Source organism: Equus quagga, unplaced genomic scaffold, assembly GCF_021613505.1.
Source record: "Equus quagga isolate Etosha38 unplaced genomic scaffold, UCLA_HA_Equagga_1.0 262_RagTag, whole genome shotgun sequence".
Lineage (NCBI taxonomy): Eukaryota > Metazoa > Chordata > Mammalia > Perissodactyla > Equidae > Equus > Equus quagga.
Genome location: NW_025799867.1, coordinates 506,592 through 572,519, shown reverse-complemented (window position 1 = coordinate 572,519; position 65,928 = coordinate 506,592). Strand labels below are relative to the sequence as shown.

General features: G+C 53.7%; 8 protein-coding genes across 12 annotated transcripts in view; 3 read left to right on the top strand and 5 right to left on the bottom strand.

Moving 5' to 3' along the window:
• LOC124233833 (transforming growth factor beta-1 proprotein) overlaps nt 1-2,275 on the bottom strand; it is a 13,895-nt gene extending 11,620 nt beyond the window's left edge. For both annotated transcript variants that reach the window (XM_046651079.1, XM_046651080.1), the window contains exon 1: nt 1,040-2,275. In XM_046651079.1, the coding sequence (XP_046507035.1) occupies nt 1,040-1,394 (355 nt within the window). In that variant the 5' untranslated portion in view covers nt 1,395-2,275. The remainder of the gene's footprint in view (nt 1-1,039) is intronic.
• Nucleotides 2,276-2,913: 638 nt separating this feature from the next.
• Nucleotides 2,914-9,032, bottom strand: LOC124233838 (B9 domain-containing protein 2). 2 transcript variants are annotated; one of them, XM_046651084.1, is made up of 4 exons: nt 8,825-9,032; nt 8,303-8,394; nt 5,505-5,630; nt 2,914-3,526 (listed from the first exon to the last, which is right to left on the bottom strand). In XM_046651084.1, the coding sequence occupies exons 2-4, from the start codon at nt 8,388-8,390 to the stop codon at nt 3,213-3,215; spliced, it is 528 nt and encodes a 175-aa protein (XP_046507040.1). In that variant the 5' UTR covers nt 8,391-8,394; nt 8,825-9,032; the 3' UTR covers nt 2,914-3,212. The 2 variants fall into 2 exon arrangements, with proteins under 2 accessions (XP_046507040.1, XP_046507041.1); XM_046651085.1 differs by having other exon boundaries at nt 8,890-9,032.
• A 7,945-nt stretch (nt 9,033-16,977) lies between these two features.
• On the top strand, nt 16,978-21,782 carry LOC124233848 (transmembrane protein 91-like). The gene is made up of 4 exons (XM_046651102.1): nt 16,978-17,326; nt 18,333-18,570; nt 20,909-21,058; nt 21,593-21,782. Exons 2-4 carry the CDS (start codon nt 18,361-18,363, stop codon nt 21,749-21,751), a joined length of 519 nt encoding a protein of 172 aa, XP_046507058.1. The 5' UTR covers nt 16,978-17,326; nt 18,333-18,360; the 3' UTR covers nt 21,752-21,782.
• Nucleotides 21,783-23,941: 2,159 nt separating this feature from the next.
• Nucleotides 23,942-32,343, bottom strand: LOC124233845 (exosome complex component RRP46-like). The gene is made up of 6 exons (XM_046651098.1): nt 32,099-32,343; nt 28,186-28,299; nt 27,755-27,876; nt 26,301-26,441; nt 25,113-25,202; nt 23,942-24,107 (listed from the first exon to the last, which is right to left on the bottom strand). The coding sequence occupies exons 1-6, from the start codon at nt 32,328-32,330 to the stop codon at nt 24,015-24,017; spliced, it is 792 nt and encodes a 263-aa protein (XP_046507054.1). The 5' UTR covers nt 32,331-32,343; the 3' UTR covers nt 23,942-24,014.
• Nucleotides 32,344-32,552: 209 nt separating this feature from the next.
• On the top strand, nt 32,553-49,740 carry LOC124233843 (2-oxoisovalerate dehydrogenase subunit alpha, mitochondrial). 2 transcript variants are annotated; one of them, XM_046651094.1, is made up of 9 exons: nt 32,553-32,869; nt 39,221-39,400; nt 39,505-39,591; nt 43,438-43,546; nt 45,753-45,938; nt 47,745-47,951; nt 48,168-48,309; nt 48,530-48,701; nt 49,443-49,740. In XM_046651094.1, exons 1-9 carry the CDS (start codon nt 32,762-32,764, stop codon nt 49,611-49,613), a joined length of 1,362 nt encoding a protein of 453 aa, XP_046507050.1. In that variant the 5' UTR covers nt 32,553-32,761; the 3' UTR covers nt 49,614-49,740. The 2 variants fall into 2 exon arrangements, with proteins under 2 accessions (XP_046507050.1, XP_046507051.1); XM_046651095.1 differs by having other exon boundaries at nt 32,556-32,869; nt 45,753-45,914.
• A 909-nt stretch (nt 49,741-50,649) lies between these two features.
• Nucleotides 50,650-52,618, bottom strand: LOC124233844 (UDP-GlcNAc:betaGal beta-1,3-N-acetylglucosaminyltransferase 8). Of its 2 annotated transcripts, none has more exons than XM_046651096.1 (2): nt 52,495-52,618; nt 50,650-52,045 (listed from the first exon to the last, which is right to left on the bottom strand). In XM_046651096.1, the coding sequence occupies exon 2, from the start codon at nt 52,040-52,042 to the stop codon at nt 50,849-50,851; it is 1,194 nt and encodes a 397-aa protein (XP_046507052.1). In that variant the 5' UTR covers nt 52,043-52,045; nt 52,495-52,618; the 3' UTR covers nt 50,650-50,848. The 2 variants fall into 2 exon arrangements, with proteins under 2 accessions (XP_046507052.1, XP_046507053.1); XM_046651097.1 differs by having other exon boundaries at nt 50,650-52,074; nt 52,495-52,605.
• A 2,628-nt stretch (nt 52,619-55,246) lies between these two features.
• LOC124233852 (distal membrane-arm assembly complex protein 2-like) lies at nt 55,247-61,100 on the bottom strand. The gene is made up of 6 exons (XM_046651105.1): nt 61,058-61,100; nt 59,662-59,858; nt 58,075-58,155; nt 57,173-57,309; nt 56,901-57,063; nt 55,247-56,475 (listed from the first exon to the last, which is right to left on the bottom strand). Exons 1-6 carry the CDS (start codon nt 61,073-61,075, stop codon nt 56,298-56,300), a joined length of 774 nt encoding a protein of 257 aa, XP_046507061.1. The 5' UTR covers nt 61,076-61,100; the 3' UTR covers nt 55,247-56,297.
• A 2,434-nt stretch (nt 61,101-63,534) lies between these two features.
• LOC124233851 (glutamate-rich protein 4-like) lies at nt 63,535-65,575 on the top strand. The gene is made up of 2 exons (XM_046651104.1): nt 63,535-63,727; nt 64,873-65,575. Exons 1-2 carry the CDS (start codon nt 63,554-63,556, stop codon nt 65,104-65,106), a joined length of 408 nt encoding a protein of 135 aa, XP_046507060.1. The 5' UTR covers nt 63,535-63,553; the 3' UTR covers nt 65,107-65,575.
• Nucleotides 65,576-65,928: the final 353 nt, after the last annotated feature.

The following is a 65,928-nucleotide window of genomic DNA, read 5'->3' as shown; positions in this document are numbered from 1 at the left end:
CCTCCCCCCGCGCGTGGCACCCACGTGGGGCTTCTTCACCCTTACCAGCTGAGTTTCCTCACCCCGATCTTGTAGAGTCACACCCTCCCACCTCTCCCCCAGTCGAGTGAGGCTCGACTCCTCACTCAGCCCACTCCCTTCCATACGGTGGCGTGGCGGGGCTCACTGCTCCCAGCATGGCATCGTTCCTCTCTCCTCCGCCCCCCTCCCGGGTCCACCTTTCCCACGCTTGTCTCCCGTCTGTGAACCCCTTCCCACGACCCAGTATTCTAGGTTTCCTGGGGTCTCGCTTCCTCAACTGGGCTTCCTCCTCTCACGTCCACATGCGAAATACTCAGGGCACCTCCCCGCGCATCCCCGGCAGCCCCCTGGGGTCTCCGATTTCTCCCAGTAGCTTTCCCCTTCCTACGACCTCGCGTCCCTTTCTTCCCCGAATTTATCACCCCCCTCACAGTCTCTCTCTCTCTCTGGGCCCCCCCCCCAATCCCGCGTGCTCCTCGCGCCCTCTGCAAGTGGGTCCACTCCACTTTCCTGACATCTCCGGGGTTCGCTTCACCTAGCTTTTCTGTTCTTGAATCTCTCGGCCTCACGACCCCTGAGGTCTGGATCAGCTTTCCCCACTGCCTCTCCTTTTCCAGATGCTGGGGTCTTCCCTTCTCCCAAACCGGGCTCCCACTCTGCAGCCCCCCAACCCCGCGACGCCCGCATTCTAGTGCACCCTAGAGGGGCAAGTCTTTTTCGACTCTTCCCCCCAATTACTTCTCTCCCTCTAGGGGACTTCCCCCCACGATCCCGCATGTTCCTGTCGCCCTCTAGAAGCGGTCCACTTCGCTCCCTATCTCCTCTTCAAGACCAGATACCTGGGGGGTAGGGAGTTCAGCCCTATCCTCTTTGGGATCCCCCTCCCACGTATCCGGCGCCGCCGGGGGTCCTCTTCCTCCAGCCAGTTTCCTCCGCCAGTATTTTCCTCCCCATGACCCCCGCACTCCGGCGCCCCCTGGGGGCTCCCCTCCAGGGTCCCCTGCCCCTCCGAGCTCACCGTTTTCCTTTTCCACCATTAGCACGCGGGTGACCTCCTTGGCGTAGTAGTCCGCCTCAGGCTCGGGCTCCGTCTCAGCGCTCTCCCCGGCCACCTGGGCGCGGGTACTGTTGTAAAGGGCCAGCACAGCCTCGGGCAGCGGGCCGGGCGGAACCTCCCCCTGGCTCGGGGGGCTGGCGAGCCGCAACTTGGACAGGATCTGGCCGCGGATGGCCTCGATGCGCTTCCGCTTCACCAGCTCCATGTCGATGGTCTTGCAGGTGGACAGTCCGGCGGCTGGCCGGCCAGGCGTCAGCACTAGTAGCCACAGCAGTGGCAGCAGCAGCGGCAGCAGCCGCAGGCCGGAGGGCGGCATGGGGGAGGCGGCGCCCCCCGGCACTGCCGAGAGCGCGAGCCGGGCTGGGGTGGGAAGAGGGAGGCCCCACCCCTACAGGGGTTGGGGGGGGTCTCCCGAGGAAAGGTAGGAGGGTCTGGGGAGAAAAGTTGAGGCCGTCAGGGAGAACGGAGAGGCGGTGGAGGGGAGGCTCTGATGGGTGGTTTCTGGGTATCCCACCGGAAAAACCGAGATGGGAGAGATCTGGTACCAGAGGTGGGTGGTCTTGAATAGGGGAGCTGAGGCAGCTCTGAGAGAGATCCCGTCTCCCGGATCCCGGAGAAGGGTCCTTGGACGCGCAGGGGCTCAGGAGAGAGGCTGGGGAGAGGGCGTGCAGGGGGGTGCGCCCGAGGTCTGGGGTCAGGTCTTCTTGGGAGTCAGGTTTGCGGCTTCTGAGGGCTGGTCCGGAATGGGGGCGTCTGGGGGACGCCGTGTAGGGGGCAGAAAGGGAGCAAGAGTCCGACGCGGTGGGAGGGCGGTCTGGGGTCCCCAAGTCCTGCCTCCTCGCGGGGCAGCGCCGCGCCAAGCGGTCCCCGCGCCTCCAGCTCCCAGCGGCAGCGGAAAAGTCTCAAAACTTTTTTTCCTCTTCTCCCAACCAGCTCGTCCCTCCTCCCGCTCCTCCTCCCCCTCCTCCCCGCAGTGGCGGCGGCGGCGGGGGCGGCGGCGGCTCGTCTCAGACTCTGGGGCCTTGGGCTGCTCCTCGGCGGCTCCTTCTTCTGCTCCGGGCCGAGGCCGGCCCCGTGGGCCGCTCCGTGCCGGGGGGGGTGCCCCGGAGGGGGCGTCCCCCCTGCCCCCGGCCGGGGGCCTCGCTGTCTGGCGGAGCCGCGGCGGGCGGAGGGGGTGGGACGGCCCGGGGCGCGAAGGGCGGCGGCGGCGGCGGCGGCGGGGACCGGCTGGGGCTGCGGGGGGTTTTGAAGCCGCCCCGGCCCCACCCAGGAAGCGCACGGGGCGGGGGCGGCCCCCAGGGGGAGGGTATGGGGGGGGCCGGGCCACCGTCCTCATCTCTCGTGGGCGGGCTCCGAGGGGGGTCCCTTAAGCCCTAGGGGGAGGGGGCGGGCACCCCGGCTCCGCCCCACCAACAGGGTGCTGCCTCCTGGCGGCCAACCGCTACCAAAGCGGACGACGGGATGCGTGTGGCTTTGAGGGCTGTACGGGTCACCGAGAAAATGAAGACCTGGCCTAAATTAGAGGATGGGGACACAGCGTACAGGGGATCAGAGAAGGGGGACCCCAAGGGAAGAGAGTGGGAGGCTGGGGCAGAGGAGACAGGGTCAGCCAGAAGATGGGGACCTAGTGAGGAGAGGGGTACACAGGAGGGGGACCCCCAAGGAGAGGCGGTCATAAGAGGGTCACCCAGAGTGGGGAGGGAGTCAGAAGTTGAGGCAGAGGATGGGGGATGCGGGTCTGTCGGAAGGTGGGGGCCTGAGGATGGCAGGTGTGTGGGGAGGGGGGAGGATGGGGCCCAGGACATCTGACAGATGAGAGAGGTCTGGAAGGCACCCACACCTGTGGGAACTGCTCTCCTTTATTGAACACTTCCATGTGCGAAGCAGCCCTTCTCACCCCACCTGCTGTGAGCCCACATGCTTACTGCCCCCATTTTACAGATGGGGAAACTGGACCCGAGAGGGGCAGGTCACTGGGTTGAGGTGGTAGCCAGGACAGAAGCTGCACCATGCCTTGGCTGGGGTCAGGTCTGACAGTCTCTAGAGCCCATTCTTCTGACCACTGTGCCATCCTGCCCCTGACTGGGTGTCCGGGGGTGTGGATGGGGGCTGGCCCCGTTAGAGGCAGGGTCCCTCAACATTCAACGCCATAGCGGTCGAAGTGGCGCAGCAGCAGGCCCAGCTCCAGGTGCACGGTGCCGCCGGCGGCTGTGTGCAGACGATAGCGGTCGGCCCCACTGTAGATGGCGTCCCCGTGGAGCAGCTGAGGCCCGCCACCCACAAAGGCCCGCGCCAGCTGCTCCCGCCAGCTGCCCAGCGGCCGCCATGTGGGGCAGTCCAGCTGATGAGTGCCCGGACTGCTGGGCACATGGCAAAAGCCATAGCCTGCAAGCTGGCAGCGGCCGAAGCTGTCCTGGGACCACACCTGGAGATGGAGCCGGGGCCAGCCTGCAGGACAGGAGGGAGGGAGGAAAGAAGGGATGGGTACAGCCCAGACTCTTGTTCCTGGAGACCCCAGGCCCAGTCTTCCCCCGCTGGGTTTCTGCCTCAGCTACCTCCCTGGACTCCCACCCCCACGCAGCAGCCAAAGGGATCTTTCTGAATCCATGTTCCTCCCCTGCTCAGAACTCTTCCATGGCTCCCCAGTGCCCTCAGTATAAAGTCCAACCTTAACATTCAAGACCCTTTGGATCTAGTCTCTGTTGACTTCCCTCTCTGTGGCCTCCTCCTCCGTGTCCCCATCTCAGGGCAGCCTAGTCCCCAGCTGAGCACCGTGGGCCTTGTCCTGGACACCTCCTTCCTTCCCTCACCATGGCCACTCCTTGTCTCTGGACTCAAGGCCCTCTTTCTTGCCCCCTCCAATCCACCTTCTACCTTTCTCCCCCTTCCACAGGTTTCCCAGTGTCCTCAAGAATACTCAGCTCCTCAGCCTGGTAGGCAAAACCCTTGGAGATCCGGCCCCATTTCACCCCCCTTTCTGAACCCTTCTGTCTTCAGCCCTGTTATAGAAGCTAGGGGACACCGCAGTGAGCAGAGCAGACAAAAATTCCTGCCCTTGTGTAGCTGACATCCTAGATAACAAACATAGTCCAGAAGCAAATTATAGGGTATGTCAGGTGGTGATAACAGCTCCGGAGAAAAATAAAGCTGGGGGGGTCGGGATGCAGTTTTAGAAAGGAGGTGATCAAGAATAGTTTCATGGAGAAGATGACATTTGAGCGAATGCTTAAAGGAGAGAAGGGAGTAGGCCATGTGGGCATCCAGGGAAGTGTGCTCCCAGCAGAGGGGACAGCCAGTGCAAAGGCCCTGAGGTGGGAGCTGCCTGGTGGGGCCAGTGTAGCTGGAGCCCAATGAGAGGGGAGAAGAGGGAGGAGGCGACAGAACCAGATCACCAGATCGGGGAGGGCCTTGTGATCCGTGGTAAGCCTTTGGCATTTGCCCTGAGAGAGATGGGGTTCCCCCGAAGGCTCTGAGCAGAGGAGGCATGTGACCTGACTTAGGTGTTCATAAGGGACAGACCCTGGGACGCGGGTTACTGTGACAGCCCAGGTGAGAGGTGAGGGTGGGAGGAGAGGGGGAGAAGTGGTGTGATTTTTGGCATTTCAAAGGTAGAGCCAATGGGACTTCCTGATGGACAGAATAGGGGGTTGAGAGGACAAGAGGCGAGGATGATGCCCACCATGGGGAACCTGGGGTCCCTAAGAGCTGAAAGGACTGTCACCTGCCTCACCTCCAAACTCCCAAGGCGGCCAGAAGAGCCTTTTAACAGTGAAATCTGACTTGTCAGTCACCTGCTCTGGCTCTCCAGTGCCTTCAAGAGGTGGCCGCAGCTCTGCCGCCTGGCATTCAAGGCCCCACATGGCCTATCCCCTGTCGCCTGCTGCCTCACCCTCTGCAGTCCTCCTGCAGGCACTCCGTAGATATTATTGACATCGTTGAAATATACGGCATATTTACCTAGGCTGTTTCCCAGAATCCCCTTCTCTCCAATGACCCAAATTTTCCACCAGAAAAGGTTTTCTGATACCCGTCCTCCACCCGCATACTCATTTCCCCTCTGAGCAGCTGAGGAGCCCTTCCTGCGAAGAGCCGCCAGCCTTCGTCTCTCTCCCTCTCATAACCCCCTCCCAGCTTCCTCCTGATTGAAGACTCTCTTCAGTTTGTCTCTTTGAAAGTCACCTCCCTCTCCCCTGTCCCCACCCTCCCCTCTTCCCCTGCCACCCCTGGCGTCTGCCTTAGTCCTACGCACTCTAGAGCCAGCCTGGGGAGGCCACCCCTCAGCCGCTCCAGGGCCAGGCCTGGCCGGGAAAGGGACCCAAAGGGTATGGGGAACAGGGAGAGGACTTGGAATTCCAGTCCCAGCAGCGGTGGGTGATGCTAATGCCCCTCCAGTCAGCCTAGCCCAGGGCCCAGGCCAGGGACCCACCTTGGAGGCCTTTGGTGGCGAAGTGCAGGTCGATGGGGTGGGACCAGTAGGCCATGTCCCCTACCTGGGGGGTGTCCACCTGTGTTTGGCCTTCCCGCACGCCGGACAGGAGCTTCCATGCCGCCCCTGCAGTGAGAGCCAGGACACCGTGGGACAAGGAGGGGTGGGAGGCAGCCACCAGGAAGGGGACGCTACTGTGTCTGTAGGAACCTATTTCTCCCTGGCATTGGGGGGCAGGGCTTACAAAGCGTGGACTCTGGAGCCGAATGTCTGGGTTCAAATCCTGGCACTACTTCTTCCTGCCTGTGCAACCTTGGGCAAGTTACCTTTGCCTCGGTCTCCCCGTCTGTAAAGTGGGTGTAATAATAACACATTCCTCAAAGTTTTGTGAGAAGATGACATGAGCTGATACACACAAAGCCCTTGGCAGGGTCCTGGGGCATGGTGAGTGCTAGACAAGTGTTGGATAGCATCTTATTACTATTCTCACCCTACCTGGTCCAAGGACTAAGAGAGGACCGAGGTGTCTTCTGAGCACGTGGTGAAAGGTGCAAGGTAACAGCAATCCCACTGAGGCTGATAATAATAGAAAAAATGCACCAGGTGCTTACTCAATGCCAGATGCTACGCTAAGCGCTTTAGTAATGAATTCATTTAATCTGCCCTCTGAGACTTAATCCCCACCCCGTACCCCAGTTTACAGACTCTCCTCCACAGCCCACAAGGCCTGCATGGCCTGGCCTGTGCCCTGCTTCCTAAACTCAGCTCCCATCACTCTCCCCAGCCCTTACCACCCTCGAGCCTCACTGGTCCTATTTTTATTCCTGTCCTCAGGGCCTTTGCACTGGCTGTTGCCGCTGCCTAGAAAGGTCTGCTCCTGGATGTGCCGATGCCTGGCTTTTTTTTTCATCCTTCAGGGATCAGCTCAAGTGCCGCTTTCACAGAGGGGTTCTCCCCTACCCTCCTAGTCCCCATCACATCATCTCTTCTGATTTCTCCCTAGTACCTACCACGATCTGTCATCACTGTGCTCATTTCTTTATCTGCTTATTTATTTTCTGTCTCCCCTACTGTGAGCCCCAGGAGACCAGGGATCTTGTACACTGCTGGATCCCCGGGACCCCCAACCCAGAACTTGGTATACAGAAGGTGCTCAATAAATGTTTGTTGGACAAATAAGTGATCCTAGGAGGTAGGTGCTAATCTAATCCCCATTTTACAGGTAAAGACACAGACACTGAGAAGGCAAGTCACTTGGCCATTCATTCCATGAACATTTATTGACCACCTACTGTGTGCCAAGCACTGTTCTCCATGCTGGGTGTACAGCAGGACTGCAGACCAAGGTCCCATGGTGGAGCTGGATTCAAACTGAGCTCTGACTGCAGAGCTCAAACCTTTATCTGACTGCCCCTGAGCTCTGCTAGATTAACCACCCTGCAACAGCGCCCTGACATAATAAAAATCAGGTGAGTTACTGCTCCCTCCTGGGCCAGGTGAGGAAAGCACCAGGCCCTGAGTCTGGTTCTTCACATACAAGACTTCCCAATATCCCTACGAAGGACAAACATTCCCACTTTACAGAAGAGGAAACTGAGGCTCCAAGAGGGGACAGCACCTGCTCAGGGTCACAGAGCACGTGAGTGGTGGGGTCCAGACCGAAAGCCAAGTCTGACTCCTGCCTCTTATCTGCTCATTTGGAGGATCCCGATTTCCCAGAGAACATCAACCAGCACCCTACCCACCAGTGAAATCACCAAGGACCCAGGGCCTGGAGAGATGATGATGGCAACAGCCACACTCGCAGCGTGGGCATGTACCTGGGCCAGGCAACAGTCCCCTGGGCTTTACAAACAAGACCTCATTCAACTGTTACGGGAGCCAGGTAAACACTTACTGATCGCTCACTAAGCCAGGCCCTCTGAAGTGCTGTTGATGTTCACTTAGTCCTCACAACAACCCCGTGAGGTAAGTAGTATGATTACTCCCATTGTACAGAAAGGAAAATTGAGGCAAAGACAATGGCCGTCACATAATTGATAAGCAACAGCTGGTTTTGCACCCAGGCAGTCTGTGCTCTTAACCTCAACCCTCTGCTGCCTCTTAGCTACTGTTAGCTTCATTTGCAGATGAGCTGAGGCTCAGAGAAGTCCAAAGGGCCCCAATTAATGGGTGAGGGAGCTGGTATTTGAGCACAGATCTGGCAATCTATGGCCCTAGCCATTATGCTACACCACGGTGCTATACTGCCTCTCACGGGGAGGAGTGAAAATTGGGGCCTCCAAGGTCCCTCGGGGGCCTGAATGGATGGACTGGGATGACGGCCAGGATGGGATTCCTACATTCTCACAGGGAATTATGAATACAGGAGGGTGGCCTCTCCTCTATAAATCTGGGATGGAAACTTCCATTTTACAGTAAGAACTCAATAAATGGAGACTGTTACACAAAGAATTAAGATGAGAGAGGGACCGAGGGTACCCCTAAGACAGCGAATGAAGTCCAAACAGTGGGGCTAGGGTTGTCTTTTGAGGAGTGGAAGTGTATGTGTTGGATCTAGCCTATAGTCCCGTATCCTTAGGGGCTGTGTGTTCAGAGGGTGGGAGTCAGAGCCCCCAGAGATGGGATGGGAAGGAATAAGGAGCCTGAGAATCACGTGGACAGAGTACAGTCAGGCTAGAAGTCCTGAGAGCCAATGGAAGATGAAGATCAAGGACTGGGTCAGGGGGTCAAGGAAGGAGGGTGCAGCCTCTAGGCTGGGGGGCCTTGGTCGCGAAATGAACCAGGCCTGGGAATACCTGTGTGGATGCCCCACTTGCAGAAGAGGCTACTTTCCGAGAAGCCAGTGGCCCCCAAGATCTGCCCGATCACGTGCACCTCAGCCATGACCCTGAGAGGGGAAAGATATGATCACAGCCCTGTGAGGTCAAGGTATTATTATGTCCACCTGACAGATGGGGAAACTGAGGCCCACCAAGTAAGGGGCAGTACTAGGATTCCAAGCTAGTTTCGTCAAACCACTCAGGCTGCGGTCTTAACCATGATCCTTCCCCGCTCCCTAGGAGAGCCCCGGCTAAACTAGGGGGATGGGGGTGGGGGGCGGCTGAAGAGCTGGCGGTTAACTCCGCCTGCCTCTAAAATAACCTCTTCCTCTTGCTCAGCGCAGCGAGAAGCCCCGCCCTAAGGGCCGATAGCCCCGCCCACAAGCACAGAAGCCCCACCTCCTCGCGTCAGATCCCGCAAACTCCGTGAGGCGCATGCGTCTTAAGTGCAGGGAAGCCTTAGCCCCGCCTCCAAGCCCGCGCATGCGCCATTCCTACCTCAGAGCACCTAACAGTTAGAAGGGGCGAAAACGGCAGCACGGCTTGGAGTTCATGGATCTGACCTGTCCTCTCTCCGCGGCCGCTGAATTCCCACTCCTGGCTCTCGCCTCTCCCAGGACTTTCTCGGTAGCGAGAGATCTGATCTCGGTAGCGATCTTTCCGAGGCCGCGCCCGCCTCCGGGCTCCCTGCTTGTTGCTGGGGCAACAGCAGCCTCCTCCCCTGGACTTGTGCCCGCCCTGCGGGTCGCTAATTGGCCCTAGCGGTCTTCGGGGGTGGGGCTAAGTTATGATGGACGTTTTCTCTCCCCCTCTCTCCCCGTTTTGGGAAAAGCAGCTCTCCAGCTACGACCCACGGTTCCGCCATTTGGGGCGTGGCAGCGCAGCTGCCATCTTGAGTGTGGCTGAGGCAGTTGGAGCGCCAACTGTTTCTCCTGGATGGGGTCTTCACAAAATAAGCAAATCCGTCGATGCGCCATGCTCCCCCAAACGCTCTCCCAACCGCGACCACAAATGAGAAACTTGAGCCAGGACCAAGGGGAATCTCTCTCAGGTCATCGTGTGCATCCCCCTGCCTCATAACTGGAAAAAAAGATCGTTCCTCTTTTTAGACAGACCCGAGAAGTTGGGGAGGGGGTTTTCCTTCCTTTTTTAGAATTCGCCAGGCTCCTCAAGGCCTGATAACTCCAACTTCCTTCTCAGAAATACTGTCCAGTTCTGCACAGTTGCTGCTGGTTCTGAGCAAGGAGGGGGTTCCGGGGGAAGAGGTAGGAGAAATGAGGAACTGAGGCCTCTCTTTCTGCAGAAAATCCGGTTCTCGAAGCCTGGACTCTGCCAGTAACTTATCTTGTGACTTTGCACGGGTCTAGGTCTCTGTTATCTCATCCATGTAATGGGCGCAAGGAGAGTGACTGTCAGTGGCCCCGACACATTGTGATTTCCTGAGCAGGGTCCTTCCCGCCGTCTAAGGGCAGCTGAACCTTAGTTATTCCTCCAGCCCAGGCCAGGAGTCCAAAGGGAACTTATTACCCTACTTTTTAGCAAACCGGGACCGCGAAAGTTAGAGTGACAACTCAAAGGGGGCAACATCTCAATAGGATAATATTTATGTAAATAATTTAATAGGATAATATTTCACTAATAGATATATTTGAAAGCTACCATTTATTGAGTGCTGTCTCTGTGCCAGCCCCTATAAACTGATCGTTTTGCGTGCAGGATCTCCTTTAATCCTCATAGGGTAGGTAACACTATCAGGTTTAAGATGAAGAAATTGGGGCAAAATCTTTTGCCTTAAGCCAAATCGATCACAGTTCTGTCTAACTCTGTCCTTAAACCCTATGTTCTCAAGCTTTCTGCTATCCTGCTTCTCTTGGACACGTGTGTCCCAGTATCAAAAGAATATGAAGGTTGTGCCTGGCTGTCCTGGACTCCATCACTTCCCATGTTCAACAAGTCATCAACACCTGTCAATGGTCCTTCTTAAATATTTTTTCTTCAATTGATTTCTTCCCCAATAGTTATTAGTGATTAAGAAAATGGTTCCCAGGTCAACTGCCTGGATTTAAGTCTTGGCTCTGCCCCTTCTGTGTGGCCTTTAGCCTTTCTGTGCCTCAGTTTCCTCATCTGTAATGTGAGGTTGAATGATAGGACCCACCTCACTGGACTCTTGTGAGGATTTAATGAGTTAGTGTACGAAGCTGTTTTAAAATATGTCCACAGATTCTTTGACATTCCTTCTTTCAGTAGGTGAAGCCTAATTCCTCTCCTCTGGAGTATGAGCTGCACTTAGTAACTTGCTTCTAACCAATAGAATACAGCACAGGTGTTGCTGTGTGACTTCTGAGCCTAGGCCATAAAAGGCGTTGTGTCTTCCTCTTTGCTCTTTCTGTTGGATCACTCACTCTGAGGGAGGTCAGCCACTGGGTTGTGATGGTGTTACCATGCAAAGGCATGATCTGCTTGCTGCAAGACAAAAGCCAATTGTCAAGAGGCAAGATAATGGCAGAGAAAGGGCATTTATTAAGCCATCAGCTAGCAAATCGGAAGATGGGGGACTAGCGTCCTAAAGAACCATCTTAAGAGGGGCGTAGAATCTTGAGGCAGTTCTATAGGCCATGGGTTATAGAGGCAGGGGTTAGGAGTGTTTACCCTCAGGTGTTACAGAATGGGAGTCACCACACTGGATGTTTCCGTTGTCATTGATGATGGCTATCAGCATAAACTCTCTGCCCCGCGGGTCATCACATTACTTATTGCAGCTGGGAGGTACATACGCAAGCAGGGGCCATAAAATCGACAGAGCATGTACATCCCCTGCAGGGTGCATATTCAGCTGGGTTAGGTCATCAGAGGTCATTCAAAGTTACGATATGGTTTCTTTTCTACAATATGGCTTCCCTTATGTCAACCTTGTCTTGAGCCAGTATCAATGGTGGTGAAGCAGCCAGTGGAGAGACCCTAATAGAGAAGAACTGAGGACTCCTGGCAACAACAAGCACCATGTGAGTGACCCAACTTGGAAGCAAATCTTCCAACCCCAGTCAAATCCTCAGATGACTCTAACCCTGGCCATAGTCTGACTGTAACTTCACGGGACACGGTGAGCCGGAACCACCCAGCTCAGCCCTTGCCAGATTCCTGGCTGACAGAAACCATGTAAGATGATATATGTTTGTTGTTTTAAGCCACTAAGTTTTGGAGGATAATTTGTTATGCAGCAATAAATAACTAATACGAATATGTCATGAATTTAGGACAGTGTCTGGCACAGGAAGCACGATAAATGTTTGCTATTATTGATGGTTTTTATTGTTGTTGTCATTATTACTGAAGTGGCATATTTTACATACTGGTTTTTTACAAGAAGCACACTGAATACTTATTTACTTGTTATTTTTAAATTTGTAAACATTGTGGTAAAATACACATAACATAAAAGTTACCATCTTAGCTATTTTTAGTGTACAGCTCAGTGCCATTAAGTACATTCACATAATTGTGCAACCAATCTCCAGAACTCTTTTCCTCTTGCAAAACTGAAACTCTGTCCTCATTAAACCAAAAGTCCCCATCCTCCCCTCCCCCAGCCCCTGGTAACTACCGTTCGACTTTCTGTCTCTATGAATTTGACTACTCTAGGTACCTCATATAAGTAGAACCATTCAGTATTTGTCCTTTTACAACTGGCTTATTTCATTTAGCATAATATCCTCCAAGATCATCCACGTTGCGGCACATGTCAGAATTCCCTTGCTTTGTAAGGCTGATTAATATTCCATTGTGTATATACACCTATTTTCTCTATGCATTCATCTGTTGATGGATGCTTGGGTTGCTTCCACCTCTTGATTGTTGTGAATATGCTGCTGTGAACATGGGTGTAGGCGTATCTCTTTGAGACCCTGCTTTCAGTTCTTTGGGGTATATACCCAGAAGTGGAGTTGCTGGATCACATAGCAATTCTATTTTTTTTTAATTTATTTTTTTTGAGGAAGATTAGCCCTGAGCTAACATCTGCTGCCAATCCTCCTCTTTTTCCTGAGGAATACGCCCTGAGCTAACGTCCATGCCCATCTTCCTCTACTTTATACCTGGGCCACCTACCACAGCATGGCTTTTTGCCAAGTGGTGCCATGTCCACACCTGGGATCCAAACCGGTGAACCCTGGCCCGCCAAGAAGCAGAACGTGCTAACTTAACGGCCGCGCCACGGGACCGGCCCCCTCTATTTTTAATTTTTTTGAGGAAGGCCATACTGTTTTCCATAGGGACTGTACCGATTGTTTTACATCTTGCTTTTTGCACTCAGTGATACATTTGGAAATTTATAGACCATGTCAGTGTATAAATCTCTAACTCACTCTTTTTTAAAAATAACCACTTTAGGGGCGGGCCCGGTGGTGCAGTGGTTAAGTGCACACGTTCCGCTTTGGCGGCTCGGGGTCTGCCAGTTCGGATCCCGGGTGCGGACACGGCACTGCTTGGCATGCCATGCTGTGGCAGGCATCCCACATATAAAATAGAGGAAGATGGGCACGCATGTTAGCTCAGCGCCAGTCTTCCTCAGAGAAAAGAGGAAGCTTGGCAGCAGTTAGTTCAGGGCTAATCTTCCTCAAAAAAAAAAAATAAAAACATAACCGTTTAAAGTATAATATATGTACAGAAAAGTGCACAAATCATAAATGAACAGCTTGATTCAATTTCATAAACTGAACACACCTAGTAACCAGAATTCAGCTCAAGAAAAGCATATGAGGGGCCGGCCCGGTGGTGTACTGGTTGATTTTGCACACTCTGCTTCAGTGGCACAGGGTTCATAGGTTTGGATCCCAGGTGTGGAACTATGCATCACTTGTCAAACCACGCTGTGGTGGTGTCCTACATACAAAATAGAGGAAGATTGGCACAGATGTTAGCTCAGGGACAATCTTCCTCACCAAAAAAAAAAAAGAAGAAGAAGAAGAAAAGAAAAGAACATCACCAGCCCCCCAGGATGTCCTTCATGCCTCTCCCAGGATGCCCACAAGGGTAATCACTAACTGGACTTTTAACAACATGGGTTAATTATGGCCTGTTTTTGTACTTTATATAAATGAAATCACACAGTATGTATTGTTTTGCATCTGCTGTCTTTTGCTCAGTGTTTTGTTTGTGAAATATATCCATGCTGCTGCATGTGGCTGTAGAGCTTTCATTCTCATTGCTATATAGTTTCCTATATGTGAAGATGCTACAATTTCTTTATCCATCAGTTGATGGGCATGTATCCTTTGGTGGACATACATTGGCATCTGGTTGGAGTGGAATTGCTGGGTCATAGGATATGTTCAGCTATAGCAGAAACTGCACAACAGTTATCCTGGTGGTTGGACCCATTTGCACTCCCACCAGCAGTGTATGAGAGTTCTCCCTCCTCCACATCCTCACCAACACTTGGTGGTGGTGTTCTTTCTCATTTATCCATTCTGGCGGACGTGTACTGGTATCACATTGTGATTTGAATTTGCATTTCCCTGATGACAACTTGAGTATCTTTTTAGGTTTTTTTTTTTTTTTTTTGGTGAGGAAGATTGGCCCTGAGCTAACATCTGTTGCCAATCTTCCTCTCTTTGTTTGAGGAAGATTGTCGCTGAGCTAACATCTGTGCCAGTCTTCCTCTATTTTGCACGTGGGACGCCACCACAGCAGGGCTTGATGAGCGGTGTGTAGGTTTGCACCCAGGATCTGAACCTGTGAACCCCAGGCCTCTGGGGTGGAGCACGCAAACTTAACCACTACACCACCAGGCCAACCTCAAGTATCTTTTTAAATGTTCATTGTTTCCTTGGATTTCCTCTTTGGTGAAGATTTTGTTCAATTCTTTCGCCTGCTTTTTTGCATACACACACACACACACACACACACACACACACATATAAATACTTTATTCAGGGACCGGCCCAGTGACACAGCAGTTAAGTTTGCACGTTCTGCTTTGGCCGCCCAGAGTTCACTGGTTCAGATCCTGGGTGTGGACCTATGCACCACTTGGCAAGCCATGCTGTGGCAGGCATCCCACATATAAAGTAGAGGAAGATGGGCACGGATGTTAGCTCAGGGCCAGTCTTCCTCAGCAAAAAAGAGAATTGGCAGCAGATGTTAGCTCAGGGCTAATCTTCCTAAAAAAAAAAAGAAAAAGAGAGAAAGACTTTATTCATAACTCACTATTTTTAACAGTAAAATTCTCCTAAGAACAAGGGGGTTCTCCTACATAACCATAATACCAACTTAACATTTTCCACAGTATCAATATAATATTGATACAAACTATCATTTAATTTATAATTTTTATTCAGATTTCTCCCATTGTCCCAATAATACACTTTATCCCTCTCTGCCCTCTCTCCAGGATCACACTTTGTATTTAATTGTCATGTTTCTTTAGTCACCTTTAATCTAGAACAGAGCTGCCAAGTTTTTCATTTTTTGTTATTATTTTGTTTTTCATGATACTGACCTGCTGCTTTGTAGGGTGTCCCTTAATTTGGCTTTGTCTCACATTTTCTCATGGTTAGATTCAGGTGATACTGTTTTGGCAGGAAAACTACAGAAACGATGTTGTGTCCTTCTCCGTGCACATGAGGAGGCACGTGATGTCTTTTGTCCCAGTACTGGTGATGGCAACTTCTACCACCTAGTTAAGGTGGTGGCTTGCCAGTATTCTCCACCAGTACTAGTTGTTTTCTTTTGTACTAAATAAGTCATCTGTGGGAAGATACTTTGAGACTAAGTAAATATCCTGTTCCTAATCAAACTTTCCCTCAATGGCTTAAGCTTCGTTGATGGTCCTGGCTGGAACCTCATGTTTACTATTCTAAGACCAATACAAACCTTAAGAGGCCAGTGCCTCTTGTGACCCCCGGAAAGGGGTGGGGTTGGGGAGACTGTACAAAGTTGATGGTGGCCAGAGAGATCTAACTGGAAGTGAAGGAATCTTTAGGGTGGCCTAGGGGGCGAAGGGACCCATAGAGCTGTGAGATTTGGTGAAAAATTGACGCTGGTGGGAATTCGTGCCCTCATCTCACAAATATGCATTAGAGGCCCACTCCGTGCCAGGCACTGTGGCACAGCAATGAACAAAAGAGATCAAATCTCAGCCCTCCTGGGGCTGACACTGCTGTGGGAGGACGCCAGCTACAAACAACAGAAATATATAGCATGTTTGATAGTGATAAGCTGAGGTTAAGGAGATAGACAGTAACAGGGTATCTCTCCCAGATAAGACGATCCTTCTCCCTCTCATCTACCCTCCCCTGGGTCTCCCCACCTCTGTTGTCTGCCAGAAACTCTGGCTGAGCCAAGTGCACTTGCAGACGCCATCTGCTCTCGCCGGGAGTGGGGCCTGTGCCAGCTCCGGCGTCTGGACTCTTGGCACGCAGCCCTGGAGCCCTGGAGCGAGGGAACTCTGGCTGGCCCCACATCAGGAGGGGAATCCTCCAGTTTGGCTGACTGGGACTAATGAGACAGAGGGCTTCTGGGAAGGGGAAGCCAGTGCAAGCTGGGTGGGCTTCCTGAAGGAGGTGGAGGCCGGCAGAGTGAGGATAGTACCCGAATCAGGCTGATGGAGATGGATATAAATAATAATATTCATAAACATCATCAAACACATTCAGAGCGCCTACTTTGCCAAGCTTTGGGTAAATGTTGGACATTTGTTATCACAGCTCATCTAAGTGCTTTAGGCATGTTACCACATCTAAGAGGCAGGGAGTATTTACCCCTGTTTTACAGATGAAGAAATTAGGGTTCAGAGAGGTGATGCCATTATCTAGATGTCACACAGTAAGTGACCCGAAGAGCCTGGAGGGGCCAGCCCCGTTATGCAGCAGTTTAGTTTGCATGCTCTGCTTTGGTGGCCCGTGGTTTGCCAGTTTGGATCCTGGGTGCAGAGCTCTGCACTGCTTGTCAAGCCAAGCTGTGGCAAGCATCCCACATATAGAAAGTAGAGGAAGATGGGCATCGGTGTTAACTCACGGCCAGTCTTCCTCAGAAAAAAAAAAAAAAACCAGATTGGCAGATGTTAGCTCAGGTCTGCGTGGGTCCAAACACTGACTCCTAACCACCACCATCTGTATCATCTGCTAACCAGCACATCACCCCACGGCTGGCCCACTCCCACCTCTGCCTCCTTTCCCTGGAAGCCCGCACCTCACCTTTGCCTCTGCTTCCTCCCCTCCCTTTGGGCCAGCAAGCAACACAGCCCAGGGTTTCAATCTGCCGGGCCTGGTACCAGTCGTTACCCTGGGCCAGTGAGGACATATCTCTGAGCCTCAGTTTCTTTATCTGCAAAATAGGGACAGCAAGAGAGCTACTGAGAGAAATCAATGCGATGATGAGTGTGAAGCATCTGACACGGGGACCGGGGTACTCTGCCCTCAGGGAAGTGGCAGCGTGCTCTTAGGCAAGGCCCTCATGTCGCCGCGCCTGTTTCCTCCTGTGCACAGCAGGACAATAAGGTGGTACCTCCTAGGTCGTTCTGAGGACTAAATGCGTATACGGAAGCACTAACAACAGTGAACACAGTTAGCCGTCATTGCTGTTATTATTATTGGGAAGGGGGAGGGAGAGTAGGGGAGATGGAGGCGGGGCCAAGCCAGGAAGGCCCAGGAGAATCGAGGGCGCCCCCTCCTCCTCCCCGCAAAGCTCGGGACTGGGCTGGGGGGGGGGCGGATCGGGGCCCGCTGTCCTCGGAGACCCCCGCCTGCTCCCGCACACCCGGGGTCGCAGGGGCCGGTCGTCGGGAGCTGACGTCGGCCTTCAAGGCCCCCCTCCCCGGCCACCGCGGAGGAGGAGCCCGAGAGCCCGCGCCCCGCCGCCATCCCCGCCCCCGCGCGCTGCGGGCCCGGGGCGCAGAGAGGGGAGCCGAGCGGAGCACGGGGTTTACTGAGTTCCCCAACCCCGGGCGGCAGGATCGGGGCGGGCGTCGGTGCAGGCGGCCCAGGAGGCATTGGGCCGTGGGTGGTGAGTGAGGGGCAGAGGTGGGGGGCACCGCCCCTCTCCCGGGTCCTAGCATTGGGGATGGGGAGACAAAGCGTCGGCGAGGAAATCGGCTCAAACCAGGTTTAGAGTGAGGGCGAGAGGCTTGGGGACCCCCCGTGGGGATGGTGGGATGAGCAGAATCTTCTTTGTGGCTGAGTGTGCACAAATGTGTGGTGGGTCGGGGGTGTTATGGGGGAGGTGTGCAAAGGTGGATGCTAGTAAAACAGGAGGTGTCCGGGAAGCTGGTGGCTGCGCAGGGAGTAGCCTGGGGTCATGGATGTGGGTGGAATAGGGGAACCGTGCGTGGATCAGGTGTTTGGGACAGGTGTGCAAGGGAAGTGATGGGAACAAGGGAGAGTGTCCAGAGTGCACGTGTGGGAAGCCTCTGCGTATGGGGGGAATCTGATGCTGGGGGGATTAGGAGTGTGCAAGGAGTCACTTGGGATGAGTGTGGAAGAAGGTTGGGGGTTCCAGAGGGATGTTTTCTGGAAGCTGATGTTGTTTGGGGCAAGTATGCCAGGAGTCCCTTGGGAGATGAATGGGGAGAGGTGGAGGTGGGGGTTGGGCTTGCCTGAATGGGTGTGTGTGGCAGGGGACTTGGGTATTCACAGGGTGCAGGCTTTGCTGGCAACAGGGGGTGTGTGGACTACAGTGAAGTGCAAAGTGTCACTGGGGATGGGTGTGGGGGAGAGGGTTGGGTGTGTAGTTCATGGGGGAAGTAAACATGGAAGGCAGGGTTTGGAATAAGTGTGCAACAGGTATGTGGTTTTTGCTGAGAGGGGAAAAGCCCAGATTTGAATGTGCAGACCCCTGAGTTCTCTTCCCAACTTGGGCCAGCCTCTTTTACTCTGTGGGCCTCAGTTTTACTATCTGTAAATGGGTCTGAGGGCTGTTGAACTCACTAGTCTGTGCCTGGAGTCTCTTCAGAGTCAGGGGAAGGAGGAAGGTGAGACTTTGACAACTTGTCTTTTCTTTCCCCTACCCCCAGGACATCTCTTCTGGAGCCTCCACCAGCCATGGACAGCTCCAGTCTCGGAGAGCTCCACAAGCCTCTGCTGGCAGGTGTGGGCTGCGAGCCTGCTGTCCAGAGGCCTGGCGAGCCTGAGCTGGGGCCCCCATTTCGAGAGACAGCCTTGGCGGAGTCACTGAGGGGTTGGCAGTTCCTACTACCACCTCTTCCCTCTGTGAGCGCCAGCCTGGGGGAGCCAGGGCCCCCCGACCTTGAGGTAGGAGCAGCAGGCCTTAGTGGGGGCTGGGGGTGGGGGCTCGAGGTGGACCCAGCTGTGGTCAGCATCTGGCAGGCTGGCCCCTGGGGTGTCTGCCTTCGGCCTGGAGTCTCACTTTTTCAGGTTATGGTTTTTCTCGTTCTACATCTCCCCTGGTTTCTTTACCTTTTTCTCTCCAGATTTGTCTGTCATCTTTGTTCCGTCACCTTTGGCTCTCTTGTCTGTCTTCCCTCTGATTTCTGACTTCCCTGCTCTCCATCTGTCCATCTCTTTCTGGAGCTGACACACCTTTGGCCTCTGTCGGCTCTGGTCTGTTTTTTCAGATTAATGTCACTTCTTATAATTTCTCATTCCTTGTACACATTGCCAAATTTGTCTTTCCTTTTTTTCCTTCTTTTTTTTGGAGGAAGATTAGCCCTGAGCTAACATCTGCCGCCACTTCTCCTCTTTTTGCTGAGGAAGACTGGCCCTGAGCTAATATCCGTGCCCATCTTCCTCTACTTTATATGTGGGACGCCTGCCACAGCATGGCTTGACAAGCAGTGGGTAGGTCCACACCCGGGATCCAAACGGGCAAACCCCAGGCCACTGAAGCAGAACGTGTGCACTTTACTGCTGCGCCACCAGGCCAGCCCCTGTCTTTTATTTCTTAAAGATGGTTTTCCAGTTACTATTGCTGTATAAGAAATTACATCCTTGGGGCTGGCCCGGTGGTGCAGCAGTTAAGTTCACACGTTCTGCTTCGACGGCCTGGGGTTTGCGGGTTTGGATCCCTGGTGTGGACCTACGCACCGCTTGGCAAGTCATGCTGTGGCAGGCATCACACATATAAAGTAGAGGAAGATGGGCATGGATGTTAGCTTAGGGCCAGTCTTCCTCAGCAAAAAAGAGGAGGTTTGGTGGCAGATGCTAGCTCAGGGCTAATCTTCCTCAAAAAGAAAAAAAAACAGAAATCACATCCCAAAACTTAGTAGCTTAAAACAGCGACAATCATTATTATCGCTCATGGTTTCTGTGGGTGGGGAACTTGAGAAGGACTCCGTTGCTGGGTCTGCCTCAGGTTTTTTTCATGGGGTTGCAGTCAGCCGGTGGCTAGAGCTGGAACAGTCCGGGGCTGGCTGGGTCTTTCTTTCTCTTCACGTAGTCTGAGGGTTTCTACACAGGTCTCCCCATGTGGCTGGTTTGGGCCTCCTCACAGCATGGCAGCTTCAGGGCAGTCAGACTGCTTACGTGCCTCCAGCCTCCATCACGAGTGTTTCCACAAAGCAGAAACTGCCCCACCTTTTCGGACTTTGGCTCGGAAGTCCTGTGGCATTACTTCCACCACATTCTATCAATTACGAGTGAGTCACGGCCTCCTTAGACTCAAGGAAAGAGGACAGAAACCTCACCCCTTGAGGGGAACAGTATCAGTCACCATCTAAGAAAAGCATGCGGGATGGGAGAGATGGTTGTGGCCATTTTTGGAAACACATTCTGCCACACTGTGGCAGTAAGCGTCACCTTGACATTGTGCGTGTCTCATAATTCCATTATTTGAAGACGCTGAGGGCCTTGTGAGTTCTGCTGGTTCTCATTCACTCTTTCTTGTGTGCCTGATTATCTTTGCATGCTGGTCACGGTATTAAAAAAATTATTTTTAGGAGAAATTGTTTTGACGCCTAGAATGAAGGTACTTTCCCCCAGAGTAGATTTGGTTTGCTTCTTTCCGCTGCCTGGGGATACTACCAGTTAGAGGTCGCTTTTAATCCAGTTCAAGGTTTGAATGAAAGGTTAATTTTTCTGGGATTGGCAAATGCCCGCAGGGCAAGGGGGGCTTGACCTCTCTGTTAAATTAACCTTGATTTTTCACTTAATTTTTGGCCTTATAGTAACTGCTTAAAATCTTGTGAGCTATTTGATGCAAGATTTTAAAATATGTTTTTATCTAGAATTTATAGGTTTCAGGAGGCAGGTTTGTCCTAGACATTTAGGCCACCAGAGCTGTGTCCGCTAATTTCCGTCTTTTCTCAGGTTCCTCTCTCCGATGGTGGCTGTCTCTGCTTCAGGGGTTTTCAACTCAGAGATTATAAGCAAATGTACTGGCCATAATTGGGCTTGTGAACTTGAAAATGAACTCAAAACTTTGGGTGTGGGTGGGGCTTTTTTCTGGAGACAGGGTTCCCAGCTTCCCCTCATGGGGATCCAGGATATAGAACAGTCAAGAGCCTATCTCCTGGGGCATTTTTCTCTCTTGGTGTCTCTGGGGAGGCCCTGGTCGTTGGGGGCCATGGGAAGCAGAGCAGTGGAGCAGGGAAGGTGGGTGAAGATGCCCACCCAGACCCTCTCCTGCCCGTAGGATGTGTCATCCAGTGACAGTGACTCAGACTGGGATGGGGGCAGCCTTCTCCCCCCACTCCTACCCCACGACCACCTGGGCTTGGCTGTCTTCTCCATGCTGTGCTGCTTCTGGCCTGTGGGCATCGCCGCCTTCTGCCTGGCCCAGAAGGTCAGTCTGTGTGTGGGATTGGGAGGGGACTGGATATAAAAGAGAAAAATGCATTCAGAACAAAAGAAAACAAAACAGAGGAGCTATGCCTGGGGGACAAAGAGAGATGGGAAGAAGGATTGGAAGAGAGACATTCAGGGTTAAAATGAGGTGTGATTCACAGCTGAGAGATGGTGAAGAACCTGAACTCGGATCCTAGGTCTGCCATGCTCTGTAAGATTTGGGGCAAGCCACTGAATTTCCCTGTGCCTCATTCATCTCATCTGTAAAACGGGAATAGTTCCTACCTCAGGGTCATTGTGAGGATTCCAACTCAAATGAGTTGGAACGGTGGCATCTAGTAATAGTATATTTTTATTAGTCACCAGTATCCTCAGTGCCCAGCTGTGCGTGACCCACAGTGGTACTCCCTAGTTTTTTTGGTAATATATGAATAAATACAGGGATGTGTCGGGTGGGGGAGGGTCTAGGGCTGCGGGGAAGCAGGGTGGGGTGAGGGGATGTCTGAGTCACCGCTGCCCAACGCCTCCACAGACCAACAAGGCTTGGGCCGAGGGGGACGTCCAGGGGGCAGGGGCCGCCTCCCGCCGCGCCTTCCTGCTGGGGGTCCTGGCCGTTGGGCTGGGCGTGTGTACTTACGCGGCCGCCCTGGTGACCCTGGCCGCCTACCTCGCCTCCCGAGACCCGCCCTAGTTGCCCCCGCGGCCCCCACTGTGAACCCAGAGGCCGGCTGCTCAGCGTGCTCGCGGTCAGAGTGGAGAATCGGGTGGATGAGGCGGCGGCGGCGGCAGCATCCGGAATCGGGAGTGAGCTGGACCACCCCCTCGCCTTCCTGGCCGCCACAACGTGAGATTAAACACCAGACACTGTTGCAGCCAAACCTGTGTCTGTCTGTGTGTGTGGGAAGGTGGAAAGAGCTGGGAGTGTCTGAGACCAGGGACAGGCCAGGGTGACAGGCTGTCCCAGGGGTGTTCCTGGACACCTCGGAGCCGGAGAAGGGGGAATTTGAGGGTGGAAGGTTTCCAAATTGGAGAACGTTCTCTTCACAACGGGGGTGGTCAGTAGAGAATTGGAGAGAGCCGGTTCCAAGTCCTTACTCCTCCACATAGGAGCCCAAGTGACTTCTCTTTGAGCTTCCCTTTTCCTCATCTGCAAAATGGGACTAATTTTCTCCACACCTCGGAGCTGTGGCGAGGACCAAACCGGTCATACATGTGAACAGCAGTCTCTCCCTGAGCTCTTTTGACAGCAAGTGGCAGAAATGCAACTCGAACTGCCTTACGTAACAACACGGAAGAAAGCTGAGGTAGAACCCGATTCAGGAGCTCAAATGAAATGGTCTGGTTTCTCCATCTCTTGGCCCTCTTCTCCGCTGTTGGCTTCTTTCTGTCAGGGCTCCCCCTTCTCAGGGAGAAAAAGGGCCTGGCAGCGCAGGGACGCCAGAGGTTCTCTTTCCCAGGCACCCTCTCACTGGCCCATCTGGGGTGGGAGGCAGCCCCATCAAAGGGCCTGAGATGGGGAGAAGGATGGAGCACTAAGGCATCAAAGTGCTGGGACCCAGCAAGCAAAACCGACATGAGCGCTCAGCTGAGGCGTACAGGAAGTGCTCACTAAATGGGTCCAGTAATCGCAAATAATGGGGTGAGAGGTGGTTTAATTTCCTCGCTGTTGAGTGTCATTCCAGTGGCTGTTACTAGAAGAAAACACTAGTCCCCATTTGGCCTTCTCCTAAGCATCTCATGGAGCATAATTTCAAGCTAATGGTATTTGTGTGTTTCCTTCCTGGTTACTGGGGCAATTGTGGGAACTGGGTGAACTAGTTCAAGCATGTGCAGGGTGCAGCACAGGGCCCACCAGATGTGCCATTTTCACCGTAAACCCCCAGACAGCAGCAGCAGACAGGATCTGGCAGCCATGTGGCCCAGCTGTGCAAGTTATTCCTCGTGGGGCGCTCACATGTTCTTGGCTCCTGCCCACTAAATGGGGGGGAGGGGGCAGTCAAAATGCCTCCCATAGTTCCATACGCCCCCTGGGGGTGCCACCACCTGACTGAGAACCAATGGGCCTCAGCCACTTTTGTTTACAGATGGGAACCGCAGGCAGCCCAGTGTGCTGGTGTCTCCCTGGCTTTGTCTGAACAGTCTGGGCTCTGAGTGGGGCTGAAGCTCCACCACTGACCAGCTGGTGACCTCCACTGACTAGCTGGTGACCTCTGGCAGCCAACTGGCTTCTGGGCTTCTTTCCTCATCTTAAAAGGGGAACTATAACAGCCCTGCCTCCTGGAATTGTTGGGCTGGTAACAGCAGCGCTCAGAGCCAGACTCCTCTCTGAGGCCTGTTCCTTCCCTCTCCTGCCCTTACATGCTCCGTTCCAGCCACACTGGCCACCTTGCTGGTCCTTGACCTTCCACAGGGCTCTGCCTGAGGCTTGGCTTGTCCCTCACAGATGAGCTGGCTCCCTGGCCTCTCCTGGGCTTCCCTCAGACGTCCCCCTCTCCTCCCTCTCTCCGTGAAGCCATTGCTGACTGATGTATTAAATTTGCCCTGCCCAAACCCTTCTTCCCCACTTTCTGTTTTTTCATAGCATTTACCACCACCGGACAAACACCAATTTATTTGTCCATCACCCCACTTACTCCTCGAACCTGGGACCTAGGTCTCTGGATCACTTCTGAGTCCTCAGCACCTAGCAGGGCCTGTACACAGTGGGTGCTCAACAGGTATCTGAATGAAGACTGAACGAATTCATTCAACAAATGTGCAATCCTAGGATGTTTCTGGTGTGTGTGTGGGGCGGGATGAGGTCTGTGCCCTCTGGATCCAGGGGCTGTAGCTACTCAGCAGGACCACCGGCTCACCCAGGCACACAAGGACAGAGGCAAGGCTGGGTCACTGGTTTATTTTGCGCTGGAGGGAGTGGGTGGTGGCAGCAGGAGGGCACCCTGCCCCAGCTTGCCTCAGCTCTTGGAGTAACGCCTCTGTAGCGATTCCCGGTAGAAGCGGAAGACATGTTGCGAGGCGGCCTGGGCTGCAGCCAGGCACTGCTGGAGCTGGGAAGGGGAGAGACTGGTCACTGCTGGGGGACTATCCCTGCACCCACACACACACGGCCTCACTGACCCAAGAGGTTCCCCTCAACCCGACCTGATTCCCAGAGCCCCCCAACCTACCACTTCCCCCTCCGAGCCCCTCCCTCCAAGGTGAGGCAGATGCTAAGGGGATTCTCTCAAGTGCATTTCTTTCTTTCCCACTTCATGAGCTTTCTTAGAGGGAAAGGGCAGAAAAAAAGAGGTGAGGGCTTCAAGGGTAAGATTCTGACAGCTCCAGGTCCTCAGACCAATGGGATCAGGCATCCTGACACGGGAAGAGATCCCAACTTAACAGAGCTCCAGAATTGGAGAGATCTGGAATTTTAAAGCCACAGGCCGTGACTCCAAATAATCTTAAAAGCCACGGAATGCGAGACCCCAAATTTTTACTGCCACATATTCCTAGATTCACAGGAGGTCCGGTTGGCAATGCTCTTGGAGACCATTTGGCCCAAGAGTTTCCAAACTGTTCTTCAGGGATCTGGAATTCTGGGGGTGCACCACTCTGAGCTGGAAGTTGGGGGGGGCCTTTCAGATGCTCCCCCCCTTTTTTTTTTTTTGAGGAAGATTAGCCCTGAGCTAACATCCGTGCCCATCTTCCTCTACTTTATATGTGGGATGCCTACCACAGCATGGTGTACCAAGCGGTGACATGTCCGCACCCGGGATCGAACGGGTGAACCCCGGGCCACCGAGAAGCGGAATGTACAAACTTAACTGTGGGGCCGGCCTCGCCCTCACCTAATTTCAAAACTGAGCTCCTCCTCTTATCTTATAATCGGGCTTCCCTTTAAAATTCTCACAAAGGTTTCTGTGGCTACAAAGTTTGAAAACTCCTATGTAGAGAAAGGATGCGAGGAAGGGGCTCTCCATAAACCTCTCAGGGTCGGGTGCAGAGTTAGGATAAGACCTCATGCTGGACGGGAAGGAAAGATCTGGCGTTCATCCCCCTCCACACGCTGGTACCTCAGCATCGGAGTAGAGCCCCTTGGTGGTGGACATCAGCAGCTTCCGTTCCACGCTGTCAAGCGCAAAGGTCAGGACTGCTCGGGCCTCCTAGGGACGAGGGGAAGAAGGTGGGGGACCTGGGCCTCGCCCTTCCCGGAGCCAGGCACTCGGGCGTCAAGTGTCGCTGTTGTTTCATCACTGAACCACCTCTTCCCTGCTTCCCCGGGAACGCTCTGTGTAATTACGCCTTTCGTGTAATTGCTCCCCACGCCTGATTCCAACCGCATGGTTCTGACGAGGGCTTCCAAGCGCAGTATTCCTGCCCCATAGGAGTAGCCACAATGCGTCATTTACCTGGTGCCCCCCAGCCTCCCGGCCCCTTCCACACTCTGTACCACAGGGCTGGAAGCCGACAAACTATTTCCCAGACTCCCTTGCCAGTTCAGTTCTGGCAGTAATGTGCTGGCAGACTGGAAGGAGGGGGAGACAGCACCAAGGTCCACACTCGGGACAGTCAGGGCAAAAGCAAGATTTCTTCTGTGCATCCAGAACCAACTGTGACAACGCCTTCCACAGCACAGAGCAGGAGCTGGCTCCCTGGCTTCACCCAGGCTGGTAGAACCTCTCATCACTGGGTGTCCCCACCTCGTCCTTTTTTGCTCTTTCAGCTCTTCCAAACTACTGCAACCAGTTCCCTGCATCCAATTCCCTGCCTGAAATCCCCCAAGTGGTTTGTGCTCTCCTGACTGGATGCGACCGTTACAGCACTGGGCGAGTGACTCAGAGTAACCAGAGCCCTAGGACACCGTGAACTTGAGCTGCTGAGGCAAGCTCTCTTCCCTCCTCTGCTTTTGAGGCTCTTAAGGGGGAAGCATGGAGCTTAAGGGGCCAGTCACAGCCTCAGGAGAGACGCTGGCCAGAGAGGATGGAGCCGATGTGCAGAAAAGAACAGGGACTGAGAAACGAAGCAAAAACAACCCTGTTGGCGTCTGAGGCCCTGGCTCCTAGCCAGACGTCTGTTCTTTCTGAGTTTGCTCCTGAATGTCAGTAAATTCCCTTCTTGCTTAAGTGGGTTTGAGCGGAGTGTCTAGCAATTGCCTGGATGAACAGAGAAGAGCTTGCCAGTTGGGACTAAGGTGGTATGAGTGAAATGTTGTGGAGAAGGAGTGTCTGCCACGGCCCTCACCACCTGGGCTTCATACCTACCTTTTCCTGCTTGGCCGTGGGGTCCAGCATGAGGGTCCCATCAGAGTCCAGGGCACAGGTGACCCCACAGAAAAGGGCCCGCATGGGCACACCTCCGTCTACCAATGCCATGCAGGCGGCATTCAGGCAACAGGCCAGGAGCTGAGTGACACGGGGAGTGGTTAAGAAGTTTCTACTGTAGGGCTGGCCAGCAGAACGTAGCCTCACCTCCGTTCACCCTAACAGTGCTTGTGGCGGACTTCACTACTTAGTCCACGAAGGCAGTAGGGCAGAATAGTTCTAAGTGGGTCTGGGATCAAGTGACCTTGAGTTCCAGAACTGCCTGTCACCTCTCAGCTGTGTGACCTTGAGCAAGTGACTTCCTCTCTCTGAGCCTCAATCAGGGATCATAATGAGATTCCATAGATGTGTACTGGCATGTGCCAAGCACCTTCAGGGAAACTGAGGGCCAGAGAGGGGAGAAACTTTCCAAGATCTCATGGGGAGGGAGTGGCAGAGCCAGGCCTGGAGCTGGAGAATCTAGCAGGCAGCCACTACCAGGTGGGCAGGTGGGGTGACAGAGGGAGGAGTCATGACCACTGCCCTCAGTCCAGGGGAGAGGCGTGGCTGTGGCATGGTGGAAGGTGAGCCTGGAGACAGACAGCAGGCCCTGCCTGAGTCACCTCCAGTCTTTCTTCCCCAGGCCTAGCAAGTGGATCCGGGCCCAGCCTCAGAATCGGTCAGTCCCACCTCTGCCACTGACCCTCCATTACCTCCCCTCTGAGCTTCAGTTTCCCCCTGTGAAATGGGGTCACAAGAGCCCTTCTCTCCTTCCCGTCTGTGAAGCGCCTGCCCAATGCAGAGCCATGTACCAGCGCAGCCTTCTAGAAATGCCCTTTTCTGGTCCTCAGCCTCAACCTCTCTCATACAAATGACAGGGATCTTTCAGGGTCCTGCCGCTGACCCAACTGCTTTGCCTGCTCAGGGATCCCCCAGTGTTGAGCCTCAAATCCAAGCTCAGGGTCAGAGTAGAGGTCAATGGTACAGGCTTTAGAGTCAGACAGGCCTAGGCGTCAGTCCTGCCTGCCTTCCAGGTGTGTGACCTTGGGCAAGTGATTTCCCCTCTCCGGGCATCAGTTTCTTCACCTGACATATGGGAACATAAGAACACCTGCCTGCCAGGGACCTTGGGCTGGAGAACCAGATGGCTTAGGCTCAAGTCCTGGCTCTGCCAATTACTAGGTATGTGAGGTGACCTTTCCGTGGGATTAAATGAGTTAATATGAACTCAGAACAGCGCCTGGCACATAGTAAGCACTCAAGCTGTGTTTGCTGTTCTTCAATAAAGTTGGTGCTTAACAAGTGTTTGGAGGTCTTCTGGCTAGCAGAGGGTGCATACAGGGCCATCAGCAAGGGTGGCAATCAGAGAGATTCTGGAGGACTTCCTGGAGGCAGTGGCCCAGGGGAAAGGATACAGAGCCAGCATCGCTGATGACCTGCAGTACCACGGTGATGGAGGTGCGGGGGTGCAGCGTCCCCAGCACCACCGCTTCACACGTGTTCCTAATCAGCCGCTCCCGGCTCTTCTCCGCTACGCCTGGGGAAATCAGGGGTGGGGTGGGGTGCGGTTGTCAGGCTCTTCCCTTCCATCTGGCTCACCTTCCTCCATACGTCCCACCCAAGCCCTCTGGAAAGGGCCTGCAGTCTCAGCCCAGGTTGGTGCAGGACCCTGCATGGATGACAGAGGATCCCCAGTGGGAAGGGGGCAGGACCTAACTGCCACCCACCCCACCCCTCCCACCCCTCCCACCTCCAGCACTCAATAAGGGAGCCTCCTGGGGGAGAAAAATCCGAGTTCCCATGCCCTGTGTTGCTGGCCACTCCCATCGCAGCTGGGCCCAATTACCAGGCAGCCCGATCTTCGGCCTCAGGATCACTTCCAGCGTGGCCTTGTTGAAGATCTCTTTGCTGACCTTCACCTCAGCCGGCCCGTACACGCCTGCCAGGACGGAGGTGTCCCCTGGGGAGACAGCATGGGCGGCCTCACTCACATCTTCCCTGCCTCTGGGGCCCAATGTGTGGCACTTAACAGTGTGGGCACTGAGCTGGATGGCTGGGGTTCCCCACATCACCCCCCCTTCAGCCCACTATTTGTTGGTAGTGATTCTTTGAGCACTTGCTTCCCTTCTCTGCCTCTGCTTCCTCATCTGTGAAACGGGGATAACAAAAATACCTCCCTCAGTGTTGTGAGGATTAAAGACACCCTGAAGGGTCCAGGTGGGTCCTAACTCCTGCTTATTTCCCCAGAGTGGGAATGAATGGGGGCAAAGACGCTAAGACCTGGGAAATAAATGCTTGGCTTCTCATCCTATCTGCCTCCTACTGGCTCTGTAACCTCAGCTGATTTTGCTCACTTCTCTGGGCCTCTTTTACCATTTGCAAAATGAAGAGTTTGGACTACAACAGTGGCTTCCAAACTTTTCTGACTATAACTTCCAATTTGTTGTTGTTCGTCCCATCTAGGCGATTCCGACTCCTAGCGACCCTATGGACAGCAGAGAGGAATCCTGCCTGGTCTTTCTGCACCATCCTCTCGTCTTTCAGCGCTGTATCAGACAATGCTCTACTGCTGTTCATAGGGTTTTCATGGTCAGTTTTTTCGGAAGTGGGTGGCCAGGTCCTTCTTTGTCTAGTCCTGAAGCTTTGCTGAAACCTGTCCACCATGGGTGACCCTGCTGGTATTTGAAATACTGGTGGCAAAGCTTTCAGCATCACAGCAACACGCAGCCACCACAGTATGACAACCATCAGACAGATGGGTGATGTGGTTCCCTGACCAAGAAATGAACCTAGAACACGGGCAGTGAGGGCACCAAATCTTAACCACTAGACCACAATAATTTCCAATAAGAAATACATTTTACAGCGGGTCCCAGAACTCACACAAGTCTGTGTGTAAATGGAACAGAGGGCTCACAAAACACCTCTTATCATTACTGCTTTCATATACTCTGATATTGTCTACTCCACTCCAGATAAAAAGAAAGCTGGTCGCAGGCTACTAACACAGTGGTTGTCAACCCTGGCTGCATGCCGGAATCACTGTGGGGCCTGAAAAGATACCGATGCCCAGGCTGCTCCCCCAGAGATCCGAATTCACTTGCTCAGGGGTGGGGTTCAGGCACTGGAAGTGTCAGGGGTCATTCTAATCTGCAGCTGGACCTGCAATCTGCAGCTCGGGCACAGCTTCAAAACACTGGCCTGCAATGAGAATCACTGTAGCAGTTAAAAATGTAGCGGACAAGCCTCAGTAGGCATCGGGTGGGTGCCGGGGTGCTGCACTTTTAACAACCTCACCAGAGATTCTGAGGCTGGAAGCACAGGGCACACAGTTTTGAGGATCTGCAAGGACTCCTCTTGCTCCTGGGTCCTGGGGCTGTGAGGTTAAAGAACGTGGAAGGGGCTACCTTTCTCCTTATTTCTTAAGTTCTAAGAAACTCCAAGCATCTGAATTTAGCAAGAGCGCTAAGTCTGAGGGAGAGCCTGGGAAGGTCCCTGGGCTGGGGCTGTTTTTCCTGGTGCTGGGGAGGAGATGCCACACAACTGAGGGATTCTTGTGGCTCCGGGAGAATCTGCCCCGAAGGGGGAAATTACCGAAGCAGAACTAGATCTGCTCTGGGGTCTTCATACCTGTTGTTTCAGAGGAGCTGCCTGTGGTCCACCTGAGCCTGGGAGTCCCTCCCCTCTGACGTTCTCGAGCAATTCTCTCCTCTCCGGGCCCACATCCATCTTCAACTCCTGCCCCATCTATCTGATCCTCTTACAGCCAAACTCCTGAAGAGCTGTCTCCATTCGCTGTCTCTTCTTCCTCTCCTCCTTGACCCCACCACTCCACTGGAGCAGCTCTTGACGGCGTCACCAGGAACCTCCAAATTGTCAACCCATGGGTGTAGTCCATCCTCATTTCAGTAGGACTATGTCTACACTGGGTCTTTCTTCTGAATTCCAGACTTGTATGTCCAAGTGCCTCATATTGCCACTGTGACGTCTATTTGGCATTGCAAACTTAATGTTCCAAACTGAACGCATCTTCCCGCAGCACAGCTGATGTGGGCAAACACCTTAGCTTTAGCTCTCTCTTCTCATACCCCCAAACCAAACCATCTGCAAATGTTAGTTTACCTTCAAAATAACCCCAGAGTCTCACCACCTCCACTGATTTCACTCTGGTCTGAGCCACCATCATCTCCCCCTTTCCTCCATACTGTCTACGGTCAACACCGCAGCCAGAAAGATTCTATTAAAATATATTCAGACCATGTCACATGGCTCCCATCGCATTCACTAGGCCTTCTACGATGGAGGGACAGGCCTCCTTACCTCTCTCCAAAACCTCCTCTCACTGCTCCAGCTACACTGGTCTCCTGACTTCCTCAAACACACCAGGCAAGTTCTTGCCTCAGGGCCTTTGCTCCTGCTGTTCCCCATGCGTGGTATGCCTTGCCTCCTGATATCTTCAGGGTTTGCTCCCTTCCCTTTAGGTCTTTATTCAGACATTACCATCTCACCAAGGCCTTTCCTGACCATTTGATGTAAGATTTCAACCCTCTCTGGCACACCCTATGCCTCTTCTCTACTCTATTTTCCCTCGTGGTATTTTACTTAGTTCTTTACTGCCTGTCTTCTTGACTACAATGTAAACTCCATTAGGTCAGGGATTAAAAACATTTTTTTATGATGTATTCTCTGTGCCTAAAACAGTACTTAGCACAAATACAGGCAGGTTCAAGGAAGAAATGAATGAGAGCAGGTTGGTACTGGGTAGAAGGTAATGCCCAAGCGAGGGGAATGAAGTATCTATGGGGGTGATCCTTAGGCCTACCTCCAAAGGAATATTTACCTGAGTCAGGGTGTGGAGTCTAGTTTCAGAGGTATTTAGCTAGAAAAGGGAATATTTACTCAATAAGTAAGACCTGCCCCAATCTAGCAATATTTTACTCACCTGAAGAGATGTGTATACCAGTCAAAGAGATATTGACCCAACTGCTGGGGTGGGGAAAATCTTTTTCAACCCAGGGTGGGGACATTACCCTCAACCCGAAAAGTATTTACCTGGGTATAAGATCTGCCACAGTCTGGGAAGTAATTAAGCCGGTAGCGGTGACTGGTCTACTGTGTATGTATGCAAATGGACAGGTTTGCCTCAGCCTGGGATTAAGGACCCACGGCGTGTTTGTGGGAGACGGAGAAGGAATCCAGTCAAAGGCGATATTTACTCTGGTTAGATTTTACCTATTCTAAAGTATTCATTCTTTTTAAATTACTTTTTATCTCGTATAATTTTTTTCTTCCTCCCCAAAGCCCCGGTACATAGTTGTATATCCTAGCCGTAAGTCCTCCTAGTTCTTCTATGTGGGATCCGCCACAGCTTGGCTTGATGAGCGGTGTATAGGTCCCGCCCTGGATCCGAATCTACGAACCCGGTCTGCCGAAGGGGAACGCGCGAACTTAACCACTCAGCCACCGGTCGGCCCCTAAAGTATTCACTCTTACGGAAAGGTCTGCCCCTCTCTCATTCTGAGAAGTATTTACCAGGGTGGAGATATCTTTTTCCTTCTAGTCAGGAGATATATGTAACCTGGCGTACCTAGTAGTGTCCACTCAGGCAAGAAATTCTGTGCTAGTCCAAGAGTGACATGTGCCACGCAGCATAGGAGGGGGTGGGCACTCCTTTGCAAGGACACTGCAGCCGCGCCCCAAAACAACTATGACCTGAGGGAACGTGGCCCAGGCAGTATTTACTTGGGTTACGTTCTTACCTTGCAGGAAAGAAGCAGAACCATCCGGCCGGGACAGTAGGTTCTGTTCGCAAGCAAAGTGCCGGAGGCTGCAGCCGAGGCCCCGAGGGCTGGATTCTGTTCCAGACTCACCGCAAATCTTGGCGTCAGACCGCATCACACCCTCCATGACTCCGGATCCCACGTGTAGCAGCGACCACCGCTTCCGCCCGAAAGCGCGCGCTTGCGTGTTGGCTGCGTATTGAGTGCGCATGTGCACATCCAGGAGCGCCCGCCCCCAGCTTCAGCGCTCGCACGAGGCTCCGCGTTTATTGACAACCTGGCCCCGCCCACCATGCCTTCTCAACTTCAGGAAAACCATTGGACAGCAGCGAAGGGGGGGCGGGCCTTAGCTTGGGCTCGTCCTACCCGAGGTCCACGGGCCCTAAAGCACTGAGACTCGGGTGAGGTTGTCCTCTTCTTTGCCTGTTTACCTGTTACAGAAACAACTACGATGAAGCGATCAGAGTAGATTTTGGGAAGCCAGATTGTTTTATCCATCCGTCTATGTGTCCTAGCGACCGTAGGACTGGTAGCAGGCGGTGTGTTGGCAGGGCCATCCTGGCATTTGAGTCACACTTATGAAGGGGCAGCCCCCGTTGTCGCCGAGGAGGGGGGCGGATCTTAGAGGGGTTGTTAGCTAACATGGCGGTGGTGACAGCTGCGGCGAGAGTCCTGGGATCAAGTCGAGGCCTGGGCCAGGATGGCCTACTGCTCTTGCGGCTGCTTGGGGTTCGGGGGCTGGCTATATCTGTGAGTACCTGGGGCACCTGGAGTTTTCCACAAGGGGGAATGGGGTGCCATCGCTGTCTTGAGAGTGTGGGGTACGTGCAGGGAGTGAAGGCAGGGCTGTCCAGAAGGGACACGGGCTGGGAAAACCACTCGGAGAGGACACACCAGGGAAGAACTTCCACTTCTTTTGGAGAGAAAAAACAGGCAGCTCATTTGTGGGTCCCGAGGGAGGGAGACAACTTGGAGGGAGGGAGGAGGTTTCCTCCTTGGTTGCCCCCCCATCCCCCGGGGAGGCCGCTTGGAGGGACCTGGGAGGAAGGCGAGACCTTTCTGCTCAGGGCTTGGAGAGTGAAAGGGGAAGACGTTTTGCTCGGTAAAAATCTCTTCTTCAAACGGGAGAAAAGAGAGACCAGGTTCCTCCTCCACGGGCTTTGGCAATGCCCTGTATTTCTTTGCTCCTTTGCTGCAGTTCTCATTATAAAACGAATTGCAGAAAAATATCGTTTGGTCCTGTGTCCCCTGATGAATGCCAGGGCACGGGCCTTGTCTGTTTTGGTCACTCTACAGACGAGATGATCAGTAAACATTTGTTGAATTAATAAGGCGAGAGAGGTCCAGACAGGGCACTTTGCCCACATTTCTTAGAAACGCTTGAGAAATGCCTGGTTTCTTGTCAAAAGGGTTAGAATCCCTTTAGGTTGATGCTGCTAACGGGAGGCTCACCCAGCAGAAATCTAGTTGGAAGCCTCTGTTTAGAGGGAGAGAGGCAGTCGGCTGCTGAAGAGCTATGAACTAAAATTTCACAGCTGAGAGAAAAGTGGTTCAGAAGGTGGGTTCTGAAGCTAGGCTTCGTGGGTTCATATCCCTAATTGGCCACTTTCCAGCTGTGTAGCCTTGGGCAAGGGACTGCTCTCTCTGCACCTAATTTCCTCCTCTGTAAAATGGTAACAGTGGCCACCTCATAGGGTTGTTGTAAAAATTAAATAAAGTGCCAGGAACTGGATCTGGCATATGATAAAAGATATAGGAACATTAGCCACTATTGAAAGTGAGGGTGGAGGGAAGGGACAGAAATTCACCTTCAAGATGTGGAGAAGAAAGGCGGTGACTTTGGGGGGGCCGGGATTGGTGACGGCCCTGGAGGGAAATCTGTCAAGATCTTGTGGGGTTGGATCTGACACTCTGATCCCCAATTTATAAGGAAGGGAAGATAGAATCTGTGGGAAGAAGCCCTAGGCAGGGGGAGCGACAGGGGAGGAAGGTGAAGAGGATGGGCCAGGAGTGAGGTCTGGGAGGAGGTTGCTGGTTGCAGCAGGTTGCTGAGGGAGGAGCCAGGTGGGGCAGTGTCCTGCCTTTTTGTTGTCTTCGCTCCCTTTTTTTGGAGCAATCAGATCCTCTACAGCTAATCTCAGTCCTAGGAGCCCATTGGCTGTGGGGTGGAGGGGACTGGGGTGGGAATCTGGAAAGATCATTTATGGCTGGCCTCCAGGCTCAGTCTCCTTGCTGCCCTTCTCTCTTGGCTCCCCTCCTTCATTTTTGGGGGGTGGGAATGGTGGGAGGAGGAGGTCTTTCAGAATCCCTACTTTTTATTTGTATATATTTTTAATTTATTAGAGTCCTTGTTTTTTCTTCCTTACTTTTATTTCTCCCACTTATTCTTTCTAAGATTAAAGGGATACTTCCCCCCAGTACATAGTTGTATATTTTAGTTATAGGTCCTTTTAGTTGTGGCATGTGAGACTCCACCTCAGCATGGCCTGGCAAGTGGTGCCATGTCCGTGCCCAGGATCTGAATCAGTGAAACCTTGGGCCACCAAAGTGGAGCATGTGAACTTAACCATTTGGCCACGGGGCCGGCCCCAAAAAATGACACTTTTTTTGGTGTGGAGGGAGGGCGTAGTATCATTTAGTCGAAGAATATTTTAGACCAGAGCTGTTTGGTGGAACTTTGTGCAATGATGGAAATGTTCTTTATCTGCGCTGCCCAGTCCAGTAGCTACTGAGCGCTCGACCTGTGGCTTGTGCCACTGAGGAACTGAAGTTTTTATTTTATTTAATTTTAAGGAATTTCAATTTAAATAACCGGGGCCAGCCCGGTGGCACAGCAGTTAAGTTCGCACGTTCCACTTCGGCGGCCCGGGGTTCACCAGTTCAGATCCCGCGTGTGGACATGGCACCACTTGGCAAGCCATGCTGTGGTAGGCGTCCCACATATAAAGTGGAGGAAGATGGGCACGAATGTTAGCTCAGGGCCAGTCTTCCTCAGCAAAAGGAGGAGGATTGGCAGCAGATGTTAGCTCAGGGCTGATCTTCCTCAAAAAATAAAAATAAATTTAAATAACCGTAAGTGGCTTGTGGCTGCCATATTGTTTGGTGCAGTGTTAGCCAGTCAAGGTGAAGCCAAGAGATAGTGCCTTGGGGGAAGGTCAGGAGGCTGTCCTGTAGTGGGACAAGATTGGGAGGAAGGATAGGCTGCCTTACTTCTTCCCTGCCTGCCTGCTCCTCTTTTCCCCAGGCCGTTTACTGAACACCGTGATGCCCTGGAGGCATTTGCCTGATTTCGCCCTCCCTCCCCCTCCAGTTGCTAGCAGATGTTTTAGTGCGCAGGGAGAAGAGAAAGAAGGAAACTCGATTGTCAAGGAGTCTTCATTGGGTTTCTCAGCTACCACCCCAAGAAGCAAGTGGGGCCTCGCCTTAACTCCCCCTTCTCCAGGAAGCTTCTCCTTATGCTCCACCAGATGCTGGCCAGTGAAAGGTTCCTCCGAGAGCTGCAGCAGGTGCCTTAGACCTGTCTCACCAAAAGCTTGTCAAGTAGAAATTCTTATTTTTTTCACAAGGGGATGCAGGTTTATGGGGACTGTCTCCTGCCCAGGTGACATAGCTGGATGCGGACAGAGCTAGGATTTAAACACACCCAGTTTAGCTCTGGAGTCCCTCATCCTACCCTGCCCTGTGGTTAACCACTGAACTATCCTGCCTCCTCTGAGATCACCCCTCTTAATTGTAACTTGTGTGTTCAGTGTTTGTCATCCATCCCTTCCTGTTGTCTCCGGTCCTCAGTTAAGGGCCTGATTTGCAGCAAATATTCAGTATCTACCTATTTGACAACAATAATTGTCAAATACATTTGTTAGCTACTCGTGTTTATCAAGCATTTATGTGCCAGGCACTGGACTGAGCACTGTGTACATATCAACTCGATTAATCTTCATGACCGCCAGTGAGATAGGTACTCACACCACCCTCAGTTTACACACGAGGAAACTGAGGCTCAGTCAGCTTTAGTCACACAGCCAGGGGGCAGCGGTCTGTTGGGAGTCTGTGCCCTTAGCCTTGGCTCCACAGGGAGTCGCTCTATGAGAGGCCATGCCACTACCTGCTGGGCAGACCGGACCACCCAGAGCAGGCCTCTCTGTTTCCTGTGTGGTGGGAGAGGGTGGGGCTTCATGCTTTGTGTAAATCTGTACAGCTTCTGCCCTTGTAAGTCACCGGCCACTGGGACAAATGCACCTTCCCACCAGAAACAAGAAAAGATAGGTGAAGTCGCATCCTTCCTCTGCCGGCATTTTACCACTCACCCTTAATGGAGTGTTTCCTCAGGGCCCCAGCTCATTGAATCAGCACAGTAACCCTGGGCTAGGTACCACAGGCATCGCTATAGGCCCAGGAAAGAAGGGGCACGGCCAAGGCCCAACTACAGTGTGTGGGATGTGCCCAGGTGCTCTGATGGTAACTCTCTAGCCTCCAGAGGCAGGGTCCTGCCCTGATACCTGGTTGGTTCTGAGCCCCGTGACCGTGTCCTGACTCCTGCTGGTCCCTGGCCTACCCTCCTAGAGCCCCTCCCCAGACTGCAGCTCTTGTCCTGTTCTGCCGAGGTCTCCCCAGGCCTCAGTCTCCCCCTGGAGTGTCTGCTGGGGCCATGGTCTGAAAGTACAATCCAGAGCATGGGACAGTCATTCCTTCTTCCTAATCCTCTTTTTCCCTCTTCCTCCTGAGGTGCCGGGCATGTTTCTTTTTCTTGTTTCCGAACATTCCTAGATTTTACTTTTTTTCCCCTTCTACCAGTTTTTGAGCAGACAATATGTCCCATGCCTGTGCTGAACCCTCTGTGTGCCTTGTCTTACGAACTTTTCATGGCAGCCCTCTGCAGCCTTTTTGCAGATGAGGACATTCTGGGAGACAAAGTGTTTTGCAGAAGGCCATGCAGTGAGCTAAGAAACTGGAACCCAGGTCAGTCAGACTCCAAAGCTGTGAACTTCACCGCTCATCCATCCGTTTGTTCAGTAATTGCCTGTTGAGTGACCACTCTGTAAAGCGGCCTGGGCATGATCCGATCCCTGTCTTCCTGGAGCTTGTGATGTGCGTGGGAGACAGACATGGATAAACGAATCCTCTAGGTGGATGGAGAGGTCTGCCCATGTGAGCGTGCAGAAGGGAGAATCCTGCTCTATAAAAGTTTGCTGCTTCCCTCACAGGCAGAGGGGAGTCTGCTGTGATGGTGTCAGGCCTGGGCCTGCCCTGCCATTGGGGCTGTAATTTCCTTTATTTCTTCACAACCACAAATGCAGATAAACGTGTCCGTCTAGCTCCTCCCCCGCTGGAACCTTGAACGGCTACTTCACTGCAATTAAAGGTGGGAGGGAGGGGAACACACTTGAGCACACATGTGTGAAACCCAGCTCATGGCAAACCTGGTCATTTTCCTTTAGCTCCTATGGGAAGTGAAGCCACAATTACTGAGCTAAGAGCAGTGTGGTGACTGGTGAGGAGTAAAGATGTAGACGTGTGAAGACGGAACCAGCAGTGGCAGTTGGGGTTAGGAGCATGGGTTTGGGGTCTAGATGTCAGCTCTGTCCAGATTTGAAGCCCAGTCCTGACTTAATTGTTTCTTTTTAGCTCTGTGACCTGGTGCACGTTACTTTACCTCCCTGAACCTCAGTTTTGTTATCTACTCAAAGGCAGTAGTTAAGAGTGTCTGTCTCACAGACATGCTCTGAGCAGCAGTCCGACTGTGCATGCCGAGCTCAGCCTGACACTGATTCAGGCACGTGCTGAATCAAGGGGAGCGGTTGCAGTCCTGAGGCCAGTTCAAGTTTAGTTCAAGGGCAAGAAAGCAAATCCATTCACATCCTATTGTGCACGTAGGCTTCTCTTGGACTTTCCCAGCCAAGCCTCCTCTGATCCAAGGAGGTGTGAGCTCCCCACAGGACTCCTCCAGCCACTCTGATCTCCTTCCAGGTTCCACAAGAGACACACCTTTTGCCTTTTGTATGTTCTGTTCCCCTGGCTTCAAATGTTCTTTTCCTGACTCTTAGATGTCCTTTAGGCCTCAGCTATCACATCACTTCCTCAGAGAAGCCTGACCCTCTTTCCGCTCTTCCATGGCTTCTCCCAGGAGAATATGGATCACCTTCATCGGTACCTGTTCAACATCTGTCTTTCCTGCTGCGTCTCTTAGGTCCCCAGATCTGAGCACAGGGCTTGGAACGAAGCAGGTACTCAAATATTTGTTGAGCAAGTCAGTCTGGGTTGGTGGAGGGAGTTAGATCTGCAGTGGAGAGGGCATTGAAGTGTGTGGAGCATTTGCCAGGTGAGGGGGGAAGAGGCGTTCTAGTAAAGAGGTGAGAGCAGGGACATGATGGGAGAAATAATAATCAACATTTTTTTGACCATTTACTATACGACTCACAAGTACTCTGCTAGCCATTTTATATGCCTGATCTTGTTTAAGCCTCACAAAATTCCCATGAGGTGTTCTCTGTTCTACAGATGAGAAAGGAGAGACTTGGAGAAGGGAAGTCGCTTTCTGTGGTCAGCCAGCAAGGGGTTCGAATCCAGGCAGACTGACCCTTAAGAGCTCACAGACTTAATCTCTATTCTGGGTGGCCTCTGTGGTAGGTATGGGGTCAGTAAAGAGCCCATCTGGCTGACTCAAGGACACTGTGCAGAGGTGACTGTGGCACCAGTAGGAGATTGAGAGAGAGGGTGTCTGTGGCCAGACTGAGGAGGCCCTGAATGCCAGGGTGAAGAGTTTGAGTCTTTGATAAAAACAGCTACCAGTTCTTGAGCTACTTGCCACTTTATTGAGTCATTTAATCTTTATAACCCTGTGGGATAGGTACTATTATTTTCACCCCAATTTTACAGATGAGGACTTGAGATGCAAAGAAGTTCTGGTAACTTTACCAAGGTCACACAACGAGCAAGTGGGGGAGCTGGGATTCAAATCGTGTTTGTCAGGTCCAAGAGTCCACTGGGGCTGTGGTGTCTTAACCATCAGGCAATACTGCCTGCCACTGTGGGGTTGAGCCAGTGGAACCTCTGCTGCTCAGGATGCATGTGTCTCCCCCTCCCCCTGCCCTGTCTCCCCAGCACCCCCAGAGGCAGCAGCAGCACTTCTCGTCCTTGGATGACAAGCCCCAGTTCCCAGGGGCCTCAGCGGAGTTTATAGACAAGCTAGAGTTCATCCAGCCTAATGTCATCTCTGGGATCCCCATCTACCGCGTCATGGACCGGCAGGGCCAGATCATCAACCCCAGCGAGGACCCCAATGTGAGAGGCTTCCCCCAACCGCCCCTGCCTCCCATGCTCAGGTCCTTTGTCCATGTCCCTTCTGGTCCCAGCTGCCCCACGTCTCTCTGTGCCTCCATCTGCAGCTGCCCCAGGAGAAGGTGCTCAAGTTCTACAAGAGCATGACACTGCTCAACACCATGGACCGCATCCTCTACGAGTCCCAGCGGCAGGTGCGTGAGGACAGGCTTGCGGGGGGGAGGGTGGGGGTCTTGGAATTACCTGAAGTCCCCTTACCTGTGTTTGGGCCAAAAAACAGCTCCTAAGGTGGAGAGAGTAGAATGGAGATCCTTTGTCTTGGGGTCCTTAGAGTTCTTGGGGCTCCGGAGGAAGAGTGTGGGAGCGGTCCTGCCCACAGGCAGAAGGATGGACTAGATCACTAAAACACCTACTGTGTGCTAGGCTGGGGGCTTAGCTGTGCTGGGAGAGGGCAGGCTGGGGAAGACCTGTTGGCTCTTCCTCTCAGAAGACAGGGTGACCCTTGGGGCTTCCCAGAGTGCCCATGTCAAATGTACTGTGATCCTCAGCAGTGTTAGCATCAGCGTACAGAGACCGAGTCAAAGCAGTGTCAACAGAGGGAATTTGTTGACTCAAATAACACCAAGTTCACAGGGGCCTGTTTCAGGCACAGCTGGATTCAGGGGGCTCAAAAGATGTCATCAGACCTCTTTTCTCTCTCCAAGTGTCTTTTCTCCTCTTGTTTGCTTGGCTTCCTTCATTCATAAGTAGCAGTGGTTTCAAGAAGCTCTGGGCTCCTGGAGAGGCGGCAGAGAAAGGGCTCAGGGCACAGGCTCCGGAGCAAGACTGTGTGATTAAAGTCCTCACTCTGCTCCTTTCTGGCTCTGCAGCCTTGGGAAAGCTGCTTAACTTCTCAGTGCCTCTGCTTTCTTGTCTGTACCTGCTTCATGAGATTGCTAAAGGATTGATGGTGGCATATGTAATGGCCTTAAGAACAGTGAAACTGGGATTAACCAGCACACAATGAGTACTAGCTATTACTCAACATGACCCTACCAGCCTTGCAATTATTATCCTTTCTACTTAGTGGTGGAAAGAGAAACTATTAGGTATGGTTCCTGTTGTTCCAGCAAAAGGCCCAGGGCTGATGCTCAATGGCCAGGCTTTGGTCACAGACCCCACCTGAACCAGCCCCTGTGACTGGCCAGACCCGGGCCATGTGCCCATCTCCAGGAACCAAGGGAATAGAGGAGTGGAGTCTGTGACCCCAGGCCATGTAGACTGCGAGCAAGGGCGTGAGTTCCTGTTAGGAAAGGGGGAAGAGTGTCAAGCAGGCAGGCCCTCAGATGTTCACCACACCTGCTGGCTCAGGAGGCGGGTGGCCTTGGGAATCTGCCTTTGTATCAAGCCCCCAGGTGCTCCCATGTGGACCCCATGTGGACTAAAGCGTGAGGCCCCCTGGCCTAGCAGATAATACTGAGCAGATTCAGGCAAACAGCTTGTAGGAATGCTCTGTCTCACCTTCCCAAGTTAGGGTTGTGTCTCCACCCTGCCCAGAAACTTCCCTTGGCTGCCACTGTCCTCAGGATCAAGTCCACCCCTTCCTGTCCACCCCATCTCCCATTCCAGGTGGCCTCAGCAATCCACTTCCCTCCCCACAGCCTCAACACCAGGCCAGGCCTCTCCCACCCTCTCTCCACGTGCCTACGCTTGTTCCTGCCCCTGCACTGGCGTTACCAGTGGGCTTTGGAATCAGATGGACATGGGTCCAATCACAATGGTGACCTTGGGCAGATGATTTTTTTGTCTTTGTCTCAGTTTCCTCAGTGTATTGAAAAAAATGGGGATAATAAGAGAACCCACCCTACTGGGTCGAGGGAGGAATTCTGTGAGACCCAGCACGGAAAGTCCCTGGCCCATTGGCTGACACAGAGGAAGCCCTCAATAAGATCAACTCATCCATCAAAGTTCAGCCTACGTTAGCTAGGATTATGTTTAGCTGTATGTAACAGACCTTCCCTCCCCCCCCCAAAACCCCCACAAATCCCAACAAAAATAAAAGCAGTAACCTAAACAGAGTAACGGTTTTTTTTCTTGCCTAAGAGAAATCTGGAAACAGGTGGTCTGGGGCTGGTATGGTGGCACCATGATGTCACTGGATACCCAGCGTTGGCTTCTAGCCTTGAGGGACCCTAATGAGCCAAATGGCTGCTCGAGCACCCTCCATCCCATCTCATTCCAGGCAGGAAGTAGAGGGAATGTGGAAGGTCAGGTGTGACACATCCCAGTTATTTCCCCAAACCCACCTTTATAGAACTTTCCAGGTGCTCCCACCCAATAACACCTGCTCACATTTCATTGGTCACTCCTAGCTGTAAGGAGATTGAGAAATGTGGTCTTTTAGTCTGGGCAGTTGCTGCCTGTGGTAGAATGAGGGCTCTGTAAGCAAAGAGGAAGGGGGAGAGGATACTGGGTAGGCAACCAGTGACTTCTGCCGCTAGTCCAGGTGCTGGTTCCTCAGTGTGCCCCTCTCAGGCTCCTTCCCACACCAACCTTACAGCGTGCCAGGCCCTCAGCACCCAGCATCTGCCCACTCACTTGGCACTGGAAGGTCAATTAACTTTTAATTGGCTCCCCACCTAGAAGAAAGTATTATTCATCTGGTTCCCCCACCGTGACAGAAAGCCAGGCCTGCAGAACACATGAGGAGGCAGAGGGTGTCCCACAGGTGCCAGCCTGGGCTCTGTGTTTCACTTCACACACAGTCCTGGGGAGCTCATTTCCATCTCTATGCCAGGGTCTCTCCAAATCTTTGTCTGTGAACCCCAAATCTGCTTGGCTTCTCACCCTGCGTGTCCCACACCAAATTCACCCTGTCCGGACTTGACCTTGGCATCTTCCTCCCAGACCTGCTCCTCTTCCTCCTTTAGGCCATTTCTCAGCAAAGGGTGCCACCATCCACCCATCTGCCCCAATTGGAGACATGCATCTCATCCATGCCTCCTCCCTCCCCCTTCCTATCACTTTATTCCCTCTCATTTACTCTGTCCCAAGATATTTAGTTAGAAATCCATTCTGCTGCTCAGCAACACCATCAGGACCCAGACTCCCTACCTTTTGCTTCACTGTCATGGGCAAGTTGGTTTCATCCTATGCCTGTTGCCTCGTGTTCACAAGATGGCTGCCACAGGTCCAGGCTTCATAGCTATGTGTAAGGCAGGAAGAAGGGCTGGCACCAGCTGTAGTGGTCTCTTAGTAAGAAAGCAAAAGCAGGCTTTAACTTAAGTCTCTGACTAGAATTGTGGCCCTTTGGCTGTAAGGGAGGCTGGGAACCTAATGTTTAGCTTTTCCAGGTTCTGGGGTTGGGGGTGCTCAGAAGGGATTGGCCTGGGCACCCGTGTAGCCAGCCAGCAGGGTCTGCCACTCCCTGACATTACTGTCTCTGCTTCTTAAGACTCTTAACTGTCCTCTTCTCTCCCTGCCTCCCACCACTAGCCAAGCCTAGTCGTTACCCCCTCACCTGGCTTGTTGCACGTACTCCTGTCTCCTCCATTCATTTCCCACATGGCAGCCTGAGAGACATTTCTGAAACATCGCTCCCCTGAGGAGAACCAGCTGCAGGTTGCCACCACTCTCAGGGTGAAATCTAGATGTATGATCCTCTGCTTTACCTGAGCACTGCCTCTCTCTCCCAGCTTATCTTTCCCCAGCCCTCCCACTTCATGTCCCAGCCCTTCTGGCCTTGTGGCCTTTAGTGTTCTCTCTGCCTGGAAACCTCCACCGCCCCTGCCTTTGCTCAGCTTTGGCATTTCTTCCCGATGCCCCTCCATGGTGGGGCAGATACCTCCTCACAGCTCCCACCACACAGCCCTATCAGTCTGGCTCTGACCAGTCTGGCAGTGCCTCCAAGAAGCAGGACCCCCAGTGTGGCCTGGCCTGGAGCTGGCCTTCAGGAAGTATCTGTTGACTGACTGAGTCATCAGAAGTTGGTCGGGATTTGGATGGTTCTTTCGTTGCCCAGCATAACTGAGCCGAGGCCTCTGGGCCCCCTCCACCCCCAGGGCCGGATCTCCTTCTACATGACCAACTATGGCGAGGAGGGGACACACGTGGGGAGTGCAGCAGCCCTGGACAACACGGACCTGGTGTTTGGCCAGTACCGGGAGGCAGGTATGTCTGCCTATGGCCTGGCCCTGAGGAGCAGGTGCCAGATACCTGGGTCTGTGGTCTCCATTGAGGCAGGTCAGGCCCAATCCCCCTGGTGTGGTGGCAAGGCCCATATCAGTTATCCCGTGTGCTCTTCCAGAAGCGGCATGATGCCAAGGAGGTCTGAGGAGCTGAAGGAAGAACTTTCCGAGCAAGAAAGAGCCAAACCAAGGACAGGAGTCTGGAGGGGGTGTACTTCCCCTCTCAGGAGGCCAGGCAGTGTTGGGGCTGAGAGCCTGTGCTAACTGTTCCATGCTCTGCTGCATACTAGTTGTCAGATTTGGCCAAGTCACTTTCCTTTTCTGAGCCTCAGGTTTTTCATCTCCACAATAGAGGTTCTGATGGTGTTGCAGCCCCTGCCTGGTAAGGTTGCTGGAAGCATGCAGTGAGATCAGCCTTAGCTGTGAGTGTGGCATGCACTGTGGGCCCCTGTCCACACTGTTCAGGGCTCTCCTTGCCTCTCCAGGCTTCATGTCCCTCCAGGAGCAGAAGCAGATGGAGGGCTGGCAGGTCCCAGCCAGGGAGCTGGCTAACTTCTGAGAGAATGAGTGAGAGGAAGGAAGGATCAAAGACTAGGAATGAAGAGGATCGTGAGCATGAAGGAGTGACTGGAGTGAAGGAGTTAGCCTGGGGAGCTGTGAGTGGGGGGGGTTCCAGAGTGGTTGTTGGTCTGGGGGCCCTGCAAGGGAGCCACCCTATGGGGGTGCCAGGGAGGCAAAGCTTGACCCTTCCTCTTAGGTGCTGCCCGATTGTGGGCAAGTTGTCTAACTGCTCCTTGCCTCAGTTTTCTTATCTATCATGGGAGATGGAGAACCTCCCAAGACGATTGTTGAGGGGCTTCATGGGGCAGATGATGCAAAGCCTTTAGCAGAGGGCCTGACATGGGGTAAGCACTCAGGAGAGGCGATGTGACTGGAGCCTCTCGCCCTGGGACAGCTCATCAGCAGGGAGGCAGGGTCTGGCTGGGCTGGCTGTCCAGGTTCCTCTTTGGACCAGCCTGGCATTCCAGTCTACTCTCTATCTACTCCCCTCTCAGCTGCCCGAGAACCTTCTCCTCCTACATGCTGTAGGAGGACAGGCCCCGTGATGTCTGTGGTTCAGCGTCATTAGCAAAGAAGATGAGATTTCCCCCGATACTCGGCCATAAGCCAGGCCCCAGCTAGATTTGCTGAGTAATTTCCACCTGTTTTTCCTGAAAGAGTCTCTCTGGTGCAGGCTCCAAACAGGGCCAGGTGAAGGTCCTGGGAATCCTAGGTGGCAGCTGGGCTCTCCACATAGGGCTGTTTGGGCCCCGGCTGGCCGCCCCTGCAAGAGTGAGCCCTCCTGCACTGAGGGTCGGTAGAAGGTCCTGCGTCTGGGCAGCTGCAGAGGGTGCTCGTGCAGAGTGAGGACATGAGTCAGACCCCACACCCCAGCCCTGACTGAGCAGCCACTCACCTCGCTGACTCTTGGTCTCCCACCTGTGGCATAGGGAGAACAGGGGTGCTCAGAACAATAGCTAGCACTCACAGAGCTCTTGAACACCAAGATGCTATTCTCAGTGCTGGAAGCAGTGGAGGCTCTGTCTTTCACCTTGCAGCAGAGCTGAGGTCCCTCCCCAGGGTCTCACCAGATGGTGCTGCTTCGGGGAACCCCCCACCAGCCATATGAGGGGGACATCACGGTTGCCTGTCAGAGCCAGGTGGTAGAAAGCTGAGTCAGAGAGCTGCAGCCATGGGGTTCCCTTTGATGGTGAGGTAGGCATCCACTGGAGGTTTTGTGTGAAGAAAGGGTTTTAGTGCCATAAACAGGTTTGAATATTTCCTCTCTAGTCCGAAAGTTGTGAGCTAGTGGCTTGTACTTTTATTTGGTTCATATGATGATTTGGTGAGTAATTTAATTAGTTGAAACATTTAAAAATCATTAAAAAAAAAAGCAAGCTAGATTTCTGCCTTTTTTTGAAAAACTGGACCATCTGGCCTCCCTGGGCGCAGTCATTTGGTCCGAACAGCATTCTCCCTGGTCCCTGTAAGCATCCGGATTTGCCTCCCTTGCTCTAGTCCAGCTCCCTTAGTGTACAGACAGGGGAACGGGAGCCCGGGGAGGAAGGGTGTTACCCCAAGAGCCCCTCGGGGTTGGTCTGCCCCACGGCACCTCCTACCAGGCTAACTGCTGCCTCCTCCCTACCCAGGTGTGCTGATGTATCGGGACTACCCCCTGGAACTGTTCATGGCCCAGTGCTACGGCAACGTGAGTGACCTGGGCAAGGGGCGCCAGATGCCCGTCCACTATGGCTGCAAGGAGCGCCACTTTGTCACCATCTCCTCTCCACTGGCCACGCAGATCCCTCAGGGTGAGGATGCACGCCCTGGGCCTGGTTCGTGCACACCAGTGTAGTACCCCTGTGCTAGCCCCAGCCCTTCTCCATCCCTTCTGGGGAACTTCCTGGTTGGTGACACAGTCAAGAGTGCTGGTGCGTGCTCCAGACTTTTAAGACATCTCCTGTCTGGGACCCTTCAGAGGAGGGCTCTGGTGGTGTCCTTACCCGTTTGGCAGGCTTGAGCCGCTATGACCACACTCTTAATTTCCCACACTTGCACGCACCCCATTTGTCCACTCAGAGACACAGCCAACTGCATGTGACTGAGTGTGGACCAGGTTCCTTGCTAAAGGTCACTCGGCGGGTAGTGGGAAGAGCAGGGACTCAAATCGTGGACTGGGTGGCTACAGAGTCTGGGTTCTTGACCCCGACCCTGCTCTGCCTCACCCTTGCAGTCCAAGTCCCCTGAAGCTTACTCTGGAAGCCCACAATGCTTAGAGCAGTCGGTGTGACCTCAATGAAAGGTGACTGCTTGGGAAGCAGACCGACCAGGGGCCAGGCCTGTGCCCACACAGCTCAGAGACCCTGGAACCAGACCTTCCTCCTTGCCCTCTGGTGCCTGCAGTTGGCTGAGGGTCAGTGTGGGCTTCAGCACCCTCTGCTCCTGGGCAGCCGAGAGCCTTGAGTTGATGGTCAGAGTGCCTGGCACGGCGTTAGGCCCCGTGCATGTTCGCTCATTGTGTTCTGTCTGGAAACAAGGAGCAGTTCATGCCTCTGAGGTAGGAGGTGGACAGGGCATCTTTCTGAGAGGATGTGACATTTTCACTGAAGGTAGGTAGGATTTTTGTAAGGCGGGGCTCTGGCCCTAACCTTCCATTTGTGTGACCATTAAGTCACTCATTCAGCAAATGTCCAGTGTTGGTGCTGTGTGCTGGGTGCCATTCTAGGTGCAGTGAACCAAGAGACAGACAAAACCCAGCTCTGCTGGTGCTGCAAGATGCAGGCGTCAGATGGAGGAGTAACACACAGCGTATATCAGGGGTGATAAGTCCCACAGGGAAAATAAAGCAGCGAGGGACTGGTATGTCATGGGAGCAGGTGGGTGACATTGCAGTACAGATCAGGAGGTGAGGGAGCCACGCAGGGATCTTGAGGCAGGTACCTGCTTGATGTGTTTGAGGCGCAGGCGCAGGGAGGAGCCCAGTGGGGCAGGGGTGGAGGGTGGTGGAGAGAAGTCAGAGAGATGGGGGAGGGGTGCAGATCTGCAGATCTGGAGGCACTTTGACTTTTACCCAGAGTGGAATGGGAGTGGGGGAGGGGAGTCATCGCTGTGGACTGACTTGGCCTGACTCACATTTTAAGAGGCCTCTGGCTGCCAGGTTGGGGTGGGAGAGCAAGGGCCAGTGAGGAGGCTGCTCCGGAACTCAGGCAAGAGGGGCAAGAGGTGCCAGTGCGTGACCAGGGTGAGGTGGGGAGGGGTCAGGTTCTGGTTCTCATTTGTAGGTGGAGTAGTGGGGAATGACAGAAAGTTAGAAGTCAGAGATGATGCTGAAGATTTTGGCCTGGGCAGTTGGAAGACTGGCGTAGGGGTCGGAGGGCAGGTTCTGGGGGAATAGTCAGGAGGTCAGGCATTTTCTTCCCCCTCACAGCCTGGCAAAAGGCAGCCTGAGCCCCAGAGCCATGGGTTGGTGTGTGGGGTGCATGTGTGAGTGTGAGTGTGGGGTGAGTGTGTGAGGTGTGTATGTCTGTGTGTGGGGTGTGTATGGGGTGAATGAGTGTGGTGTGTGCGAGTGTGTGGGATGCATGTTGGTGTGAGCGTGCGCGTGTCTCTGCTCTTGCTCACCACCCTCTCACTCCCTGCAGCGGTGGGGGCGGCCTACGCGGCCAAGCGGGCCAATGCCAACAGGGTCGTCATCTGTTACTTTGGTGAGGGGGCGGCCAGTGAGGGAGATGCCCACGCCGGCTTCAACTTCGCCGCCACCCTCGAGTGCCCCATCATCTTCTTCTGCCGGAACAACGGCTATGCCATCTCCACACCCACTTCTGAGCAGTACCGCGGGGATGGCATCGGTATGGGCCCTGCCTGCTTTGTCTCCCCCCGGCCCCCTCCCCCCGCCCTCTTCCTGTTCCCCTCCTGTGGTATCTGGCACAAGGTAGGTCTCAGGGACAGTGAACAGAGTGCTGCTCTGTTTGCTCTCCTCTCCTCACTTCCTGCTCTCCCCACTCCCTGCTCATCATCCTCATCTGAGCCCTGGGGCCTGACCTGCCTTCTCCCTGTCCCCACAGCGGCTCGAGGCCCCGGGTATGGCATCATGTCAATCCGCGTGGACGGCAATGATGTGTTTGCTGTGTACAACGCCACCAAGGAGGCCCGGCGGCGTGCCGTGGCAGAGAACCAGCCCTTCCTCATTGAGGCCATGACCTACAGGTGCCTGCCTCCCCCGGATCTCCCCCCAGCCTTGACAGCCAGAGTCTTTAACATCTCCCCCACATTGGTCACTCTCCCCAATGCATGACCCCATCGCCGCACATTGTGTCCCCTTCCTTGCCTTTATTCCATTTCCACCCCTTTTCCCCTAGTCTACCCTCTTCCCTCCCGACCACCCCTGAGGCCCCACTCTCATCCTGGGCTCCTTCTCCCTTGACAGGATCGGGCACCATAGCACCAGTGACGATAGCTCAGCGTACCGCTCTGTGGACGAGGTCAATTACTGGGACAAGCAGGACCACCCCATCTCGCGGCTGAGGCACTACCTGCAGAGCCGTGGCTGGTGGGATGATGAGCAGGAGAAGGACTGGAGGAAGCAGTCTCGTAAGAAGGTGAGGGCCTCCCTCTGGGAAACCAGTGCACCAGGGGGTGTGTTCTGGGGTGCAGCGTTGTGGAGAACCCCGGAAGGATGGAAAGTCTGGGGCTTGGGGGACACTGAACTGGGAGACTTGGGGGTAACCCCAGTGATGTCTCTAAGTGGCCAGGCTGCCTGGGCACATGCCCCTCTGCCATATCCTAGCTCTGTGGCCTTGGCGCCGTGTCTGCCCTTCGCTCCCTTATCTCTGAAGAGGGGTACTGGGGTATCCATTTCAGAAGGTTGTGTGAGGATTAGCTGACTTAATCCACGTGCAGTGTAAGCACCCTGCGTGCAGTGTAAGAGTCAGCACGCTGCCCTCCTTGGCCCTGTCATAGCTGCAGGAAGTAGAGCCCAGTGGCAAAGGCAGACCCTGGCGTCAGGCAGATGGTGCGGCCCCTAATGACATCATCATGGGCACATCCCTTCTCTGTGCCTCGGTTTCCTCATTTCTAAGCTGCCTGCTTCCTAGGGCTGCTGAGAGACTGAAATTATTCTGTACACTTAGTACAGTGCCTAGTCCTGCTAAGGATGGAGAGGCCTAGGGTTTGGGGGACACTGATATGGGGTATTAGTTTCACCACAGTTATGATGATCATCCCCATTGTCCAGATGGGAACAAAGGCTTTGGGGTTAACCCTTTGCCGAGACCCCACAGGTAGGAGGCAGGGCCCTGGGTGAGAGGCTGACTGCTTGTTCACCATCCTGTGCCCCACAGGTGATGGAGGCCTTTGAGCAGGCTGAGCGGAAGCCGAAGCCCAACTTCAGCCTGCTCTTCTCAGATGTGTATCAGGAGATGCCCGCCCAGCTCCGCAAGCAGCAGGAGTCCCTGGCCCGTCACCTCCAGACCTATGGCGAGCACTACCCCCTGGACCACTTCGAGAAGTGAGGCTTGGGGCTGGCCCGGTGGTGCAGCGATTAAGTTCGCACGTTCCGCTTTGGCGGCCTGGGGTTTGCCGGTTCGGATCCCTGGTGTGGACGTATGCGCTGCTTGTTAAGCCATGCTGTGGCAGGCATCCAACATATAAAGTAGAAGAAGATGGGCATGGATGTTAGCTCAGGACCAGTCTTCCTCAGCAAAAAAGAGGAGGATTGGCGGCAGATGTTAGCTCAGGGCTAATCTTCCTCAAAAAGAAAAAAAAAAAAAGAGAAGTGAGGCCTGCTCACGTACCCCCACCCACCTCAGCTATGCTGAGAGGAAGTCCCATGCTGAGGGGTGGAGGGAGCTGACACAATGCAAGCCCCTTCTCCAGCCAGGTCCCTCCAAAATACTCAGGGGCCAGGGCAGTGCCTGAGACAGTAACAGGGAGTGGGTCCTGCTCACTGTCCCTGCTCCTTGCTCCTCCAAGCTGTTACATTGGGGCGGGGGCTCTGTCAGCCCCCTCTTCATCTGTTGTTACAGTGCCTTCTCCCCGGGGCTGGGTGAGGACGCCTCCAGGACTGGAAGCCCACCCGGGCTGGGGGTGGGTGTGGCAGGTCAGCCTGTGGAACTTCCTCAGAGTGTGAGGCGGTCAGCAGGTAGTGAATAAACTGTCTCTGCATTTGGCTCTGTGCCACCTCCTGTCTCTGTTTCCTGGAGTTTTGGAGGTGAGGAGTCCAGAATGACTGGTTTCGGACCACTCCCTTTTTCTCCACTTTACATAAATGAGGCCAAGGCCATTGAAATATCTGTTTCCCTTAGAGACTTGCACGCTGGAGAGTAAGCTTCAGCAGACAGGATGGGGGTGGGAGTCCTCCACAGATGGTTTCCTGCTCTCCCATAGAACGGGGCAAGCCTGGTGTCCCGCTAGGTGACCAGTAGGCCGTTGGAGCTGGCCCTGCCCAGTCAGGGTGGGGAGGGTGTCTAGTGGGAAAGTCAGGGTGCGGCTGAACTCTGCTTTTTCCACTTCTCTGGGGCCCCACACATGCAAAGACAACTCGAGGCCTCAGAGTGGGGAGTGCATATTTTTCAAAAATACAAGTAGACAAAAACAGTCTGCCACCTCTTGCTGCCCAGTCCCCTGGCCTGAGGGTGCCCAGGAGGAACTCAAGCAGCATGATTCCAGGACCTCCTCCCTCATACCAAAGCCTAGAAGGAGAGGTTGAGGAAGCAGCAGGCACCGAGGACGCCCCAGGCCACGAGGCTCAGCACTGGAGTTGAGGGTCCCGCAGGTGTTTCCAGAGCCGGATGCTGTCCTGGGGGCTGAGGGGCCGCACCAACAGCAGGTCTCGGAGAGTGCAGGGGTCAGCAGTGCGGTCTGCTGGCCAGGCTGTGAGGAAGCCTTTGTGGGCCCTGGGCACCAGGCCCAGGGCCTGGAAACACAGGCCGGTGTAGACATCGTCGAAGGGGAAGGGTGCCACACGGGCCGCCGCCTGCAGCAGCCAGGGTGCCAGGCGCCCAGCGATGACGTAGCCACCCCCACTTGCGTAGGCTGGGTAGCCACCTTCGAAGAAGGACCCAGGCACGTAGAAGGGTCCTCCAGGCTTCCGGAGGGGCTTAGCCTGGGTAAAGACCTCACCCAGGTAGAGGCCTCGGGCCCAAGTGGGTGGCAGGGCCCGCAGGTGGTCCAGCAGGGCAGGAGTGTGCACGAAGGCATCATCCTGAGCTTGTAGGACAAAGCTCACGCCAGGGCAGTGGTGGTCCAGCCAGGCCAGCAGTAGCAGGTCCTTGAGCGTCTGGTTGAAGGGGACATCCAGGAAGTCCCAGAGCAGCAGATCGCTGTAGCGGTGGCTCTCCCAGGCCACCAAGGAGCCTAGGTCAGGCCCCCCGTCACCCACTGGAGACCCCAGCAGGAAGAGTAGCCGGATCCCGGGAGCTGGACCACCCCACGTCTCCCTCACAGCCTGCCTTTCTGCAAAACGCCCTGGTTCCGACTTGACAGCCAACAGCAGGTAGGGGACATCTGTATCTGTGCAGCTGGCCACTTGGCCACTGCCACCTCCAGGCAGCCACTGTGGGAAGCTCCGGCAGGCTGCTGAGAGCAAGAAGCGGCGGAGGTCCTCAGGGTAGGAGGTGAAGTCGGGGATCTCGGCAGCAGCAGCAGCCCCCCAAGCCCGGCAGTCCCCAGCCTCAGCACTGTCCCCACTGGGCAGGGCCCCCAACCGCCACTGCTGCTGGTTCCAGTAAGCCGAGGGCAGTGGGCCAGTCTGACCCAGACGGGCTGAGAGATTAGCTGGCAGGGTAGGCTCGGGGCTGGCTGGAGTGGGGCCCTGCGGGGTGTCCCGGGGTCCTGGGTAGGCCTTGCTAAGCTGTGACTCGGATGTCCACTCGATGTACACTTTGAGGCCCAAGAGTGTGAGCAGTGCTGACAGGCAGAGAAGGCATTTGGGGCAGCGCATGACCTGGCCCAGGGAAGGGGCGGTTGCAGGAGCTGCAAAGAAGCCATGCAGGCCTTTGGGGTGTGGAGAGGGCCCCCACAGTCCCCTCCAACCCTTGTAATGGCTTCTCACACCCAGGCCCTAAACCAGCCCTCAGCCAAGGACCTAACTCTTCCCTGTTCCTGGACCTAGGAATCCTTCCTCTAATCCCTTTTCAACACCCTCCTCTTTCCACTCTCAGCCCAACTCCTTCCACCTTCCTAGAAACCCCGGAAGTCTACCTATTTCTCACTCCATCCCAGGCACCAGGGACTCCGCTATTCCAATCCCCTCCACCCCCCAATTCGTCCCCCTCAGGGACTCAGGATCACTGGGGTCAGCTCCTTCCACCTTTATAGAAACCTAGCCTCCCTCGCCCCAACAATCCCCACCCCAGGGCCCGGGGAAGTAGGGATCTGCTCCCTCCTCTTTACCTCTGGGTCCGGCTCCCGCCAGCTCCGACACCCCAGGGCCTCTGGTCCAGCCCTTCCTTGGTGCCCTCCCTTCTGTCCTAGTCCGTGCGGTGGTGGTGTCGTTGTTCTCCAGCCCAGCCCAAGCAGTCCAGAGGGGCGGGGAGGGGAGGGGAGCAGGAGGCTGGGAGGGCCCCAGGGGCTGGGAGGGGCTGGGGCGGGGCTGAGGGAGGAGGGGAGGGAGGATGGGAAGGAGGAGGAGGGCAGGAGGCAGACCTGAGAGATGGGGCTGTGGCGTGTTAGGGCTGGTTTTCTGGTGAGACAGTGGGAAAGGTGCAGGGGTGGCTGCAGAGACAGACGGGGTCCCAGAGAGACCTGGGAGGGGAGAACAGGGGCCTGGGAGAGAGTGAGGCTGAGGGCCAAGCCTGAGCTTGGCTGGGTAGTGTTGGAATGGCCCAGGGATGGGCAGAGTCCTAAAGTGGCAAAGCCTGGAGGCGAGGGGCTGGCGCCTGGCCGCAAGAGGAGGTGGCGGTGAATGTGCTGAGAGGGAATGGGTTGGTCCTGCCAGATATGGGGAGGAAGGGTGTTGTGGCTGCCCAGAGTCAGGGTGGGGGTGGGGCAGGGGGCTGGTGAGGTGGAGGAGAGACAGACATTGTAGAGAAGGACATACAGCCATGGAGACCTCAGGGGCAGGCAGGGAGAAGAGAGAGGAGAGACAAGAGAGGGAGACTCAGGGAGGCAAAGAGGAGAGAGTTACAAGAAGAGAGATGGAGAGGACAGGGAAGGTGGAGAGACGCAGGAGGAGAGGGAAGTGGAGAGAGTGAGCAAGAGATCAGGGGTGGCTGGGAAGCCCCCGTGGGGGAGGGGGGTAGACTGGAAGAGAGATCTGGAGAGACTGGTGGAGGACTGTGGCAGAGAGGAGGGAGTCTGCGAACAGAAAGCCACCCTCGGAGAGGTGGGGAAGGGAGCCAGGAAGGAGCCAGAGCGGATGAGATGGACGGGGAAGGGGTGGGTGGAGGGGGAGCCAAGCCAGAGGGCAATAGAGGGTGACAGAATGGTGGCCCTGGGAGCCCTCGGAGCTGAGCTAACCCCTGCATCTCCATCCCCTTTGGTGTCTGGGCTGTCTGCCCAGCAGGACGGGAATCCGTCCCCACCCATCCCCCACTCCAGCCTGGGCTAGCCGCGCCCTGGGGCCCTGGCCCCGCCTACAGCTGCTCATTGACTCTGGGAACACTCACATCCGGCCCCCTGGGATGAGAGGGTGTTTGCCTGTGTTTACACCCCTGCCCTCCCAGGCCTCTGCTGTTGAGGCTGCATTAGCTGTCTGGGGAGGCGGGCGGGTGTGGCCTCCTCATTCCAGACCTCCTGGAACCTGAGTTGGGACTCAGGGACCCCCCACTGAGGCCAAGCTGACCCCTTCACCCCACCTGGGGTTGGGGAGGCACTGTCCAGATTGTCTCAGGAACCCCATCTGTCAGCAGCAGCTGATGATGATCTGTTGAGTGCCGATCCTCTGTCCCCGAGCCCCCCAAGTTTGAATAATAGAGCCCATGGGACCAGCTGGGGGAAGAGTGTGGAGGAAGTGGTGCATGTGAATGGAATAAAAGCTAGAGGGACTAGGGCAGGGGCTTGAGCACCCCTGGAGGGGTCTCCAAGCCCCCCTCCCAGCTCCCCATCCCCTCTGGGGCTGGGGGCGGGGGTCAAGGCCCCTTGAGGGCTTCTGGTTCATCTCAGGTTCATGTCATCTAGGGGTGCAGAGGTTTTCGACCAGGGACAACACTGCCTCTCCGGGGGGAGGTTGGAAATCTCAGAGGGTACAGTTTCGGTTGCTGTGTGCATCATTCTGGGCCCAATCAGGAAGGAGAAACCACACAGCAATTGGAACAGGGTAAGCTGAATACTGAGAATGATTCAAGAGGTGCCTTCTTGTGGAACCGAGGTGGGGGTGGATGTGTGGGTGGAACATGATCAGCCCAACCCCAAATTCCTGCCTCCCTAAGCCTTTGGATCCCCCTCTCCAGTTAACACCAGGGCAGTTCTGGCTTCTTGCCTCAGTAGCCCTAGGCCACTGCTGCGTCCAAGTTCCAGGCAGCCAACCAGGAAAGCTGTTAGAACCACTCCCGCTGCACTGGCTAACTTATTATAGCAACTCTCTAGTACGTGCCCTCGTACCAGTGAACTTGGTCCCATCTGGTGTTCCATCTGCTCACTGGTCTAAGACCTTCAGAACCCACTCCTGCATGGGTCCCCAGGTCTCTGCCATACACATATTTGCAAGTCTTGTAATTTTTTCAGGGTTTAAGCTGTTCCCTCCTGGGTCCTGGTGAGCACCTGTCCCTTGGAGCATGTTGAGATTTGACTCGAGGTATTTATGGGTCTAGTGACAGCAGGGGGTGCCTGTGATAAGTCTTAAGAATGGACACCCCGTTTCAGGGCATCTGCCTAGGTGAGGTCATCACAGGGTTTTCAAGCCCAGGAAGGCTGGTGGTCTCCTTAGATACTGGTAAGGGAGGCTCAGAGTGACTTGGGGGTTCGACATCATCTGTTTCCTCTGGGTCCAATCAGATGACCCCAGGCGATAGTTTGATTGTGATGCCACTGCCTGCTGTGGATTTCTGACATCCTTTCCCATTGCCAAGAAGCTCAGCGCAGTGCTCAAGCTAACGGCAGGACCATACCAAGCCCCAAATCCCACCTTTGTGAGTCTGTCTCATGGAACACTCCAAATGCCAATGCCGTATCCATATGGATCCAATCAGGAGAGAAAAAGCACATCGTAATTTGAGCAGGAAAAATTTAATGTAAAGAATTATTGACTTTAACAGCAAACTGAAATAACGAGGATTCACCGGTAAAGTGCTTTGGAATTTATTGGAAGTCCACCTTCTGGGGTGTGGTGGAGTCATTCCCAGGGAGGTGCCTCACTGGAGGCACTCCTCTATGAAACTGACTGGGAGGTGGTGCCAGGGAAGCTGCTGACCACCTGGCACCTTTGAGGAGCCAGGTGCTGGGGAAGCCACATGCACTGCAGGGACCTGAGCAAGCTCACCTGATCAGAACCAGGAAGCAAAAGCCTTTCCTTCTGTAATGCCTCTTGAGCGCCCTCTACTGACCTTACCGTGCCAGTTAGCAAAGGAAAAATATTTCAAAGGCTCAGATCAATTTTCACAGAGCTAACAAGAAAGCTGAATTTGGAGCTGCGAGTCCATAAATCGCTAGGTGGGAACACCACAGGACTTGCGATGCTACCAGCATTAAGCGAGTGTGGGCCAGGATGCTGTACCCTGTGGGAGCTGAGTCGTCCCACACAGGGAAGAACCACCCTGTAAAATGCCAGTAGCACCCCATTATCAGTCAGGGTCCCGGCAGGAAACTGTTGCACACTCAAATGAGGATAATTTGAGAAGAGTCTGTTGACAAAAGCCAAAACAAGAATTTCTGGACATAGCAGTGGGCAAAGTCGGGGGAAACCACGAGGGAGAGTGCAGCTTTCTGGGGTGACTTACAACTGAGCCCTGACCTCCCCAGGCCTGAAGAGGCAGGAGGAGGAGGTGACTGGAACTGGGAAGGAGGGGAGTGTGTGGGAAAGGCTGCCTGACAGGATGACAGGAGTGGTGATTTTCCTCCCAGGGTGCAGCCAGCACCTCCCTCAGGTGGGGGAATAAATACCATGACCTCCTGCTCTCCTTCCCCCTGAGCTGCCAGTGCCGCACCCCTCATTCCACCCCACACTGAATGAACCCAACTGAAAGCCAGAAGTATGGAGAACTGTCAGACACTCAACACAGCTCTGCTGAGATCCAGCTTGACGGGGAGGAGGCTGAGGGCTAGGCAGGGATGGACCCGGCTGTGTCCTGAGACTGTTCCTCCGGCCCCAGCTTCAGGCCCTGGGCCCAGTCAGCCCCCAGAACATTGCAGTTGGGCAGCATCTCCTCCACCAAGATCTGAGTGAGGCCCGGGTTGGACACGGCAGGGAGGTCGGAGATGTCCAGCCTGCGGAGGTTCCTGAGAGGAGGCAAGAAGGGGGGGAGGCCCGTGTGAGGATGGCATGTGTGTGTGTGTGTGTGGAGGGGGGTGTACCAGTCCCCACTTCAACACCTAGCTTCCTAAAATAAAAGCCTTCAAATGTCCAAGTACATGAAATCCACTGTTAGTTACAAATAGACACCTCTGGCTCCTACTGTTCTGCAACAGTATAAATACCATGGAGTTCTCATTAAAAAAAAAAGACGACAAACTAGGAGTCCTTCCATCCTCCCAGAGATTTCTTGCAAGTATGTGCTGATGCAGCACACAGCTTGAGGTCTGTCATGGAGGCAGGTGATACGGGGAACCACCCAGCAGTGCCCCCTCCCCACTTCCTCTCCCGTATCTGTGTTGGGTGGGAGCCCCTGCCCTGGTTTGGGGCCCAGCCTGTGCTGAGGTCTCACTGGAGGTGGTGGAGGCAGGCGAGGCCCCGTTCAGAGACTTGGGGGCAACCGGCCAGTGAGAGCTCCTGCAGTGAGCCAGCCAGCTGGTAGAGGCGGCTAAGACACCAGTCATCCACATGGGGACAACGCTGCAGCGACAGGGACTGGAGCTCCTTCAGGGCCACTGTAGGGGGAGAGAGCAGATGGCACTGAGGGCCCTTCTGGAGCCCACCACAAAAGGGAAAATGCAGAGCCGTGCCCATCTCCACTCCATCCCACCCTACCCCACTCACAGAGGTTGTCCAGGCCTTGGTAGTTGATGGCACAGCCGCTGGCATCGACAGCCTCTACAGGCACTGCCTGGAACTTGAAGAACTCAAGAGAGAAGCGGCCACGGCCATTTGGCCGCATCCACTCCTGGCCCTGAAACCTGGAATGGGAGACAGGGAATGTCAGCAGGGTACCCTGCCTCTCCCCAGGCCTCCAGCCTCTTGAGAACGCTCGCTAGCCCCGTACAATAAAATGATCGTATTGCATCTGGTGCACTTACTACATAGCAGGCCCTGGACTAAGGGCTTTACATGTCTGGTCTCATTGGATATTCTGACAATCCCATCCAAGATGGAATGTTTGGTCAATTTTACACACCTGGAAGCTGACGGCCAGAGAGATTACTAACATAAGAGAAAAGAGCTGTAATACAAGAATCCTCACAGATGGGCAAAAGCTGAGACATTTTCAGATACATCGACTGTTTCTAAGGAAGGTGCTAGAGGAAGTGCGCAAACAGTGAATTTTAATTGGAACCAAGATGTGGGGTGGATGGAGTCTACATGAATTGTTTTTTTCAAAAAAGAAGAAAAAGGGGGAAAAAACCCAAAGGGAAGGAGAAAGGAGGGGGAAAGAGGAAAGAAAAGAAACACATTTATTGAGCACATGTGCTATGCCAGGCCGTGTTCCAAGTGTTTAGATTGCAAATGTCTCTCAATCTTTACAGCAAACCCTGTAGGTTAGATACAACTACCATCCCATTCTACAGATGACAAAACTGAAGCTCAGGAACAAGCCCCAAGTCACACGTCAGTAGGGGGCAGAGAGCAGGGACTCATGGGGAAGGCTGTCTGACTGCAGAGCCCAGGGCTCAGAGAGACGCTCTACCACCCCCTCCAACCCCCTGACACCTTTGCTGTCATACTTGACTGCGCCTCCCTGCTTCAGAACGAAATAGGCGGCTGCGATGTACGGGCCGTACTGCTCCTTGACATAGGTGAAGGATCTGCCAAGAGAACAGGAGGTGAGGGTGAGGCCTGGTGAGCACCGCCCCCATCACCATGCCCGGGTGCTGCTGGGGGGTCGGAGTCCACAGCACCAGGACTGACGGACAGGCAGGCAGACACACAGACAGGCAAACTGAATCAGGCTGTAAATATTTATTGAGTGCCCATTAAGTGCTGGGCACTGAGGGACAGTGGCGACCAAGACAGATAACTGTCCCTGCCCTTGTGAAGCTATCTTACAGTGAGAACGGATAATAAACCAAGGAGTAAAAGCGAATTGCAGATAGTATCAATTCCATAATGAAAATAAAACACAGGGGCTGACGAGGAGTGGTTCCGGTCAGGGGTGGGGACTGGGGAGGCTGATTTAGTTCAGGTGTTAAGAAATGCTTCTTGGAGGAGGTGACACTTGAGCAGAGATCTGAGTGGTGAGAAGGAATACAGAGGTCAGGGCAAAGCCTGCCAGGCCAAGGGAACAGCTAGTGCAAAGGCTTGGAGGCTCAGATGAGGATGGTTGAACAAAGAGCAATAAGGATGCCATGTTGGTGGAGGTGAGGAGAGTCCTTGGCAAGGGTCTTAAAGCTCAGTAGAGGCCAGGCTTTAGGGCTTGGAGTTTCACTTTTATTCTAGTTGCAATCAGAAATCATCAGGGGGTTTTAAGCAAAGTGGTAATGTTATCTATTTTACTTTCTTTTCTTTTTTTTTTTTTTTTAAGAAAGACTAGCCCTGAGCTAACATCTGTCACCAGTCTTCCTCTTTTTTGCTGAGGAAGACTGGCCCTGAGCTAACATCCATGCCCATCTTCCTCTACTTTATATGTGGGACACCCACTCCAGCACGGCTTGACAAGTGGTGTGTAGGTCCGCACCCAGGATCTGAACTGGCAAACCTTGGGTTGCCAAAGTGGAACATGCGAACTTAACTGCTGTGCCACCGGGTCAGCCCTATTTTACTTTCTGAAGAATACTTTCTTCGACTGCTTTGTAGACCCTAATAGACTGCAGGGGGCAAAAGGTGACCAGTTAGGAGATGCCTACGCTAATCCAACCATACAACGAAGGGGCTCAGACCAGGCTACAAACAATGAGGAGGTGAGAACTGGTCAAATTTACGATATTGTAGTATTTTATTGATGGACTGGATGTTGGGGCAGAGAAGAAAAGAGAGGAATCAGGGATGACTCCTTAGAATTTGGCCTGAACAACTGGGTGGGCAGTGGTGCTGTTTATTGGGATAGGGAAGGCTTAGAGGTGAGCAGACTTTCTTAGGGGGAAATCAAGGGCTTGCCATTAGCCATGTTAGGTTTGACATGCCAGCTAGACCTCTAAGAGGAGATGGTGGGCGGCAGGTTGCCTTGTGAGCTGCAGTCCTTGGGAAGGGTGTGGGCTGGAGATGAAGATGTAAGTCGGCAAGGCTGGTACTGGAAGTCACAGGGCTGCCTTGGAGTGGCAAGGGTAGGATCTGGGTTCTGCCTGGCAGCAGTCTTGTAGGCCAGGGGTTCTCACCGATTTTTCTGGTGCACCTTCGACACCTGCTTTCGAAGCAGATATTCCCTCAGAGCCTGCACATCATAGAACCGGTCAGCCAGGAACTGGAGCACCGTCCTCCTCTTCCTCTGATTGCCCTCTGGGGCCACTGTCCTGCTCAGGCCACGGATGCCCCTGGGACCTCCTTTCCATATTGGGGCCACCAGGTACAGGGACTAGACAGGAGAAGAGGAGAAGAGGGGCTGAGACTGAAGCCTCCTGTGAGAGACAGGGCAGTATCCCCCTGTTCTTGCTCCACGAATCTCCCCACCACCCCCACAACGCTTTGCGGCTTACTAAATTCTCCTTTCAGAACTTCCAAATTCTGCCTTTAGGAGCACCCCAATTTCCCCACGTTTACCCAAGTTCTTCCCCTTAACCAACCCTAAATTCTCTCTTGGATTTGGTCAAATATCCTTGGTTTTCCCAAATTCTCCCCCAACCCTTATTTTTCTCTCAACATCTCTATTATCTGACCTCTTAATTTCCCATAAATTATTTCCTTAATTTTATCCATTTCTCCCTGGAGTCTTCCTTAATAAGCCATTTCTTTCCCCAAAATATAATCTTAATTTCTTTCCAAACCACCCTTAATTTACCTCTTAAAGCCGCCAAACTCTTCCTTCAATTTCCCCTCCAAAGTCTTCTCTTAGCCTGTCCCAATTTCTGTTTTTGCCCCAAATTCTCAGAATAAGTTTGCTCAAATCCTTATCTTCCCTCAAAATTCCTCTTAAGCCTCTTAAGCTCCCAACCTCTTACTTTCATTTTCCCTAAATCCACTCCTTGATTTTGCCCAATTCTTCCTGAATTCTCCCCACGAATACTGCAAATCCTCTCCTTAACTTTCCCCAGGTCTTTCCCTTGGAACTCCCAAATTCACCTCTAGGTTCCTGCCCCTTCCCCCGCCATCATCCCTTTGGTTTTCCATCTAAATTCCTAACTCTCCCACGAGTTTCCCTCACCCATACCTTCCGGTCTCCTACCCTTGGAGCTCAAAGACCAGTTTCTCCGCAATCCCGCAAACCCTCTTCCGCTGCAGGTCCCACTCTCGGCCGCCCAATGACTCCCTGGGCCCCCAATCGGATCCTTCCTTCCGATTGGCTGAGGGGCCATCTTCGGAACACACTTCCTACTTCCCCATTGGTTCCTCTCCGCCAAGTCCCCGCCCCGCTCCCTCTCCAAACGTCCTCTGCGACCAGCGGCGCTACTTCCGGGCTCCTGAGGGCCACACGTGTACACTCCCAGCGCAAGGACCAGCGGAGGAGCCTCCTGCTCCTTCTCGCTTCCTGCTCCCTGGGCAGCGACAGAGTCCCTGAAGGCAGAGGTAGCAGAGCGGATTTCAATTTTGGGGACTCCAGGAGCGCCGGTCACCTACCGCCTTGGGCGCCGCCATCTTGATAGGATTACGTAACCGGAAAGGGCCGGTCTTATTCCACCCGCCTAATTCCGGCTAAGACTTCTCTTCGTACGGCCACGCCCCCTCCGTTTTCCAACCCTCCTCGTAAAGGCGCAAGCTCTTTTTACTCTTGGGTTTAGGGATTGCTGGGAGCCCTCTCCATGGGCCTTAAAATGGGACTCTGCAGGCTTTCCCTAGGGGAGGGTGTGCAGCACTTCCTGGTGGAGGAGCGACCTTCCCCCCGACTGTGCTCACAGTCCCCCTGAACTTGCTTGTTCCTTCAGCTCTCACTGGCTACCTCCGTAAAACAGGGAATGATGTGACTGAGAAAGTGACTGTCTCATTCTTTAAGCCAGGGTCAGGGAAGGGAAAGGTCGAGGGTTTTGGTGAAGTTAAACTTCAGGGCAAGAGACAGAGGTGAGCTCTCAAGACTAGTATTGTGATGTGTTCTCGATTTCAGTTTGGAGTTCAAGGCTAGATCTCAGGGTGAAGTTTCAAGGTGAAGTCTTCTGGATAGAATTATTCATTCACTCCCCAGGTATTTACTGAACACCTACTACGTGTCAGGAACTACCCTGGGTGCTGAGGTTACCGTGGTGAACAGGACAGACCAAGTCCCTCTATCAGGGAGTTAACATTTCAGGCAGGGAGAAGATGGGTAAGAAACAAATGAATAAGCAAGATAACTTCAGATAGTGTTTGATAAGAGGCAAATAAAAACAGGCAATATAATAGGGAGTGACTAGGGGGCAGGGCCATCAGCAAAGGCTCTCTGAAGAGGTGCCAATTAAGTGGAGGTGAAGATAAGAAGGAGACAGCCATTCAAAGATCTGGGGGAAAAGTGATCCAGGCAGAGGTAACAGCCAGTGCAAAGGCCCAGAGGTGGGAACCAGCTTGCAGAGAGAGGTAGGAGACTGGGTCAGAGTGGTGGGCAGAAAGCTGACTGCTTTATTCCACTCACATGGGTGTGTTATGATCTGATCGACATTTTCTAAAGATCATCTCTGCCATGTGGAGAACAGATCTTGGAGGGGAAGGGTGGAAGCAGGGCTGTAGCAAAGAGGCTACTGAAATAGTCTAGACAAGAGCTGAATGGGGACAGGAGCAGGGACGGGGTGATGGAAATGGTGAGAAGTGCTCAGATTATGAGTCTATTTTGAAGAGCATGCCAATAGTTCAAGAAACTGAAAGGATAGTGATGCCACTTATGGAACTGGGGAAACTGGGATTGGAGCATGTTTGGAAGAGCAGGGGTAGGCAGAATAGTGTCCCCTCCCAAAATATGTGCATCCTGATCCCTGTGAATGTGTTACATATGTGGTAAGGGGAAGATGTGATTAAGTGAAGAATCTTGAGATGGGAAAGTTACCCTGGATAATCGGGATGGGCCCAGTGTAATCACAAAGGTCCTCTTAGATGAAGGCAGGAGGGTCAGTCAGTAGGAGACGTGATGAGAGGTGCAAGAGGTTGGAGTGATGCAAGGAAGGGGCTGTGAGCCAAGGAGTGCGGGTGGCTTCCAGAAGCTGAGAAAGGCTAGGAAATGGGTTCTACCCTAGAGCCTCTAGAACCCAGCCCTGTGGACCCACTTTAGACTTCTGACCTCTAGAACTGTAAGAGAATAACTTTGTGTTGTTTTAAGCCACTAAGTTTGTGACAATTTGTTACAGGAGCAGTGGGAAACTAATACAGTGTTGTAAGTCCCAACTCAGAGTTCTGTTTTGAGTATATTCACCTTGAGATGCCTGAGGCATCCAGGTGGAGATGCCGAGTAGAGGTCTGGAGCTCAGGAGGGAGGTCAAGGCTGGAGTCACAGACTTGGGAGCCATTGATATACAGATGGAATTTGAACACCCTGAGCCTGAAAGACAGATTCTAGCAGAATGAGGCCCACAGTGTGTCCCAACCTTTCCCACAGCCGGGCCAATGCTGATAGTGATAATATCTGTGGGCAAGTCTGTGGTTGGTAGAATTGGCTGTTCCCCTGTAGGACAGCAGCCTGGACACTGAGGGGTCATCCTCTTGGAAGCCACCATTGGCTGCTCAGGCACACTGGTTGGGAGGCCCTGGATTGGCCTGAGTGGAGTAGAGGGAAGGACCAAGCAGGGGGTTAACCAGGGGCCAAATGGAGAAGAAGGCAGCAGAGGAGACTGAGGAGGGGTAGGAGGAGATGAGACCAGGCATTCAGACATCAGCACCCACAAGAGGTCAGGCCCGAGAAGAGGTAGAGTGTGACCTCTGCCAGAGGGGCTGTGGTTGGACCCTTGTGCGCAGAGTTGAGGTTAGACGTCAACAGGAAAGAAGAAACACACGAGGCTGCTGATTCTCACTGCAGAATGGACTTTGGGATGCTATCCCAGCCTCCTCCTCCCCCACCTCCGCTCTGCCCTTTCCTCCCCCCACCCCCAAGCTCCCCAGGGGACTGGGTCACTCTGGACCTTGCTACTTCCTGCTCCTGGCTGCTGTTGCTCAGAGACTATGGAGCAGTGGAGGCAGCTGAGGCAGGCTGGACTCGTGCCCCCAGGGCTAGGCCCACCTCCCCCGGCCCTGATGGCGGTCCCCCCAGCGGGGAGGGCTGATCAGACCCTCATGTCCCCAGGGTTAAACACTGAAGGTGTCTGGGACCGTCTTCTGTGGATCTGGGAAGAGCTGGTGAGTGAGAGGTTTGAAGGGGCAAGAGATGAGCGGTGGGGAGACAGAGAGAATGGATGAATGAACAAGCATGAATGGAAATAGAAGGGGCTAGAGATTGAAAGACAGACATTGACAGACAGGAATAGAGAAATAGAGAGAGAGATAGATACAGAGAAAGAGATGGAGACAGAGACATAGAAAGAGCCGAAGACTGAGAGACAGGAATAGAGAGGGACAGAGACAGAGAGACCCAGAAAGAGAGAGAGAGATGGAAAGCTGAGATTGAGAGCAGCAGCAGAGACAGAGACTCAGATTAAATCTGAGAGACAGAGAGAGGTGGAGACAATCAAAGGCAGGAGCAGAGAAATAGAGACAGACAAAGAGACAGGGATATGGAAAGAAAGAGACAGAGACAGACAAGTGGAGACATAACAAGACAAGGAGACATAATAAGAGAAACAAAGAGACTTAAGACTCAGAGACACAGAGAGAGAGGTAGGGACAGTGAGGGACAATGAAATGGAGAGACAAAGACAGACAGAGACAGAGATCAAGAGACACTGGGAGATCAGGATGGCACTTAGGGTCCAGGGACACACTGGGGACCCCACCCAAGTGTTGCAGGCCTGGATTGTTTAGAAAAAATATTTATGACACCTTTAAAGATGGTAAGGTGATAGGTGTAGGGACCACAGCGATGGGATTTTTGCAGTAGAAGAGAGAGAGAATGGGCTCAGCTCTGAATACAGCATGGGCAAGTGGGGATTTGTAGCCAAGGAGCAACCGTCAGTGGATGGAAAATTCCTAAGAGGACACATCATGGGTAAGGGGGGATTCTGGTAAAAGGCCTAACGGGATTCTTGCTGGAGGCAGGCCAGGGTGATCAGACAGCACTCCGGGGATGGTGGAGGGTGAGCAAGCTGACCAGATATGGAGGTTGATCAGATGGGGAGGATGGAGGATGCTTGCTAAAACTGGATTTTACAAGGAAGTGCACAGATGGGTCTAGGAGAAGGTTCAGGAGCCTGACTCAAGTTGGGTCAAGCAAAGAATATTGTCAGGACTTGAGCCGGGACCTGCTCCCACCCAGGTTCCGGAAGGGGGCAGCTCAACTGCTTGTCCTTTGGGGAGGGATGCCCATGACTCCCCCTTCTCACTGGTAGGGGAACCTCCGCCGAGTGGACGCCCAGCTGCTGGGCCAGCTGTGCAGCCTGGGGCTGGAGATGGGGGCGCTACGGGAAGAACTGGTTGCCTTCCTGGAAGAAGAGGAGGAGAAGGAGAGCATCGAGGAAGAGGAGGAGGGCAAAGAGCCCGAGCGGAAGAAGGAGGAAGGACACCGGGGGGCCTCCCGCCCAGCCCACTGCCACCGCCTCCCTGACTTTGAGATGACCATCTGAGGCCCTGCCAATGTGCTTCCGATTGACAGGAATGAGATGCAAATTTATGCAAAGAAGAGGGGGGATGTGCAGGTCAAATCAAGTGAAATGTTGATTTGGAGCCCACATGTGTTCCTTGAACAAGTACTTTCTCTGAAGATGTCTGAGATGAGACTGAGGGGTTGGCCTGTGAGCTGTGGGCATGTTTGTGGGTGATCAGGGAGGTTTGTAGAGAAACTCTAGGTGTATTTGCAGAGGAGCCGCAGGTGTGTTGCAGAGGAGAGGTGGGTCTCTGGTGGAGATGTGGGTAGATGGCTACTGAGCACCTGAGACGTGGCTAGCCCTAATTGAGATGCTCCGTATGTGTGACATACACACCAGATTTCAAAGGCTTGGTATGATAAAGAGATCAAACATTTCAACAATCTTAAAAATTAATAACATTGAAATGATAAATATTTTGAGTATATTGGGGTAAATAAAAAGATTACTAAAATTAATTTCACCTTTTGTATTTTTAAAATTTTTTTATTGTGGTAAAATATATATAACATAAAATTTACCATTTTAACCATCTTTAAATGTCGAGTTCAGTGGTGTTGAGTACATTCACATTGTTTTGCAACCATCACCACCATCCTTCTGCAGAACTCTTTTCATCTTCAAATTGAAACTGTCCCCATTAGGCCGGCCCTGTGGCCGAGTGGTTAAGTTCACGCGCTCCTCGAGGCGGCCCAGGGTTTCACCAGTTCGGATCCTGGGCGTGGATGTGGCGCCACTCGTCAGGCCACGTTGAGGCGGTGTCCCACATGCCACAACTAGAAGGACCTGCAGCTGGGATAT

What these genes read in the sequence shown, in the direction of transcription:
- LOC124233838 (XM_046651084.1), bottom strand. Translation starts at nt 8,390, where the DNA reads ATGGCTGAGGTGCACGTGATCGGGCAGATCTTGGGGGCCACTGGCTTC. An exon ending in CAAGTGGGGCATCCACACAG is followed by an intron (nt 5,631 to 8,302) that starts GTATTCCCAGGC and finishes CTCTCACTGCAG; the next exon opens with GGGCGGCATGGAAGCTCCTG. An exon ending in CGCCACCAAAGGCCTCCAAG is followed by an intron (nt 3,527 to 5,504) that starts GTGGGTCCCTGG and finishes CCTGTCCTGCAG; the next exon opens with GCTGGCCCCGGCTCCATCTC.
- LOC124233848 (XM_046651102.1), top strand. Translation starts at nt 18,361, where the DNA reads ATGGACAGCTCCAGTCTCGGAGAGCTCCACAAGCCTCTGCTGGCAGGT. An exon ending in CAGGGCCCCCCGACCTTGAG is followed by an intron (nt 18,571 to 20,908) that starts GTAGGAGCAGCA and finishes TCCTGCCCGTAG; the next exon opens with GATGTGTCATCCAGTGACAG. An exon ending in CCTTCTGCCTGGCCCAGAAG is followed by an intron (nt 21,059 to 21,592) that starts GTCAGTCTGTGT and finishes ACGCCTCCACAG; the next exon opens with ACCAACAAGGCTTGGGCCGA.
- LOC124233845 (XM_046651098.1), bottom strand. Translation starts at nt 32,330, where the DNA reads ATGCGCACTCAATACGCAGCCAACACGCAAGCGCGCGCTTTCGGGCGG. An exon ending in TTCTGCTTCTTTCCTGCAAG is followed by an intron (nt 28,300 to 32,098) that starts GTAAGAACGTAA and finishes CTGTCTCCCCAG; the next exon opens with GGGACACCTCCGTCCTGGCA. An exon ending in CCACGGCCAAGCAGGAAAAG is followed by an intron (nt 25,203 to 26,300) that starts GTAGGTATGAAG and finishes CCTCGTCCCTAG; the next exon opens with GAGGCCCGAGCAGTCCTGAC.
- LOC124233843 (XM_046651094.1), top strand. Translation starts at nt 32,762, where the DNA reads ATGGCGGTGGTGACAGCTGCGGCGAGAGTCCTGGGATCAAGTCGAGGC. An exon ending in ACCCCAGCGAGGACCCCAAT is followed by an intron (nt 39,401 to 39,504) that starts GTGAGAGGCTTC and finishes CTCCATCTGCAG; the next exon opens with CTGCCCCAGGAGAAGGTGCT. An exon ending in GGATGCACGCCCTGGGCCTG is followed by an intron (nt 45,939 to 47,744) that starts GTTCGTGCACAC and finishes CACTCCCTGCAG; the next exon opens with CGGTGGGGGCGGCCTACGCG.
- LOC124233844 (XM_046651096.1), bottom strand. Translation starts at nt 52,042, where the DNA reads ATGCGCTGCCCCAAATGCCTTCTCTGCCTGTCAGCACTGCTCACACTC.
- LOC124233852 (XM_046651105.1), bottom strand. An exon ending in CCAAGGCCTGGACAACCTCT is followed by an intron (nt 57,064 to 57,172) that starts GTGAGTGGGGTA and finishes CTCCCCCTACAG; the next exon opens with TGGCCCTGAAGGAGCTCCAG. An exon ending in GCCTGCCTCCACCACCTCCA is followed by an intron (nt 56,476 to 56,900) that starts GTGAGACCTCAG and finishes GCCTCCTCTCAG; the next exon opens with GAACCTCCGCAGGCTGGACA.
- LOC124233851 (XM_046651104.1), top strand. Translation starts at nt 63,554, where the DNA reads ATGGAGCAGTGGAGGCAGCTGAGGCAGGCTGGACTCGTGCCCCCAGGG. An exon ending in TGTGGATCTGGGAAGAGCTG is followed by an intron (nt 63,728 to 64,872) that starts GTGAGTGAGAGG and finishes TCTCACTGGTAG; the next exon opens with GGGAACCTCCGCCGAGTGGA.